Source organism: Natrix helvetica (assembly GCF_964273705.1).
Source record: "Natrix helvetica genome assembly, chromosome: 12".
Classification (NCBI taxonomy): Eukaryota; Metazoa; Chordata; class Lepidosauria; order Squamata; family Natricidae; genus Natrix; species Natrix helvetica.
In genome coordinates, this window is record NC_138556.1 from 5894257 (window position 1) to 5966345 (window position 72089).

Genomic DNA, 72089 nt, shown 5'->3' on the forward strand with positions numbered 1-72089 from the left:
ACAATATTTCCTCGGCCTTCTTTGGAGGCCTTTCTGCACCCCCCCTCCCCCCACCCCCCAGCTTTTCTGGCATGTTCTGCAAAGCTACTACAATGAACATATGTGCTTGGATCCCAAACAGACTGGATTTTTGTTGTTGTTGTTTCCTTCTTGGGAGGGACTGTACAATGCAGCCCTAAATACAAATGCAAGGCAGAAGGGGAGAAGAGTCAACCAACATTACAATAGGGTGGATCGCGGTGTGTCCCCCCCCCCAATTTTGTTATGAAGTCCACATGAACGGTATTGACGAGGCCCAGGCCCTGCCTGCTTAAGAACAGCTAAATTCACACAACATTCTAAACTACGGGTTTGTTTTCACCTTTGTTTAACCCAAGCCCCAGTGGCCCATCACTATGGAATTCTGAATGACCAATTGTGGCTTAGAAGTTACAGCAGTGGGGTTGGTGTTCTTTGCTATAAACCCCCCACCTCCCCATCCCCCCAGGATTTAGTGAGAGGGATCTTGGAATCTTAGTGGACAACCAGCTAAATATGAGCCAGCATTGTGCAGTGGCAGCCAAAAAAGCCAATGCAATCCTAAATTGCATTAACAGGGGGATACAATCAAGATCAACGGAGGTACTAATACCACTTTGTAAAGCCCTAGTAAGACCACACTTAGAGCACTGCATCCAGTTTTGGTCACCACACTATAAAAAAAGATGTGGAGACTCTAGAAAGAGTTCAGACAAGAATAACCAGGATGATGAGGGGACTATAGACTAAAACATATGAAGACTGGTTACAGGAACTGGGCATGGCTAATATAGTGAAGAGAAGGACCAGGGGAGACGGGATAGCAGTCTTCCAATATTTGAGGGGCTGCCACAGAGAGGAGGGGGTCAAGCTATTTTCCAAAGCACCCAAATGTCAGACAGGGAATAATGGATGGAAACTGATCAAGGAGAGACTCAACCTAAAAATAAGGAGGAACTTTCTGACAGTGAGAACAATCAACCAATGGAATCGAAGTTGCCGTGGGAGCTCCATCACTGGAGGCTTTCAAGAAGAGATTGGACTGCCCTCTGTCAGAAATGGTGTAGGGTTTCCTGCTTGAGTGGGGGTTGGACTAGATGACCTATAATGTCCCTTCCAACTCTGTTAATCTGTTAGTGCAAAGTCAAAGCTCAACCTGTACTTTGGGAAATAGTTGAGAGTGGTGAGATAAGTTAGATTTGACTGAAGGGGAGGGTTTTCTAAGTAGAGGCAAATCCTTGGCTCACCACCACAACTGAGTCCAAAATTGATGTTGCTAAGTGAGATATTTGTTAAGTGTTAAATGGGCTAACCCTAACCCATTTTACAACCTTTCTGGCCACAGTTGTTAAGTGAATCACTGCAGTTGTTAACTCAGTAACATGGTTGTTAAGTTAATCTCTTTCTCCATCGACCTTGCCGGTCAGACATTCGCAGAAGGGGATCACATGACCACAGGATACTGCAACTGTCATAAATATGAACCAGTTGCCAAGTGTCTGAATTCGGGTCACACGAGCATGGGGAAGACTGCAACGATCATAGGTTCGAAGAATAGCCATAAGTGACTTTTTTTTCAGTGGCGCCGTAACTTCAAATGGTTGCTGAGTGAACTGTCCTAAGTCTAGGGCTATTTGTATCGAGCAGGTGCCAGGTGTTAAAAAAGGCAATAATTAAGGATCACAGATAAAACCACAGAGAAAATTCACCAAGCAAGGTAAGTTGGAACATGGATAGTCTGAACCAGTAAGCAAAAATCAAGGAAATAAGTTCTCAGCTAATGGAGAAATTCATCAAAAAGACCAGGATAGAACTTCGCACAGCTTGGAAAAGGGGTGTCTGACCCCTACGGAGCCCCTCTGAATTACATACAACTGACTATTCATCATGATGCCAACATTCAGGGCCATGTTATTTTCCAATTTGTTTTATGGGGTGGGTTGGGTGTGCCACCAAGCCACACACACATCTATAAAGCATGAAATATATACCAGAACAGCTCCATAGATTTTCATCTGGTAGAAGGTTTAACCCCACGTTTTTTAAAGGTTGTATATGGAATGCTTGGATTCTTCATGCCAAAAAACACACCCTACGGTGGTCAAGAGACAAATAACGAAGTAAACTTCGCTTCTGCCGATGGTACACTGCAAATATATTTCAAGTCATACTAAGGTAATGTAATATAACAGATGCTAGAGGAACGAAAAAGGGGTGGTTAGAAAGAATACTGAGAACAGGAAAAGGGAAATTTGCTGAGCCAAGAGAGAGGAAAGGAATTTAGGGAAGAGCAGGAAGTAGAAACAAGATCTGTTAAGTGTTGCGTACTCACAAATGATTTGCTGGATAGACAAAGCGGGGGATGTTGATATCATGACAGGAAAGACAGGGCAGGAAGTAATGTTGACGTTAAAATAATAGTGATAAAATCTGTGGAGAGGAGGGGGAGGAGGAGGGGAGGAGGAGGAGGAGGAGGAGGAGGAGGAGGAGGAGGAGGAGGAGGAGGAGGAGGAGGAGGAGGAGAATGACAATGATGACTGAGGAATCCTTGGTGCTCTCTGCGCTTGGTGATTTTCTTGCAGACATTTCATGACCCAACTAGGTAACATCATCAGTGATACAAGACAGGGAGATTTGCAAAAGAGGAGGGGGAGGGGAAGGAGGAGGAGGAGAATGACAGCTGTAAAATCCTTGGTGCTCTCTGTGCTTGGTGATTTTCTTGCAGACATTTCATGACCCAACTAGGTAACATCATCAATGCTAGAATGCACTGAGATCTGCAAGAGAGGAGGAGGAGGAGGAGGAGGAGGAGGAGGAGGAGGAGGAGGAGGAGGAGGAGGAGGAGGAGGAGGAGGAGACCTAAATCCCAGATGACTGCTTGCACGAATTCAATTTTTTAAAAATATAATATTTAACATTAATATTTAACAGAATATTACTTGATAGGGAATATATTTTATGAGTGGTTAGAGATAAGAGTTAGAAATTAAATGAAGAAAGATTATTGCTATGTATGAATTAAATGTAAAGGTGGTTTATTATTATAAATATACCAATATAATTAACAGAATTACGAATAAGCTAATATAAAGAGAAATTGAGCCAAAACTATTCCGTTATATTGTTACTATTGTTATCACAATATGTGTTAATATTTCATTTTGTTCTCTCTTTGTTTTTCTTTTGTAAATGATATATCCCGACAATACACTGTATTCAAAACGTTTGTGAATAATAATAATAATAAAAGAACCTAAAGTTTTAAGTTCATGCTGTCGATGTTCCTCTCTATCTTTATACTGCTAAACCTCTTCTCCTCCTGACTTTTAGCAGGGCAAAAAAAGGGCATCATAGCACAACAGTTTTGAACCCAAGTACAGCAGGGGTTGTTTCAGCTTTGCAAAAGGAAGGAAGTGCCTCAATTCTTTGGTGGAAGGAAGGTTGGATCCCAGCCAAGGCATTTGTAAACGAGACAAAATGAAGGACTGATTAAAAAAAATATGTATCTGTCTACCTGCTGCTGTAGCACCCTGTGGATTCCTTTGTTGCAATCTCCTCTACTATCAGTGTAAACCGGTTGTATAAAGATGAGTTTTGGCTTGATTTACATTTGCCTGCTGCATGCATGTTTGATTTAAGCCGACCAGATTGTGTTTTCCAGCCGCGGCAGCCCTGAAAACATGTGTTCCATGAGCTGTGTACATTCCTTTTGATGTGTTTCACATTTCAGTTACAAGACAACCTTTTGATAGGACTTATCTGCACTCGAGGAATTTATGACTATTTTACTGTCTGCGGCATATTTGCATTTCACAACTGGTTTGAAGAATGGCTGGGCTCACCTGTTGAGTCTTGCCTAATGTTGGAGCGTAAGCTCTCCTGGAAATGAAGCAGCCTCATCTAAAGGAGGGCGAACCATTAGCAGCTCTTGGGCTTGTAGTAAGTACTCTACGTTGGTTGTAAATGAACGTCTAAATAAAAGAAGTTTCCGGTGAGCTCCCTCTCTGAGCCTCATTGAAAGATTTCTCACTTTTCACTTATCTATAGCAACGCCACGGATTGGGGCTTGAAACACTTCTGGAATTATCAGAAGGGCAATAGAATATTTTCAGCAAAATGGTTTTGTCTAAACAAATTATGCAAATCTGAAAAGGTTTTGTATACATTTACTGGAAAGGAAGAAGATGGAGAAGGAGAAGGTGGAGGAGGAGGGGGAAGAAGAAGGACGAGGAGACAAAAGACTTGGTCCCAGGAAGATGACATGGGATGTCTCCATAAAATAACCACTACTAGGGATTCTAGTATTCATTCCTCTTGCATATGCAACCTTATGTACCATTCTGATGAAGATGACTAGTTTGCCCCTGAAACTGTCATAAACACTTACAAAAGGTGTAGTTTTGTGTTTAATACTGTGATGAGGACTTGGTTTTATTATCCCTGTTCTTTGATAAGTACAAGTCGAAAAAATAACTGCTGGTTTTTCTATTTCTTTAGATCTAAGCTAAAAAAAGAAACCCATATCTTTCTCTATTTTCATAAGCAAATTCACCTGATAATAACAGAGTGACAACATACATTATTCCATAACAAGCATATTTATTATAGAGTTGGCGTTATAGGGCATGGTTGTGGGTTTATACGCAAAGACATGCATAATCACACATATGCACATGTATGTATACACAGTCAGAGAGAGAGAGAGAGAGAGGGAGGGAGGGAGGAAGGGAGGGAGGGAGGGAGAAGCAAAAAAACTAAAACAGAGAGAGAGGGAGCGCTAATAACAAGCACTGACATTTTATGCTAAGAAACATATAGAGCTAAAGGTTACAGATTTCTGGTAAGAATGTCTGGTCGCTGATTACTGGCGATTACACACAGTTTCTTGAAATAAACTTCATTGAGATCTTAGGAAATTCCTGATAAATCAGCTACTTGACCGTGGAACAGGATATTCAGGATAAACTGTTACTCCAAGATTATCAAACCAAAGTTGGATGGGCATATTTTGAGTATATGTCAATAGAGGTTGTCCTATACCGAGAGCAGTTTCTTGCCATCCTGCTTCTGACTCAGATATTCTTGGGAAATGAAGGAAGTTTGGCATTTTTATGCCTGCCAAGAGATCTAAGCGATGGAATCCAATCTGTAAACTTTAAAGCCACCTGGAATCATTTCATGGGCTGCCTATGAATTTGACAAATCAATAAATTCAGTGCTTTTCATGAAATTGTAATAGAATATGATAGGATATGATAGGATAGGATAGGATAGGATAGGATAGGATAGTGTAGAATAGAATATAGAATATAGAATATAGAATATAGAATGGAATAGAGTGGAGTAGAGTGGAACAGAACGGAACGGAACAGAATTCTTTATTGGCCAAGTGTGATTGGACACACAAGGGATTTGCCTTTGGTCCATATGCTCTCAGTGTACTTAAAATAAAAGATACATTTGTCACAAACCATAAGGTACAACACTTAATGATAGTCATAGGATACAAATAAGCAGTCAAATCATACTAGGAAACAACCAATATAAACCGTAAAGATACAAACAACAAAGTTACAGTCATACAGTCACAAAGTTACAGTTATGTATTCTGCAGATAATATTCTCCATAGATGTCAAGCCATTTTTGTGGCCCAGCTCTGAGCATGCTCAGAAGAAAGAGCCCTTATATCTTTGAAGAGTGGCTGGATGGGGAATTCTGGGAGTTGATGTCCAGACCTCTTAGAGTGGCTAAGGTTGAGAAACACTGTTCCAGGAAGTATAATAAGCATAATAATGATATAACAAAGTACAGGTAATCCTCGATGTACGACCACAATGGAGCCCATGATTTCTGTTGCTAAATGAGACATTTGTTCATTTTGCCCTGTTTTACAAACTAGTTGTTAAGTGAATCCGGCTTCCCCATCAACTTTGCTTGTGAGAAAGTCACAAAAGGGGATCACGTGACCCTGGGACCGTCATAAGTACGAGTCAGTTGACAAGCCTCTGAATTTTGATCACGTGACCATGGGGATGCCGCAACGGCCATAAGTGTGAGAAACGGTCATCAGCCACTTTTTTCAGTGCTGTGGCACCTTCGAACTGTCACTAAGTGAAATGTTGTAAACAGAGGACTACCTGTATAATACTAAGTATAATAATGATAATGTTCTAGAAAGAATAATTAGTGAAATAATGATACAGTGGTATCTGCTTTAAAACTCATCAAATTTGATTCTGTGCACATTTTGAGGTGAAAATGTTGTCCCAGTACTTGTCCTTTGTTTAGTACTTGATGCACTGTGATAGAAAGTGGGGACAGGTTTGGGGGACGAACAGGAAGTCGGCCATGTTGAGAAGGTCACTGCGAAAGGAGGGGGATGGCCAGAGAGGGCGCACAGGAAGTCGGCCCTGTTAGGAAGGTCACTGATAAAGGAAAAGGGATGGAGAGGAAGTTCTTCCTGGCTGAAATGGAGAGTCATGTGGTAAGTCACGTGATTTGTTTTAGTACCTGTTGCTCCTATTCGAACAATTAAGCACCAAGAAACCACTGTAAAATATTGTATTAATATATATGGTAATAATACTGTGAATTAATACTGTGAGAGAGAGATATGTGTGTGTATGTTTGTGTGTTTGTGTGTGTGTATTTGTGTTGATGTGAATATGTATATATGTATATATATTTATATATGTATATGTGTTTATAATTATAGTTGTTATAGTTATATGTATATTTATATATGTGTATGTGTCTTTAATTATAGTTGTTATAGTTATATGTATATTTATATATGTATATGTATTTATAATTATAGTTGTTATAGTTATATGTATATTTATATATGTATATGTATTTATAATTATAGTTGTTATAGTTATATGTATATTTATATATGTTTATATGTATATGTGTGTGTGTGTATATGTTTATGTACATTTACATATACACACACACATATATATACACACACATACACACACTTACACACATACTTACATAGACACATACATCTACATTTACATTTATTTATATAGCATATGTAGATTTATTTATTTTAGAAAATTTATACTGACGCCTATTCACACATGGTGACTCAAGGCAGCTTACACGAATATAAAAACATCACATATAAAAAAGAAAAGAATAAAATAATATATATATTTTTTAAAAATAACAGACCCCCCACCTCCACCCTGTCCACCACACATCCCACAAGCCATATGGGTGCCCATGTTTGCGTATGGGTATATATTTATTTTCTTTTGAGAGCGGGCATCGGAATTTAAGTTTTTTATATGTCCCAGTGTGTTCACAGAAAAAAAGTGACAATAAAGTTTATCCTACCCTACTCTGCCTCACCCTGTATTATACCACTGTACAATAATAACATGCTTGCAGTGCTTCTGAAAGAAAGTGTGGGAATTGTGGGGTGTTAGTTCCTCTTTTGAGTCCTTTCCGTTCCAAAAACAAAACCAAAAACCAAGAAACCCCAGGCAAAACCAACCTTATTTACGAAAGCTATTAAAGTCATCTAAACCTCACATTAAGCTTTGCTGGCACAGCAGTTGGTTCAATCACAAGCACATATTGCTGTCACTTAGATACAAGATAATTTACTATTTTAAAGATCGTGCAATATAGAGAAGTGGATGTTTTTTTGTGGTGTTTATGTTCCTCCCTTTCCTTTTTAGTTTAGTTTCTTTTAGACAAGGGAGTCTTCCGTGCTATGATTCCAAGGCACAGGGAACATTTCCCACAATTTGTTTGTAATGGGAAGAGATGTCAGGCACGAAAGACCAAAGCCACGTGTTAAGTCCCAATTAAACTGATTTATTGCTCTTTCTCTGCAATTCGCAAAGAGGAAAACTCTTTTCGGAGAACCCCTTCGTTATAACGTGGCCAAAACAGCGAAGCTTCATTGAAGAAGTGCTCCAAAAAGAGTTTATCCTGCAAAAGACATGACATTGTTGCACATAGAAGACTCCAATTTTCAGGTCATGTGCTCTGAATGGAGAACAATCAAATTCTCAAGATGGCAATGAGCTGGATCCTCTGATGCCAAGGGGCTGCCCTCAAAATACATGGGGAGGAACGTTCATAGATAATTTAAAGGCTTTAAACATCACATGCTCGCCCCAAACCTAAAATACTGGGCATCTCTTGCTGCCTGATATGTTACACAGCAAGGAAGGATCTAACGCTAATTGCTCATTCCTAAGCACGGGGATCTAGTTAACTCATGGTTAGCACTACTTTGGCTTTAGATAAGGCTTTAGAATTCACAGAATTCAAGGAGGTTGGACGTTATTCGTTTGTGGCTACTTAGAGACTCTAGGACTGTGGTGGTGAACCTATGGCCCGTGTGCCAGAAGTGGCACACAGAGCCCTCCCTATGGGCATGTGCACCGTTGCCAGCTGCTCTTCTGATTTCCGGCACCAGCTGGTCTTTGCAGGCACCAGAGCACCAGAAAAACAGCCTGAAACGGCTCAAAATTAGGCCATATTCCGGGCATTTACACACCAGCCAGCTAGTTTTCAGGTTTCTGGTGCCAGCGTTCATGCACATGCTGGAAGACCAGCTGGCCGGCACCCACATGCATACCGGCCAGCTGGTCCTTGGGTTTCTGTCACTCCAGTGCGTGCATATGTGCACACATGCACATGCGTTCCGGTTTGGGCACTCAGTACCAAAAAGTTTTGCCATTTCTGCTCTAGGCTGATTCCTCTTTTGACTCTTCCCTCCAGGCTCTGCCACTTCTTCTCCTATAAAAGATTAGGTGAGAATTCTGCAGCACCATAGTATAGCACCATAGAAATAAAAAATGATGATAATAATAGAGTAGAGTAGAATAGAGTAGAATAGAGTAGAATAGAATAGAATAGAAGCAGAGTAGAGTAGAATAGAATAGAATAGAATAGAATAGAATAGAAGCAGAGTAGAGTACAATAAGGAATAGAATAGAATGGAATCAGCATAGAGTAGAATAAAATAGAATAGAGTAGAAGCAGAGTAGGGTAGAATAGAATAGAAGCAGAATAGATTAGAATAGAACAGAATAGAAGCAGAGTAGAGTAGAGTAGAGTAGAGTAGAGTAGAGTAGAATAGAAGCAGAGTAGACTAGACTATACTAGACTATACTAGACTATACTAGACTAGACTAGACTAGACTAGACTAGAATAGAATAGAATAGAATAGAGCTTGAAGGGACCTTGGAGGTGTTCTAGTCCTGCTCCCTGCTCAAGCAGGAAAACCTATACAATCTCAGACAAATGACTGTCCAGTCTCTTCTTAAAAACCTCAAACGATGGAGCACAATTTCTGAAGGCAAGCTGTTCCATTGGTTAATTGTCATTATTGATAGGAGGTTTCTCCTTAGTTCTAGGTTGCTTCTCTCCTTGATTAGTTTCCAACCATTGTTTCTTGTCCTGCCTCCTGGTGCTTTGGAGAATAATTTGACCGCCCTCTTCTTTGTGGTAGCCCCTCAAATACTCAAATACTGGAAGGCTGCTATCAGGTCACCCCTAATTCTACTAATTCAGCTGTGTCCCACCCTTGCTGATTCTAAGGACCAGGTCTCCCCACATCTTCTGATCTTGCACTACTGCTATGAGAAATCAAATATAGCTTCGTGCTATATTCTTTTTTTTTCCAGTTATGCAGAGAAACGTGAGTTTGATGGGTATGGAGAAAGAGTGAAAAACATGTAGGTTTGTCAGCGAAGGATCTGTGGAGAGGTAAAGGACCATGAATCCAGGTGTAAAAACAGTGCTTTCACTTCCTCCCATTTTGGCAAGAAGCTCTTTTCCTGCTAGGTAAGTCAGTGATGGTTAACCTTTTCTGTCACCGTGTGCTGACCTGCATGCCCGGAATGACACGCAGAACCATCCCGCAAGGAACGTGTGGCCTCGTTGGCCTTTGCGCGCGAGAGAGCACTGAAACCAGGAAGAGTTCCATTGCACATGCCTGTGCCGGCACCTGAACTTTTGGTTTCCGGCGTGGGCGCATGCCTGAAAAACAGCTGGCCGTCATACATGCGCTCAATGCAAACCCGGAAGTTTCCGGCATGCGTGCCATAGGTTTGTCACCACGGTGCTAGGTCATTGGTATGAAGATGAAGTGATGTAAACAACATCATTCATTGAATTGCTTTAGGCCAGATTGCAGGGAAGGGCATCAGAACAGGCTGTGGGTGAAATGGTAGTGACTAAATATTGAAATCAAATGTTCTCTCGCGCAATGACACATCTTTTGACATGATGAGGCATCAAACCAATTTGTAACTTTCCTAAGGCCGTGTTTGGTGATCTAAGACAGCTGCAGAATACCTGTGGCTCCTGGAAAAGTCATATTTCAACCCTTAAATGCATGGGTTTCGATGTTAGATTGCCAATCTGCTGACAATTACAAGAGCTAGCCCTGCACCGCTTAATGTATTTCAGTCCAACCGTAGAGCCTTGCCTTCTAAATTGAAGCTCGGCTTATTCTCTTCCTTGCTCAAGGACAGCAGTCGTCATTTGGATGCTTTTAAATAGTGCGGGTCTTTTGGGTTACAGACAGCATGTCAAGGCAGACTTATTAAATGGCAGTTTGTTATAAATTTGAAAATCGGCATGTAGGCTACAGGGAGATATATCATATTCTCTCGGCTGAAGAGCAGAATGGAGACGCGAAAGGGGGAGATAATGTGGAAACAGCAGCAGAATGTAGAAAGAGGAAAAGAGAAAAGAAAGAAAGAAAAAGGAAGGAAGATGGAAGCAAGGGAGGAAGGAGGACGGAAGGGAGGGAGGCAAGGCAGGAAGGTAGGAAGGAAGGAAAGAAGGAAGGAAGATGGAAAGAAGGAAGGAAGGAAGGAAGGGAGGGAGGAAGGGAGGAAGGGAGATGGAAGGGAGGGAAGGCAGGAAGGAAGGGAGGAAAGAAAAAGGAAGGAAGGAAGGAAGGAAAGAAGACGGAAGGAAGGAACGAAGATGGATGGAAGGAAGGAGATCTATGAAAAACTTGCAAAATTGAGAACATACATGATATAGAGGTTGGTAAATCCCTACGGCCATTTTCTGTGGAATTGAATACATTGATATTAAGGATGGATGATTTTTTTTTATTATTTTCATTTTTAGTTCCGATTTTTTTTCCAGCTTCAGTTTTGAAAATTCATTGGTTTTGGTTCTTTCCTTGTTTTTTTTTTTTTTTTGCAATATATCCTTTCAGACCAACTAAATTGCTTTTAGTTGTATTCATGCTTCAGTGTATTAAAACGTGTGCACATTTTGGGGGGAAATTTCTCCACGCATGAATTTGGGGCTATAATTTTACAGAAATATATATATATATTTTCCTCAGCATTTTTCTAAATGGAATATGTTCACTGGCCAGAAGGTTCCTAACCATCAAATCTTTATTTTATGGTCACCAACCAGTTCAGTATAAGAAAATAACAAAAGCAAACGGAACAAATAGCCCAGGAACACACAGGTAAGAGATTAAGCTCAGAACCTGAATAATTCATCACTAACCTGATTCCTGAAGTGTCATTTGGCAGATCCGCATCACAAAATTTGGCCATGCTGAGTAGAACAGCTGTATCTGTCAATAAAAAGGAAGTGTAAAATTTATCAAATTACCTGATTTATTAGGTTTTTTTAAAAAAAAAGAATCAGTGTTATGAACGGTAGGATAAAATGAACTATCACAGAAAGCATAGTTCTGGATTTCACTCTCTCCTGAGCAATAAGGAAAGATTCAGTCTCCTATGGGGATGTGGGGTAGTCCTCAACTTACAACCGTTTTGTTTAATGACTGTTTGAAGTTACAACTGACTCGTATTTATGGTGGTTTCGGGGTCCTGTGGTCATGCAATCCCCTTTTGCGACGAGCGAAATCAATGGGGAAGCCATATTCACTTCAACAACCGTGTTACTTATTTAACAGCTGTAGTGATTCACTTAGTAACTATGGCAAGGAAGGTCTTAAAATGGGGCAAAACTCACCTAACAAATGTTTTATTTAGCAACAGGAATCTTTGGCAGGGTCTCCAAGTAACACCCCGAAGGAAAGAAGACTCCGAGGCTTCCTCAAAGTTCCATTTTATTAGAGATGTCATATGGGCACATCTGGGAAAACCCGAATCAGAAAGCTTCCAGGTTTTCCCCACCCAAATGAAAGTCAAAGATCCATCCCTTACACCCACATGTCCATCCCATGGTCCAATCAATGCACCGCCCCAACTGGAGATGCCTCCCAGTCACACTACTCCAGGTGCAGGGCAAGACGTCCTTGACTCTCTGAGAAAGGAATCTTATTTAGACTATATATCGCCCATACTCCGTAAAATCCGCCCTCCCATTTTCCCACAGCATTAAATGTTGCAGACCTGAAGGCCCAATGCAGAAGATGGCTTCCAGGCGTGACAATGTTGGGCTGAATTGTGGTCGTAAGTCGAGGACTACCTGTATTATGAAATACACACACACACACACACATACACACACACACACACACACACACACGTATTTGTGTTACAACCCCTGGTATGCCCAAATATGGGAGGGAGCTCACTACTCCCCCTTTCTGTCCTTCGGCTCATTACAGAAAACCATCCAGGCAGAAAACCATATTTTTATTTTTAATGTTGCCTTTTTATATTTAAAGTATAAAATATAATTTTATATAAATATAAATATACAAATATACAATATACAAATATAAAAAGGCAACATTAAAAATAAAAATATGGTTTTCTGCCTGCATGGTCTTCTGTAATGAGCCGAAGGACAGAAAGGGGGAGTAGTGTGCTCCCTCCCATATTTGGGCATACCAGGGGTTGTAACACAGATACATACTATTTCCCTGGCTCAGCTGATAAGGAAGAGAGCCTGTGGCTTAGTGGCTAAGACTCCTGCCTAATATGTAATACAGCCCAGGTTCAAATCCCAGTAAGGGTATGGCTAGCTGATGAGAGCTAAATAGCTTGAAATAGATCTATATTAGTCTCCCTTCATTTATTTATCAGCACAAATACAACACACACACACACACACACACACACACACACACATACATCTCATTCCAATTGACTCTACAGGATTGGTAATGATAGAACATTCAGAGAAGAAAGTCTAGAGCAGTGGTTGGCAACCTTAAACACTCAAAGAGCCACAAAGGTCCTAACTGGAAGCCCCGCCCCCCCAATTCAATTCTGGAGCCGACTGGAAGTCCAGTTTCCCCACCATAGAGACTCCTCCTAGCACGGTGTTCCTTTTCCTCTACCTGTCCTAACCGAAAGCCCTATCAATTGTGGAGCCGACCGGTGACAGGGAGCCACAGTAGAGGGATGAAAGAGCCACATGCGGCTCCAGAGCCGTGAGTTGCTGACCTCGGTTTAGAGCTTCATAATAGTTCTCCCATGCTCTCCGTAAAAGCAATGTTAAGAAGTGGAGGAGGATAAATCTTTAAAACGGGCAGAAAGGCAAATGCATCCTGTTCAAAAAAGGGGAACCAACTAACCGTTGATTAGGCAGGGCATGAAGTTGGGACATCCGTTGAATTTACAGGATGACAGATGCAACATCATGCTGGAAGCCCCTCCCCTCCCCTTTCAAATGGGTGAAGAAATATGAAATGCAATATTCAAGGAATAGGGTGAGTTCTAGCTTAAACTGCCGTTGCTGATATTCTTCTGGTTATGACTTCCTAGCATGCCTACCTAAGTCTATGCCTTATATTGATCTAGCCTTCGAGTCAATTGTTCACTCCAGGCGATAGCCCGGACAAGTTCCTGCAATTTTCTTGGCATTTTTTAACTGGAAGTTGTTTGCTATTCCTGCTTCTTCCTAAGAGCTGCCCCACGGTCACCCAGCTGGCTTTTTGCCTAAGGCAGGACTAGAACTCACAATCTCCTGGTTTCTAGCCTTAACACTACACCAAATTGGCCCTCTTTAAACAAACCCAAGGAAGCCCAGTTGCCTTTTGGAAAAGCACCTTTGGTGTAACTACTGAGAGTAAAGAAAAGGTGTTAAATTAGCCCAGATCTTTCTCCAGCAGCCTAGCGATGCCACCAAAATTGTAGTCCATCAGTGAGGTAGGCCATTCTGTCCCTGTATGAAAGACTGTTCTGCTATGGCTTGTCCTTCCCATCAATTTCCTTCCAGTGCGATCTCTTGCAGCTGGTTTAATCCAGAGGTGGGATTCAGCCGGTTCGGACCAGTTCAGGCGAACCAGATGTTAATTTTAATTTGGTTCACTGAACTGGTAGTTTCAAGGACCGGCTGACATTGCCCACTCCACCCTTCCCCTCCCAGGAGTCTCCACACTGCCTGTTCATCATACCAGGTAAGCGCAGGGCCCGCGTGGAGACTGTGGGAGGGCAAAAAATGGGGCTACTAGAAGTACTGGAAGTCTGGAAACAGGTCCATTTCCAGCCTCTGGATGCCCTCCGGAGCGCAGGGGAGGTCATTTTTGCCCTTCCCAGGCTCCAGAGATTCAAGTAAAGCCTCCAGAGCCTGGGGAGGGTGAAGATGTCCTCCCCCAGTTGCCGTGGTGCAGGAAGCCAACTAGGCCACGCCCCCATGACCACGCCTACCCAGCAGCCAGGCAGAGAACTGGTTGCTAATTTTTTTTTAAATCCCACCCCTGGTTTAACCTGCCTGTGATTGGCACCTTCATTTCACTCCAGATTTTGAAAGTTAACCCAGGTTTGTGTTTATTCTCGGGATCTACCTTACATTTGAACAGCAAGTCGCGTTGGAACCTAGGATAGTACATTGAGGCTACATTCCAACAAGTGAGGACAGACAGGAAAAACGAAAAGGTCGTGGCCAATATAAAACTAATTCTGATTAAATGTTTTCATGAGCATAACATGGGTACATTGCCCTGAAGTCACATTATTCCTTCTGTACTTAAAAAAGTGTCCATCCCATTGTTTACAAGGTTTTGGCAACCTATAAAGGGTCTTCAGAGGTAAAGGTTCCCCTTGCACATACTGTATGTACTAGTTGTTCCCGACTCTAGGGGATGGTGCTCATCTCAGTTTCAAAGCTGAAGAGCCAGCGCTGTCCAAAGGTGTTTCCGTGGTCATGTGGCCAGCATGAATAAAACACCGAAGGCACACGGAACGCCGTTACCTTCCCACCAAAGATGGTTCCTATTTTTCTACTTGCATTTTTACATGTTTTCGAACTGCTAGGTTGGCAGAAGCTGGGACAAGTAACGGGGGCTCACTCAGTAATGCGGCACTAGGGATTTGAACAGTTGAACGGCCACCCTTTCTGATCGACAAGCTCAGCATCTTAGTCATTGAGCCATTGAGCCTTTTAGGGTCTTTAGAAGTTGGACCCAAATGTTTGAAATCATTTGAAGACATCACATTACACACTCTACTTTTATGTGTACTAAAAAGATGGCATTCTGGAGCTAAAGTGATTGTCTTCCATTTCTTGTCCACAGTATTTTTGATCCCCTCATTTTGGGCATGAGTTCCACCCTGTTCTTCTTGACCATTGCAACGAAGACAATGAAGTATAGAGCTGGGGACATCCTTGTCTCATTTTAAACAAAGTATATAAGCAATACTTTTCAAAGCTGAAATCTAAATGCTAAGTAAGAGGAATCTTCCTTCATATTTCCTCATTTTTTTGTGTTCTCGTAATTTCGCATCATGCATCATCTCTAATTAGCTCACCAAAGCGTAGCACAGCAAATGGGCAATAATTCATCCTGATTTCCGTTTCCCAAACAACAGTCAATTAAAAAATACACAACAATCTTTATTTTGGATCATCAGTGGGGGAAAAAATGAAATTAGCACAGCCAATGCATCTCTGTAAGCTCTAAGCTCATGGAGTGGGGCATGATACTTTGATGACTGCTCCTTCATCAAATGTCCAAGTATCGCTGTTCATGTGGGTATGGCTGCCATTTTGACTTTTGTGACCACTTATGTATACCCAGGTTTTGCAAGGGTTTGATAGGCTGTATCTTCCTACCAAAAAATGAGGAATAAATGATGACAAATGCTTAGCTGAGAAGTGATGGTAAAATGGAGTAAGAACTCATAATTTCTAAAGCACGATTTGATTTGTTACCAATCACAGGGCAGAGATAGTCCTATTCTGTAGAAAGAATTGGCTCTTGAAAATGTTATCCATCAGCTTTATATTGTAATTTTTATCTGTAATTTTTATCTTTAAGTACATTACTACAAACAGTGATTTGGAAAGAAGGATTAGAAAACTTTGTTATTAAATATTATGGATGTTTAGCTAGAATAGGACATAAGGATTTCTTGTTATTGGAGGATTTTAGAAATAGTAAATGAAATGCCAATATGTGGTTATGTATTAAATCTTGGTATATTTTATGATGAAGGACGTTTAAACAATTATAGTCAAATGAAAATGGAGGTATGATGATGGTAACATGTATAAATATCTGAGTTAAAATACTTGAGTTAATATGAATTATGTTTGTTGACTGTGGAAGAGATGCACAAAAGCCTTTTTGTAACCAACTGATACACTTTCTATAGTATGTAAAGAAGGATGTGTTGTGTTTGTTTTGAAAATAAAAAATAAAAAAAAATATTTAAAAAAAGAAGAAGCAATGGGTGGAAACTAATCAAGGAGATAACTTATAACTGAGGAGAAATTTCCTGACAGTTAGAGCAATTAATCAGTGGAACAACTTGCCTCCAAGTTTTTAAGAAGAGATTGGACAACCATTTGTCTGAAGTGTTGTAGGGTTCCTTGTCTAGGCAGGGGGTTGGACTAGAAGACCTCCAAGGTCCCTTCCGACTCTATTATTCTATTCTATTCTAAATTACGTGACCATGGGGACATTGCAATGGTCATAAGTGTGAAAAATGGTTATAAGTCACTTTGTGCAATGCCACTGTCACTTTGAATGGTCACTAAAGAAACTGTTGTAAGTCAAGGACTACCTGTATACAAATACTCTGGGATGTGCCTTCTCATTTTTCCTTAGTTCCTTGCATATTTCCCTACTCCCTATCTCCCTACTACAATAGCTTGAAAAAATGCAAACATTTCTTATTTAACGGGTGGCTTTATTGTTGGGTTCTTTGAATTGTACTACCGATCCATAAAAAGAACATGTGTGCATATTATGTAGACAGCGAGTGAAGAGTAATTACAGAATATTTCCCTTTTAGATATGTTTTCCCCCCTTCCCTCTTATCAACAGTTGATGGTTGATTTTGCCCTGCAGCGTAGCAGCAATTTATAACCTCAATTCATGTTTTATCCTTTCCTGATGTAACTGTGGGTGATCACATTATAACTGTCTAGTAATCTTAACGTATAAGCCCTACTAAGCCTTTACTTCACTCATATTTGGTGGCAAATGGTTCCATGTGTTAACTGCAACAGGAATTGTCTTTCATCTTTTTCAAAATGCTTGTTCTTCCTTTTGCAATGAGACACAACCCATTCTTACTCTGTCAGGAGACAATCGGAATCCTCCACCTTGTCTCTATCTTCTCATATATCCATTAAGTCACTTCATCTTTTCAAATGTTTCAAAGCTCGCTAAGTAGAAGTGGATTTGATTAAATTAGGCATTGATTTAGGTCCGTAGATAACCAATATCTTAATCTTCTTTGCGTGTGTTTATGTGTTTTGTTTTTTTTTAAATGCCCTTTTCTGTATAATCTTGAAAAGTGGCAACGCTGTTTCATCCAACTCTGGACCACAAGCAGAAGATGATAGAAGAGCACAAATATTAGTATTTGTGGTTATTATTTTCAAATGCTGGGTTGTGTCTTGTATGCATGGTGTGTCCTGATTGATCCTTGCAAGATAAGGTTAGCTAGTCCATCAAGAATAAATTCAACTCCATCTGCTCTCCATAATAAAGTTGCCACTCAAAAGACTAAATATAATTCTGTGGTCTGGTTCTCCTTTGAAATTGTGGCACAGCTTTGTTGATGGCTGCTTCATGGTCTTCTCAAGGTTTTGGGGGGAATATGTGTATGCTCAGAAGATGTTCCTTCAAAGTAGCTGATGGAATAAACTATTTCTAAAAATATAGATAGCAGGTCCATCCTCCTTCCCTCCTTCCCCTTCCTTCCTTCCTTCCTTCCTTCCTTCCTTCCTTCCTTCCTTCCTTTGCCTTCCATCCATCCATCCTTCCTTCCTTCATCTTCCTTCCTTCCTTCAGCTTCCTTCCTTCCTTCCTTCCTTCCTTCCTTCCTTCCTTCCTTCCTTCTTTGGCATATATATTTATATGAGATGAAAATGGTGGACATTTCATCACTATTTGCTGGAATACGTTCTATGAGTTTATTTTTTAAAAGAAAAATGTTGGCCTATTCTTCCAAGAGATGATTGAGGTACTTAGTCCTTAGTGTGGTTCCATTTTTAATCCTGAAGAGAAGCTAATGTTTACAGTGTCACAACTCTTAAGAATCTCTGGTTATATAGTTCCCTTAAAAATGTTCATTTTTTTTTTTAAAATTTTTGATAGGGAGTTATGTTTTCACATTTGATTCGGCTGGTTAAAGGGAAAACTTGACTTCTCATCTAATGATGATTTGTCTCTGCTATTTATATGTAAGAATTCTGATCATATGTCAATAATGTTTCCTTCATATTACCAAACACATAAAGGTAGAAAATGTAAAAAGGATTGTTAGAATAACAACATACCACAGGGGGAAAAAATTAAGCTAAATAGTAAAGAGGAAGAAGGAAAAAAAATAAAGAAGGAAAGAAAAAAGAGAAAGAAAAAAGAAGAAAGAAGGAAAGAAAGAAAGAAAGAGGAAGTGAAGAAAAGGAAGGAAAGAAGGAAGGAAGGAGGGAGAGAGGGAGGAGGAGGAAGAAAAGAAGAAGAAGAAGAAGAAGAAGAAGAAGAAGAAGAAGAAGAAGAAGAAGAAGAAGAAGAAATGAAAAGAGCGCCTAAGACTTAATGAATCCAAACTAAACGCCTCTCCACCAAAATGTCAAACATTTCTTTTAGCACAAAACAAGGCTTAAAGATTTCTCTCCTTTTGTCTCTGGGTTAATTCCTTCAGTGGAGAGAGGGATTTTCTCTTGGGACTATTACTGCACAAAGAGCCAAACAACGAATAAGCAAAGGCTCTCAAAGAGTGAGAGAATATAAATAAAATTCATGACTCCTTAAAGAGTTTGTGTTGAAAGAATGTGGAGGATTATTTACCATTAAAGGATAGACTGTGGAATACAGTTGCGCTTGTAAAGAAGAAACAAATAAAAGGAGAGACACATCACAGTATTTAGCACGCAAAAAAATACCACTGCACCTGGGTACTCTTGGTTAGTTAAGATTAGAAAGAGTTTGCTGTAACGCTGTACACTTCTTAATTGTATTAATTCGTTATGAGCTAAACCATGTCCTCAACCATCATATGATACTAAGCCCCAAATGAATTCAATGGACTTCATTTCTGAATAGGTGCATTTAGAACCCGGCTTCGTACTATGCAATTCAATAAGCTGGGCTAACATACAATTGGGAAGTTTGGGAATATAATTAATTTTATAAATTAGGACGTCACACTATCCCTTTATGTAATCTCCTGGTGAATACATCCATTGCGTTGGGTGTTTTGTTTTATTTTTGTAGCCAAGGTTCAGGTCTTGTTTTTTTTTAAATGCAAATTCAAAGACATTGTGCAAATGAGCTACCAATTATGTTGTGAATGGACACACACACACACACACAAATCTGCCCTTCTGTTGTTGTTTATTGCCCTCCACAAAATCCCCACTCTCTATGAAAGCAGAATTTTCAGACAGTGTTGATATGTTGAGGATTATTCCACTTTTTGTAACAAGTTGAGCAAAGAAGAATCTTCAATAATATCCTTCAAAACAGGGTTTTTTTAAAATAAATAAATAAATGTCTTCCTATTTATTTCCAAATTCAATCTTAATTGTTTCTTACTTTAGTTTAGTTTTGTTTACTTTAGTTTATTGTCATTGCACAACGTACAATGAAATTAAATGCCATCTTCGGTGTATATTATAACTATAAAAAAAAAAAACACACACATTTTCACATTCTATATAATTAAAATTGAAAACCCGACATTGCATTAATATTGCACTATACCGTAGAATTCAATATAGTTGTTGCCTTGGGATAGAAGCTGTTTTTCAGCCTATTTGTCCTTGTTTTTATTATCCTGTACCATCTGTTAGATGGTAATAGTTCAAAAAAAAAAAAAAAAGAGTGCCCAGCATGAGATGGATCTTTAAGAATGTTCTGAACTTTCTTAAGGCAGTGGGAGCTATAAAGCTCTTCCAAAAAGGGGAAGGGCAACTAATGATTCACTGGGCATTGACGTTAACCCTGATTTGTCCTGATAAATAAAGAACATGTTGAGCTAATTGAGAAGATTTAAACAATGATGCTCCTGAGCCCGTTTCCAGGTCATCTTTGAACAAAAATTCAAATTAAAATCCAATATTAATCGGACTTTTATAATGTTTGGAATAAAATATACAAGTGGCTAGAAATCAAAAGCCAAAACAGGAAATAGAGAATACAAATAGATGGAGATACAAATAATGAATATTACTATAAGTGTTTATACTATGCTTGTTACATCATAGGACAAGATTATAGTAATAGGAAGGCAATGCAGAAGGGAGAATTATATAAGCTAGGCAGGAAAGCCGATACTGAAAGCTGTAAACTTACTCTATATTGTTATGTATGTTCCGTGTTTTGTTTTGTTTTATTGTGGTTTTTTTCCCTTGTTGTGTCTTTTTTACTGTTTTTAAATATTAAAACATTCAATAAAAATATTTTTTTAAAAAAATCCAATATTAAAACTGAAACCCTGGTTGTTTCTGAAACTTTCCCACTAACATCCTTGGTGAGTTGAGATTTTCCCAGAGAGACTCAAAGGAGACTAACCCTCTTTGAAATAAAAACTCACAGAAACAGCTCCGAAAATTATTTGGCTGCACTCTTGTTCAGTGTCGTGCTTTGTAAAGTGAATTAAATCAACAGGCACCCCTAAAAGTGAAACCATAAATGAGAAGCCCAATGAAACTCTGAATGCTTTGGAATTTCTCCCCCCCCCCAAAAAAAACATTTAATACATTTTAATCCATAGTCACAGACTTTTCGATATTAACATTGATTAGAGTATATATTCTTGTGTGTGTGTGTGTGTGTGTGTGTGTGTATTTATTTCTAGTTTTTTTTATCTTCTTTCGTTATTAAGTTTCTAATTTCTGAACCTGTTATCTAGCTATTTATTCAATAAGTCCCATGTTGAATAATTCTCTGTTTCCCCTTTATCTTTAAGTTCCATCGTTAACCTGTCCAATTCGGCACATTCTCATATATATATATTTTTATTACCATTTCATCTGTAGGTATACTTCCGTTTTTCCAATTTTGTGCATATGTAATCTTAGCTGCTGTTATTTCATGTAACATTAAGATATGATTCTTTTATTGTATTTTCCTGGTTTTTGCCATTCTTGCTGGTGGCAAGTGCCATCTGAAAAATATTTTGTGTACAGATTTTCTTTGTATGCTGTTGACATTGTTAATTTGTAATTCTCCCCCCCACAATTTTTGCCAATTATCTAATTCTATACTTATACTTCTTGAAGGGGTTTTAAAGAAATAAATTGACTAGCAATGTAGAGATTTCCAGTTCTCCTAATTCATCACGCTGGAAATTTCCAAACAAGGCATATAAAGAATGAGGAATGATCTGCCACCCCTTGAATTTAATCTCTCCAGAAAAAAAGAAACCTGCTTCTCACAACAAATATGAATTTGTACCAGTGAGGGAGGCAAGTCAAAGCTGAATATGTTCTGCTTCTCCTATCAAAGAAATAAAGAAACACCCTGCTTTGCACACAGACACACAGCTGTAAGGTTAACAAACTCTTGCAGCTATTTTAGGAAAGTAAAAATAATCCATCTTTTTAAAAAAGCACTTTAATACTCCAAGACTGCAAAAGTAAAAGGAATACAATATTTTGAGACAACTTGGAAAATTGTGGCCAGTTTGGAAGAGTTTGGCTCAAGAGTTTTTTTTAAAAATATTTTATCTTATCAAGGTAAACAAGATGAAGGAAAATATTCTCTTGAGTCTATCTCAATGGCTACACACACTTGTAGATTTCTTGGCAGGCATACAGAAATGGTTTGCCATCGTCTTCCTCTGTCATATATATATTGTCAGTCTTAGTCTACAACCCTTGGATTTCCTAAGGATCTCACAACTAAATAGTCACTGTGTTCAAACTTGCTTAGATTTTTTTCAAAGTCAGTCAAGAGCTGTCATCAGCCGAGGGAGACAATAATGGATGGTTATTTTAAAAACAGAAGAAGAAAAAGAATAGGTTAAAGATGTTTTTGATTGCAATTGTGCAAAAGTTGGATTGGCTTTGCAATTTGGGAGCCTGGGTGATAAAGATAACACAAAGAACGGGGGGGTTCAAGGGAATATACTGTAACAGAGATCCCTAACTGGTGGGATGTTTAAATATAAAGTTTTGTCTTTGTAAGTTTCTGCAAAAAAAAAGAGTGTGCATTTTATGCAAATAGGCCCAGGAATTACACATTTGATAATGCGGCATTTGTGTCTAATTTGTGCACGTGCAAAAATGTTGGTGCAACGACTCCATGCCTGCTTTGTAAATGTATATTTTCTTAACTCATTGGTTTGTCTGTCATCTGATAGATTTTCCCACCCTCTCTAATCCATCTGTCCTCCATCTATCAACAATGACTTAAAGAGGGAGCATACTTTAATGTAATGGGGGACCGCGTCATGCTTTCTTTCTTTTCTACGGTGGGCTTATTTCAGGCACCTTGGATAATAAGAATGGAATTTAAGTGCCCGATGAGTTCCTCAACAAAGATTGGATTGAGTTTTTGCCTGCCGTGTTTCAAGCATTCAGTTGCTGCTGAGCGGCGAAGAACAACTGTCTGTGTTCTCTCTCTCTCTCCCTCTCCCTCCCTCTCTCCCTCCTTCCCCACCTCTCTCCCTTCCCTTCTTTCCCTTCCCCTTCTCATCAAACTTTGCTACTAAGAAAACTTAGCTCCGTGAAAAAAGAATCCGAACTCCAGCTGGGCAGTTTTGAAAATAAGATGAAAAGTTAAGCAGGGAATTGGTGTGTATTTAGGGCTCAAAACACCTTGCCTTCTAAGAAATCTTGAAGGAGTTAATCCCTGCTCAAGATAATCCACTAAAGACATCTTTCATTATGATGTTAAAAGCAAGGATCAGTGGTGAGGGAGTATAACAATAGAACAGGGGTACTTTTCAACCCTCCTCCCTTCAGCCACATTCTTCCACAGTTAGAAACAGAAACGGCTGTTATTCCAAGGCAGAAACAAGATAGGGGACTCTGTTCTTTCTTGGTGTTAAATATTCAGATCTAAGGAGCAATTGTATACTGTGTGGTTGTATAGAATAGCTTGAGCCACTGTATTAAGGAAAGCCTTCCCTAGTTGATAACTTGAGTTTTCCATTTTATGAAACGCCTGTGATTGCTTGGAGATAGCTTGCTTCCCCAAGAGTTCAAACACAAATGCTATGGTTAACATTCTTATAACTGCTTATAATTCCCAGTCAAAGGGAATTCTGCTTCATCAAACTGTTAGGACTGTCTACCGTACTACATTCTTTTTTAAATTTTACCATTCTGTTTTATTTATTTTATTCCTTGTATTGATCAAATCTGTTAGCCATCCATCTCCCTGTTCAAAATGACTTTTTATGCATTATTTTAATTCTAGCTTTATATATATATATATATATATATATATATATAATGTTGTATTTGTACTGATAAATAAATAAAGGGAGACTTTTAAGCATTTTAAGCCCACGCTTGAAGATGGCAGGTGAGATCCTACCGAAACGTTGCAAAGACAATCTCAACCTTACACGGGAAAAGACCCAAATACAACAAAACCAGCATATATATATATATATATATATATATATATATATATATATATATATATATATATATATATATATATATATATATATATATATATATATATATATATATATATATATATATATACACACATACATACATACATACATATGTGTGTGTATGTGTGTGTGTGTGTGTGTTGTATTTGTTAATAAATTATTTTAGGGCTTTATTGAAAGAGGGAGGGCAAGTGTTGTAAGATTGTGTTGTAAACAACGTTGTAATTTTAATGCTTTCAATAGAGAAAGTGCTTTATTTCAAATGGAACAAGGGAAGTTTTGATTTTTGAACGTAGCATATAAATTGTCATATACAAGAATTGTTCACAATGCTATTGATTTTGCTAGGAACTTCCTTCCTTCTCCTTCTCTTGCTTCTTTTTCCTTCTTTTTCTTCTTCCTCCTCTTCCTCCTCCCTCCTCCCTCCTGTCTTCTTTCTTTTTCCTTCTTCTTCCTTCTTCTCCTTCTCCATCTCCAGAGTAGCAGAACTCCAGGTAAGAATATGTAGATGGTACTGATACACTCACACAATTATTTTATAAGGTTTATAGAATTATTTTTTTTAAAAAAACATCAACAGCAAAATAAGCAGTCTTCAAGATAACTGTTGCCTTGGAAAAGTAGCTATTTCATAAATGTCTGGAACAAGGACAGAACGAGAACTAGCTAAAAGAGCTTCCCAATAGGATGTTGTGATTGAGAAGATTGCATTCTGGTTGATGTTCTGTGGTTAGACCTTCCTGGTTTTTCTGGTTTTAACCCAAAGGCTCTTTGGTCTTGGCAAATACTCTACTAGGAATTCATAAACTTGTCAGCATTTTGGATTGGATCCAGGAGCTCAGAAGTCAATGCTTCTTCACAAGACTTAAGGGATGTGTTTTGCACCATCTGCAGCTTCAAGAACATCTTCTTGGGTAGCTTCATTAGCTTGCATTACAGTAATCGAATCAAGGGAAACTTTTAGGGACTGGATCACTAAGGCTGGTCTATTTTGGTCATATGCAGATGGTACCACTCTAATGGCAGAAAGTGAAGAGGAACTAAAGAGCCTCTTGATGTGGGTGAAGAAGGAGAGTGCAAAAGTTGCCTTGAAACTCAACATTAAGAAAACTAAGATCATGGCATCTGGCCCTCTCAATTCCTAGATGGGGAAGAAATGGAGGTAGTGGCAGGTTTTATTTTCCGGAGCTCCAAGATCATCACAGATGGGGACTGCAACCAAGAAATAAAATAAAAAAAACAGTTGCTCCTGGAGGGCGGGGAGCTATGGCAAATCTAGACAGCAGACTAAAAAGCAGAGACCTCACCCTGCCCCCCAAAAAGTGCACCTAATCAAGGGTATGGTTTTCCCACTTGCAATGCATGGCTGTGATAGTTGGACCATAAGGAAGGTTGATGGCCAAAGAATGGAGGCCTTTGAACTCTGGTGCTGGAGAAGACTCCTGCGAGTCCCTTGGACTGCAAAGCCATCCAACTGGTCAGTCCTAGAGGAGATCAACCTTGACTGCTCTTTAGAAGGCCAGATCCTGAAGAGGAAACTCAAATACTTTGGCAACCTAATGAGAAGGAAGGACTCCCTGGAGAAGAGCCTCATGCTGGGATAGATGGAGGGCAAAAGAAGAAGGGGACGACAGAGAATGAGGTGGCTGGATGGAGTCAGCGAAGCAATAGGCGTGAGTTTTAATGGACTCTAGAGGATGGTAGAGGACAGGAAGGCCTGGAGGAACGTGGTCCATGGGTCACGATGGGTGGGGCATGACTTTGCAACTAACAACAACATTCTGTTCCAGGTTGCTCCATAACGTAATATGCCAACCCAAGCTGGGCACTCAGAGTTAAGGAGGCCCTTCCTAATTCCCAGGCTTCAAAACTCAATCCTACCCTCTCTGGATTCAGCATCAACATGCTGGCCATCATCCTTTGGGCTTCTGTCCAGCCTCTCTCAGTTGCAGACAGAAAGAAGAAATAAAACCAACTTTGGTTCACATATGAGAGGGAAGGATGCAGCGAGAGCAGTGGTGGGTTCCTACCAGTTCAGCTGAACCAGTAGAGCAGTGTTTCTCAAACTTGGCGACTTTAAGTCCTGTGGACTTCAACTCCCAGAATCCCCCAGCCAGCTGGCTGGGGAATTCTGGGAGTTGAAGTCCACAGGACTTAAAGTTGCCAAGTTTGAGAAACACTGCAGAGGTTTGGCGACCTGGATCGCAGGAATCAGCAGCAGTCCAGGCCTGCCACGCCCGCAAACTGGTTGTCCTACAGCACCGCCATCTTGATTTTCAGTTCTGCGCATGCTCAGAACAATTTTCATTGCACAAATTTACTTTTTTCATTTTTTAATGTTTTGCACATGCGCAGACTTATTTATGTGCAAGTGCGTGCATAATGCATTGGCATGCACGCAAGTGAAGCGAGAGCATGCACACAAAATTTCTGCGTGCACCAAACCGGCAGGAATACTGGCAACAATGCACCCCCGAGTGGGAGAAAGGTGAACTAAAGTCGTTGAATGTAGATGCACCAAAGTTGCCTGAACCCAAAAGAAATTTCAGATGTCGTCAGAAAATCCCTTCCTATAAAACAAGATTATATGGGCTTTCTGGTTTTTTTATTATTATTATTTATTTTCTTCTGAGTTTAACCAGTTGGACTGGCAACTAGAAGGCAAAATGTGTATTTCTGTCTTTTCGGAAGGCATTGCAACTCTTTTCCTGTTTCATATGGAATCCTGTGTATCCATTCCAGGTTTCTTTAAAGCTTTGCTGTAATAAACATATTCCCCCCTCCCCCCCATACACAGACTCAAGATAAAATGATGCAATTTGTTCACCCCAGCACTATTTTAAAACTAATTAGGGAAGTAGAATGTCTTTAACTTGTGTTTAACATCATATCCCATTTCATTATACAATAGAATTGAATGGATGGATGGATGGATGGATGGATGGGTGGATAGATAGATAGATAGATAGATAGATAGATAGATGATAGATAGATAGATAGATAGATAGATAGATAGATAGATAGATAGATAGATAGATAGATAGGCAGGCAGGCAGGCAGGCAGGCAGGCAGGCAGGCAGGCAGGCAGGCAGGCAGGCAGGCAGGCAGGCAGGCAGGCAGGCAGGCAGGCAGGCAGGCAGGCAGGCAGGCAGACAGACAGACAGACAGACAGACAGACAGACAGACAGGCCAGGTGTGTATGATGTGTGTATGTACGATAGATAGATGATAGATAGATAGATAGATAGATAGATAGATAGATAGATAGATAGAGACAATGAGAAAGAGAGAGAAAGATACACAGACAGATGAGAGAGAGATGAGAGAGAGATGATAGATAGATGATAGATAGATAGATAGATAGATAGATAGATAGATAGATAGATGATAGAGAGAGAGAGAGAGAGAGAGAGAGACAGACAGACAGACAGACAGACAGACAGACAGAGACAGACAGAGACAGAGAGTCAGACAGACAGACAGACAGACAGACAGACAGGCCAGGTGTGTATGATGTGTGTATGTACAGTAGATGATAGATAGATAGATGATAGATAGATAGATAGATAGATAGATAGATAGATAGATAGATAGATAGATAGATAGATAGATATGGAGGAAGAGAAAGTATATACATATAACTGCTCTATCTATATAAGAATATGTACACACACACAAACACTCTATTGTATAATGAAATGGGATATTCTGTGAAGGACAGGTCAAAGATATTTTACTTCTCTAATTAATTTTAAAATAACGCGAGAGGTGAACAAAATCACATCAATTTTCCTGAGTGGGAGGGACTATAAATTAAGATTTTTTAAAATATAGCAAAGTTTTTTTTAAAAAAAACCTGAAATGGATCCTTCTTAGCTTTTCAGTCACTTCAACTGCGATTCAAGCCGCCTTTATAACAGTTCACCATTGTCCCCCCCCCCTTGCAAACCCTCAACAAACTCTTGTCTGTTTCAACTTTCTTTTGGTTCTGAAAATGCCTTGAAGTTTCCGCCTTCCTTTCTGGAGAAAACAGCGACTGCTTGCTTATTTAGGCAGTGTTCTTGTATCTACCGTGATCAATTAATCCCATCTTCTTAGCCCAGGTGTCCTTTCCCACCCCTCTTTTTAGCTGCTCCAAAGGTCATTCATTTATTGCCATTTGGCAATAGAAGAGAGGAATAGCAGCCCAAGGATGATCCTCTTTGGGTTTGAATGAAGAAGGCCCCTCCCTCCAACCCATCTTCATCTTCTTAGATGAAGCAATAACTCAGCCGCCTGATTATCCTAATTAAAGATCCATTTGAGGATCAGCCTGCAGTGCTGAGAATCAGTGGCCACTTAGTTATGAATGATTGTCAGAGATGTGGGTGGACACGGATGCACAGTTTGCGAGAGGAAGCGAAGGAGGAGGAAGGAACCCATCGAGAGCGATGGAGCAATGGGGTGGGAAGTTGGATCTTGAGGAAGCAAGGCAGGATGAACATCAACGGCTTGGTGCTGTGGTGCTGGTGCGAAACTTTCACCAAAGGAGAATGAGTATTGGAGAAGCTGGAAAAAGCTCTCACGTATTCCTTTCATTTGTTTATTTATTTATGTTTATTTATTTACTTGTCAACAAGGAAACAAGTATGAAAACACATGAAAAAATGGCACAAATAAATGGATATAAATAAGCCAAACATAGCCATGCACACATAAATGGGACAGTAGGACAGGGATGGTAGGCACGCTTGTGCGCTTATGCACGCCCCCTTAAGGACCCCTTAAGAAATGCGTAAGGTCCACGGTAGACAGCGGAAGGCAGGGGTGTCCAAACTTGGGAACTTTAAGACTTGTGGACTTCAACTCCCAGAATTCCCCAGCCTGGGAATTCTGGGAGTTGAAGTCCACAAGTCTTAAAGTTCCCAAGTTTGGACACCCCTGCCTTAAGGTAAAAGGTATGGGGGGAGGTTAGACAGCAAAGGTGACCAACTGGAGCAATACTGGAGTGTAATACCACTGACATGTCACTGGAAGACAAAATCGCAAAATTGCATCTCACTTATTTTGGCTATGTCACGTGGTGGAATTCACTGGAGAAAGCAATTAAGCTTGGAAGAGTTAGCATTAAAAGGAAATCAGGCCACCCAAGAACACAATGGCTGGACACCATCAAAGCAGACAACAGCCAGAGCAAGAACAACTCAAAGAAGTGCAAGATTGGAAGAGGTGGAGAGACCTAGCCCATAGAATCATCAAGAGTTGGAGACGATTGAATGGAGAACCTCATCATCATCATCACCACCATTATGATGGTCGCAGGAATGCTGAATCGACACGCCTGTAACTTCAGTTGGATTAATGTCAGCCAACTGGCTAGCATTGTTTTCTGTCTTTTGCCTCCTTCTTCTTTCCCTAGTTTGAGTAGAGGTGAGAATGGTCAACTTGAAATTTGATCTGGTCTTGGGCTGTCTAGTAAATTGTTTATTAATTAGTTGAAATCTATCTGGTTAAATCTATTTTATTTTATTTTTATTTTATTTTATTATTATTATTATCTTAATTCTTTTTCTTTATTTTTCATTTTACTTTATTTTTTATTTCATTTTATTTATTATTTTATTATTCTATTTCTATTCCCATTCCTATTCCTATTCCTGTTCCACTCCACTCAATTCCATTCCATGTTCCATTTTGTTCTACATTTTACATTCCATTCTATTCTACATTTTATTCTACATTCTATTATTCTATTCTATTCTATTCTATTCTACTCTACTCTATTCTATTCTAAATTTTATTTAGTTTAGCTTAGCTTAGTTTAGTTCAGTTTATTGGTGAGAAGGCTTGCAAAGAATCCAGCATTTACATAAACGTGTTGCTGATACAGAATAAATATTGATATCATAACATTTCTCCTTAAAATATTTACAACAAGCTAGAAAGATTTCTTTACCTTTTAAAGATTACATGACATATTTTCTGCATAAAGGCCAAATCTCCGTCTCTTCTTTCTTTATCACTTTATTACAATTTAAGGACTAGATGCTGTGAGGTTTGTGCTCAGTTGCTCCCACAAAATTTTGTGTTTATCTGCAGTGTTTTCTTTATTTGAAAAAATAAACCCCTTCTATCGGAAGTTGATGTAGAAACAGGATGAATCAAATTGACGGTGAGATTACAAAGCAACTAGAGACACTGAAAGTGTCATTTTGTCCTTTCCTACTTTTTGGCAGTGTGTAGCCATTTTGTTCAATTATTTCTTTGTAAACAAGACAAACAAATATCTGGAAAACAGCTTATAGGCTTACTAAACAATTTAAAGGCCATAGAACTGTATGCCTCTAAGCTTGATTAGCGTGTGCCATTGCATAAAGCAGAGAAAGAATATGAATTTAGTACATGCAGTTCAAATCTCAAAATTTGCATGAAATCTGCATGCCAATTTTCTTTCCCAGAAATTGTACTGAAATTCTTGGTCTGGAACAATGATGTCCTAATGGAGGAAGAGACAGGTTGATATCCTACCTGTGCAGAGTCTATCCCTCTGTGGCAAAGAAGTGAGCACAATTTTTAAGACTTAAAACATTCCTAAGCTTATTGATAAATATTACATTTTGTTCAACTTAGTTTAATTTTATTTATGATTAAAAGGCTCCAAAGTATATTACTAAATAGAAACTAAACTTGGCATTGGATAAAGCAGTTTAGTGAGTAAACTATTTAATAAATCTTACCTAATAGACTTAAAAACCCCAACTCATTGATTTGTTACTAAAAGCTTTGTTTTTGTAGCCACGGTTAAAAATCTGCTATTGTAATCTTAGGATTTTTCCAAGTAAACTTTACAAGTGCAATGCAAACTTTTACATACTTAGAAGTAGCTCTTTCTGGCATGGATTTTAAAAGACTGTGGGCCAGATAACCTCTATCTAAGATATTTGTAAAATTCACAATACAATAACTTACATTTTGTGCTCACATAGAAATGTGGCATACGGGTGGCATAAAATTACACTTGCTTTTGTATGCGATGTCTATGATTGTAACCTTATTTTTCTCAACCAGTGTGATGTCTGGTGTGTTATGCACCAGTATTTTGTCTGTTTGTATACGAAAATCCCACAGGATCTTGACCATCTGATTTTCGGTGACTTTTTCAGGCTTATGTTCCCACCAGTTTGTTGTTGTTTTAATATTATAATTTTTGCACAAATTCCAGTGGATCATTTGTGCTACTGAATTGTGCCGCAATTTATAGTCAGTCTGCGCGATTTTTTTACAGCAGCTGAGTGTGTGGTCAACAGTTTCATCAACTTCTTTGCAGAGTCTGCATTTGGCATCATCAGAGGATTTTTCGATTTTGGCCTTAATGGCATTTGTTTGGATAGCTTATTCTTGCGCAGCCAGGATTAGTGACTCTGTTTCTTTCTTTAATGTACCTGTTGTTAACCATAACCAAGTTTTTTCACTGTCCACTTAATCTTTTATTTTTTCCAGAAATTGACCATGTAATGCTTTGTTCTGCCAACTCTCCATTCTTGATTTTATCACATCTTTTCTGTATTCTTGTTTCGTCTGTTGGGCCTTCAGTAGATTTTTGTTCTTTACTTCGATTAATAGATGTTCTTGACTTTCTTTTAAAATTATTATTATTATTATTATTATTATTATTATTATTATTATTATTATTATTATTATTATTATTATTATTATTATTATTATTATTATTATTATTAAATTTGCATTAAATAGTTCCTTTCTGAGCTCATGGTTGTCCCAAGGTGCTTTTTTAAAGAGCAATTAGACTTTATTTTCCTTAAAGATGTTTTGCTTCTCATCCCAGAAGCTTCAGAACTGAAACATCAGAACTGAAGAAGCTTCTTAGATGAGAAGCAAAACGTCTTCAAGAAAACCCCCAAAGTCCAGTTACTTTTTGAAAAAAGCATCGTTGGGACATTTGCTTATAACTTTACAGCTGTGGAAGTAGAACAGGGTTACTTAAAGTCCACCATCTTCTCTGTGAGTCTGGTTATCCATTCAAATTTCTTCTTTTGACTTCTTTTTCTCTTCTCTAACCGTTTTCCACATCATTCAATCTTTTATTTACGCTGGGGTACCAAAGCAATACTTTAACACCCATGCAGCTGCTAACTGCTCATGGTATGCAATTGTGTGCTTGCTCCTCAAAAGGTATTTTGCAAACTTGTTGTTGTTGTTGTTTTGTTGTCATCTGACTATTTCCTGAGCTATTTAACCAGTATCCTCTTTGAGAAAGAAGGGGGAAAAGGTAAAAAAAAAATGCTAATAGGCATGCCATTTCTGCATTGATGGCCATCAAATTTACCATCACAATAGCTAAATTACTTTTGCTTTGGTAGAGTCTGCATAACAAAATTATTTTCATCCCTTGTAGCCGCACCATATACATGGTTAATGAACAGCTTTTGATGCATCTTATTTTATACCAATTAATCTTCGTGTCTCAACATTTTATTTCACTAGTGTCTGACATGGGTGCATCCTTCTCCTGCGCCTTCCATTCTGAAGTCTGATAAAACTAATAATCCCAAACTGCCAGAGGTGCAACATAAAAACGGGTGAAATGGTTTTCATCTTAATTGGATATGAACATCCTATCTCTAATAACCCCGGGATACTTCTAATTGGTGTTTTCTTTATTTTCTCTTTCTTCTTTGGGTTTAAATCGTTATTTTCATTGATCAGCCTTAATACTCCTCTCCCCAGATGGTGAAATATGAAGCAGGTAATCGGTGGAGTTTCAGCTTAATGAAGGCAGAATATTTATTGGCAACGTTGCTCATAAAAGAGAGATTATGTTTGCAAGTTTGACTAAGACGGGATATTGATTGACGCCATGCCTAGAGATGTCTTGAAAGTTGGTTCTGTTCGCTGCCCTGAAACTCACCCCGGGCCACCAACTTCTCAATTTTCAGACTTTTCAAGAGACAATGGCTCCCATTGTTGGGTATCGTATTGTCATTTTATTGCTTACAGCTACAGGGTGGAATCACTTGTCTGGTTAGGCATTTTTCTGTACCACATTTCTCGTTTCGCCCTTATTAATGTACAGAATGAAGGAGGGGGGGGGGGAATTCCACATTTCTCTTGCTTTCTTATCACATAAAGCAGTGATTCCAAAAAGATTGCAGCAACGAAGACATTATGGGGGACTGGGAGCCAAATACGCAAGCAACATCGACAATAAAGTGATAACTACAAAAGGCACCTAAAACCCCAAAAAGCAGAACTTGATTGCGGAAACTCTGGATGAGTCACCGTGCATGTGAACTGTGATTCAGTCATATTCCTGGATTGGGTATTCCGTTGAGAATATTGCATAATTCCTTTTTATTTATAGTGAATTGTTTTAGAATTATATTTGCCTCTGTAATCTCACTTTAGAAAAAAAATCCTTCTCGAAGTTTACATACAATTTAAGCATTCTCACATGGTTTTAAAGAAACCTTTCCAGTTGTATTTTTTTTAAAGTTTTAAACCATTCTTCTTAATCTATAGGTATTTTAAAAAAATCGTCCTCTGCTTTTTGGAATTTCTGAGATTTTGATGCTGATAAGTATTTATGAGAGGGACACGGTGGCTCAGTAGCTAAGATGCTGAGCTTGTTGATCAGCAGTTCGACGGTTCGAATCCCTAGCGCCGCGTGACGGAGTGAGCTCCCGTGACTTGTCCCAGCTTCTGCCAACCTAGCAGTTCGAAAGCACATAAAAAATGCAAGTAGAAAAATAGGAACCACCTTTGGTGGGAAGGTAACAATGTTCCATGCGCCTTCAGCATTTAGTTATGCCAGCCACATGACCACGGAGACGTCTTCAGACAGTGCTGGCTCTTCGACTTTGAAACGGAGATGAGTGCCTCCCCCTAGAGTTGGGAATGACTAGCACATATGTGTGAGGGGAACCCTTACCTTTACCTTTTAAGTATTTATGATACAGAGATACCTTGGTACTCAATTGCTTTGAAACTCTTCGAATTTGGTACTCAATGCATTTTGATGCAAACTTTTTGTCCCAGTACTCATCGTTTGTTTGGTACTCCATGCACAAAGGAGAACCTGTCAGTCTCGGTGGCCTTGTGACTCACTACATTATTTCTTATGGGAAAAATTTGTTTGGTACTCATTGTTTTTGGTACTCATTGGTCTCCCGGAGTCAATGAACAATGAGTACTGAAGTACCAGTGTTTTTTATGAGCACCTTGCCAATAAATATTCTGCCGTCGTTAAACTGAAATTCAGTTTCATATTCATTGACTGGTCCTGCTTGTGGAAAATCACTTTCAACTATGCCCAGAAAGGCAAAAGGAACATCATCATTATCATCATCAACAACAACAACAAAATTCTGGTTGTTTCAGCACTAGACCAGGAGTGTCAAACACAGTGAGAACAATCAACCAATGGAGCAGAAGTTGCCATTTGGAAGTTGTGGGAGCTTCCATCACTGGAAGGTTTCAAGAAGAGGTTGGATTGCCATTTGTCAGAAAGGGTGTAGGGTCTCCTGCTTGAGTGGGGAGTTGGACTAGATGACCTATAAGGTCCCTTCCAACTCTGTTAATCTGTGTCAAGGTGGCTGCAGAGTAATGGAAAGAGTTAATAGAAAATACCACCCACCTGTCAGGAGTGAAAGACCACGTCCCATGTGAAGGTTTATTTCTTCATAAATTCAACTGATTTATTGTGTTTCTTTAAAAAAAAACAAAAAACCCCGATGCACAAGAATCTTCTCAACCAAGGCTAGCACCTGCTTGGAGTTTGAGACGGGTCCATAGAATTTAAAGGAGTTTGCATGTGGCTGTGTAGGGATTCTAGGCTGATTCCCCTTTTAACTCCACCTCCAGGTTCTCCCCCTCTTTCTCCTGTACCAACCCCCAGGCTGTATGGCCCACAATTGGGCCATGGCTTATTTGCAGCTGCCAATGAGCATATGCATGCAGTTCAACTCGCACAAACAGCAGACCATCACACACATGTATGTGCGCAGCATGTATGCACTTCCAGTTGAGCTGCATCTACATGTCTGTGGTTGCCAGCCCGCTGCTTATGTGAGCTGTGCGCACACATGGGCAGACTAGCCCGCTGCTCGTGAGACTTGTTTCTCCTCTCTCCACTTCAGTCAGACTGCCAAACCACAAATGTTGGGGATTGTTGTCCTACACCACCAAGCATAAACAAACCATCAGTTTTATATTAAAAAGGGAAAGGTTCCCCTCGCACATATGTGCTAGTCGTTTCCGACTCTAGGAGGCGGTGCTCATCTCCGTTTCAAAGCTGAAGAGCCAGCGCTGTCCAAAGACGTCACCGTGGTCATGTGGCCGGCATGACTCAACGCCAAAGGCCCACGTAACGCCCTTACCTTCTCACCAAACGTGGTCCCTGTTTTTCTACTTGCATTTTTTATGTGCTTTCGAACTGCTAGGTTGGCAGAAGCTGGGACAAGTAACGGGAGCTCACTCCATTACGTGGTACTAGGGATTCAAACCGCCGAACTGCCAACCTTTCTGATTGACAAGCTCAGTGTCGTAGCAACTGAGCCACCATGACCCTTTTCATTTAATATTAAAGTCATGCAAAATCAGCTTCAATTTCTCATTACAGCAATCTCCCATGACAACATTGTGCTACTAAAGCCGAAAAGAAGGTTTTGTGCGTGCGTGCGCGCGCACACACACACACACACACATACATAGACACACAACAGTAAGAAATGGGGGAAATATGAAAATGGGGAAAGGGACATTCTGATACTACCAATTAGCCATTTTTCTTCCCATGAAGTTCTTGTTGTGGAAAAAGAATAGGAATGTGGTTTTCTGTTGTCATAGTGAAGATATATTCTGTTGCAGACATAATTCATGGAGTTTGTGATGAAGCATCCACAACTTCTAACCAGTGTCACAGCTTGCCATCTGGAGTTGCGGGTGCTTCATCACTGGAGGTTTTTAAGAAGGGACTGGGCAGCCATTTGTCTGAAATGATATAGGGTCCCCTGCTTGAGCAGGGGGTTGGACTAGAAGACCTCCAAGGTCCCTTCCAGATCCATTCTGATTGTAATAACCTTCATATAACCTAATCTAATGAAATTCAGATTTCTTTCTTCCTCATCCTCCCCATTCCTTGCAAAGTATCTATATAATAATAGAGGTAATGAAATCTATAGTGACATGCTGACAATATTACACAATACACTTAAAAGATTAAAAATGGGTCAGCATAAATTAGCATTTCTCTTGCACTGAATGTTGCTTTCTCTCCTAATCACTTAAGAGCTGTTGCACCCTGAATTAAATTTGTATGCATTTTCCATTCTAACACCTTGATGATAGAAGAACTCAAAAATGCTACTGGACATTGACTTCCATTTCAGATGCAATTCAGAAATTCGGGAGAATTCTTGGGTTCACAATTGAAGGCTGATTGGGAGGCACCCAGACCAGTATGTCATGCTGAGACACAATGGGAAGACTCTTCTAAATATGTGTAATTCTTTTCTTTATTACTCATGGAATAAATAAGTGAGCCGTTCATTGCTTCTAGTGTAGAATTATTTCCAAAAGAAATAGTATTGATCCTTTCTCTCTCTCTACTCTACCCTACCCTACCATTCCCTCCCTCCTTCTCTGAGTGCCTGTGTGTGTTTGTGTATCACTTGCCAAGGTCTCTTCAAATTAGACTGTGAAAAATTAGGAAGTGATTTGGTGTCACAAGTTGCAAGCATGAAAAGTTTGAGATATAATAGATATAGATATAGATAGAAAGAGAGAGAGGTGATAGTAGATAGACAGACAGACGAACAGCAAGCTAGACAAATAGATAGATAGATAGATGATAGATAGATAGATAGATAGATAGATAGATAGATAGATAGATAGATAGATAGATAGATAGATAGATAGATACTAGATATAGCTAGAAAGAGAGAGATAGAGATGGATGGATGGATGGATGGATTAGATAGATATGGATATAGATAGAAAGAGAGATGATAGAAGATAGATGATAGATAGATAGATAGATAGATAGATAGATAGATAGATAGATGGATGGATGGATGGATGGATGGCTGATGGATGGATGGATGGATATAGAAGATATAGATATATTTTAAAAAGGACCCTCATATCTGATTTTTATGTACATATGAGAATATTAAAGGGACAATACCTGGAGTGTAAGTGAGGGAAGATCAAACGGCTCGGAAAGAAAGGGACTTTTATAATATCAAAGCTCCAGTGACATCACAATTGCCTTTTATGCTAAGGTAGATAATTGCATCTAATCGTCATTTGGAAAGATGCAGCCCAGATTATCTTCCCGCCCCCATCCTCTGTCTTTTACAGGCCCAGTTCATAAATCCTTTAATGTATAATTTAATGAGTATATCTCTTGGCAGGAAGGAAGCCATGGCCTTTTCAACGGTTTCTCTGTGTAAACGATCTGAATAAATAGTTTAGTAATTAAAAGGGGACAGTCATGAAAAGCCTACCAGGCGGCATTGTCCAATCTGCAAAGAACGGACATCCTGTTGCATGAAAAGGCCAAGAGGTGGCCAGATATTGTAGTCCAAGGCAAACTTTGAAAAAGGGTCAGGGGAAAAAATGAAAAGCATTAACATCTCTGGAGCATGTTACCCAAAGAACTCTTGGTTTTCCATGATAGGTTGGTACATTGGTTGGCCCATGGTTTAGTATGCTGGGTAAGCATCATGGTTAGTAGTAGTAGTAGTAGTAGTTGTTGTCCTTCTTCTTCTTCTTCTTCTTCTTCTTCTTCTTCTTCTTCTTCTTCTTCTTCTTCTTCTTCTTCTTCTTCTTCTTCTTCTTCTTCTTCTTCTTCTTCTTCTTCTTCTTCTTCTTCTTCTTCTTCTTCTTCTTCTTCTTCTTCTTCTTCTTCTTCTTTTCTGCAGCCAGATCTTTAGAGTAGATTTGGCATTTGTATCTACCTTTTGAGTTCCCAAAGACCTGAGATAGGGAGATGTTGTTTGATATGTGAAAGGTACATTGTAGGATACCTTTCACATATCAAACAACAACATCTAGCTAATAACAAATCAAGGAGAGAAGCAACCTGGAATTAAGGAGAAACTTCCTAACAGTGAGGACAATTAACCAGGAAACAGCTTGCCTTCAGATGTTGTGGGTGCTTCATCATTGGAGGTTTTTAAGAAAAGCTTAGACAACCATTTGTCTGAAATGGTATAGGATCTCCTGCTTGAGCAGGGGGTTGGACTATAAGACCTCCAAGATCCCTTCCAGTTCCATTTTGAGTCTAGGATGTAAGCTCTTTCAAGTAAAGCTGCCTTGTGGAATTATCTTTTCTTGTTGGATTTGATTTGTCATATCAGACCAATATTTATTTGTTTCTTATTATTCCTTTATTTCCTCTTTCATCATCATCAACTTCATCATATAGTTATGTAAATATAGCAATTGTGCTTTGGGAATTTGGTTTTGATTGATTACTGTGGTGCAGGAGTTAAATGCATTATGGTAGGCACACTCTGCCCACAGCCTGGAGTTTGATTTGATGGGGCTCAAGTTTGACTCAGCCTCCCATCCTTCTGAGGTCAACCAAATGAGGAGCCAGATTGTTGGAGGCAATGTGCAAATAATGCTGACATTGTAAACAACCCAGAAAGTGCTATGAAGAACCATGGGGCAGCATATGCATCCAGTTGTTATTGCTATTATGCACTGTTAAAGGTAAAGGTTCCCCTCACACATACAGTATGTGCTAGTGGTTCCCAACTCTAGGGGGCGGTGCTCATCTTCGTTTCAGGCCCAAAGAGCCAGCGCTGTCCGAAGAAGTCTCCGTGGCCATGTGGCCAGCATGACTCAATGCCAAAGGCACACGGAATGCTGTTACCTTCCCACCAAAGCTGGTCCCTATTTTTCTACTTGCATTTTTACATACTTTTGAACTTCTAGGTTAGCAAAAGTTGGGACAAGTAACAGGAGCTCACTCCGTTACATGGCACTAAGGATTTCTGCCAAACTTTCTGATTGACAAGCTCAGCGTTTTAGCCACTGAGCCACCTTTTATGTGCTGTTAAGAGGGTGTCAACTCCTAGTAACCACATAGGTAGATTTTCTCCATGGTGAACATTCCATAACCTGGTCTTTCAGGTTTCCTAACAGTGCCCCCATCATCGCTGTAACCTGAGACAGTGCATTTTGCTGCTGGTCTTCCTTTTCTTTTCTTTGCTTCCACCTTTCCAGCACTAAAGCTTTCACTTGCGAGTTGGGTATATGCAATAATAAACTGATTGATTGATCTGCCTTCAAGTCAGTGTTGATTCTCAGCAATGATCTAACCTGGTCTTTCAACCGGGTCTTCCAAGGCTCTCAATGGAGCTTAACCTGGCCTTTTAAAAGACTCCCAATGGGACCTAACCTGTTTTTGGGGTCTCCTAATGGTGACAATGTCAACATTATTTGCACATTGACCCCGATATTGTCTGGATTCTCATTTTCTTGACTTCAGAAGGTGGAAGGCTGAGTCAACCGCAGTGGTGGGAATGAAATAATTTAACAACCGGGGCTCTGCCCTAATGACCAGCTGGGTAGTCATGGCTCGGTGGTCATGTAACTCTCTGGGCGTGGCCAACTCAACATCACTCAGATTGAAGGACGCTTCGCCTTAGCTGTTACAATGTAATGAAGATTAACCGGAGAGGCAGTTTCTGTAAGCAGGGCAATAAAGATGAGGCTAGAAATGACACCAGAATGTTTCCTTCCTGCCTTCCTTACAGGATTAGCCCTGTAAAGTGGAAAAAAGATAAAATGAGATTTCTTCCAACAACTGGTTCTCCAAACCGGTTCACCGCCCCGAGTCCTGTTTAGGAAAGGGTGCGGTCTATAAATTAAGGTATTATTATTATTATTATTATTATTATTATTATTATTATTATTATTATTATTATTATTATTATTATTATTATTATTATTATTATTATTATTATTATTATTATTAAACTGTTTAGAAAGTTAACAACCGGTTCTCCTGAATAGGTGCGAACTGGCTGAATCCCACCACTGCTCGAGCCCCGTCAGAATCAAACTCCAGACTGTGGGCAGAGTATGCCTACAATAATGCATTTCTCCTGCATCACAATAATCAATCAAAACCAAATTCCCAAAGCACAATTGTTATATTCACATAACCAGATGATGATGATGATGATGATGATGATGATGATGATGATGATGATGATGATGATGATGTACAAAGGTCTTTCAAGGTTCCCAATGGTGCCTAGCCTGGTTTTCAAGTCTCCCAGTAGTGTTACAAATTAAGAGTTCCGGCCGGTAAAAGAATTGAAATTTTAAAATATTAACAAATGTAAAATTATTGGTACCATTTTCATTTCATGTTATCAAAAGAAAGAAACCAGTTCATGAAGAGGAGAGATGCTTCTTTCAACTGAAGCTATTTTGCGTACTGATTTGGGAGAAGATAGGCTTAGCAGTGGCTAAGACACTCAGCTTGTCGATCAGAAAGATCGCTCCTAGTGCCCCTAGCGCCACGTAATGGAGTGAGCTCCCGTTACTTGTCCCAGCTTCTGCCAACCTAGCAGTTCAAAAGCACATACAAAATGCAAGTAGAAAAATAGGAGCCACCTTTGGTGGGAAGGTAACAGCATTCCGTGCTCCTTTGGCATTGAGTCATGCAGGCCACATGACCACGGAGACGTCTTCGGACAGCGCTGGCTCTTTGGCTTTGAAACGGAGATGAGCACCGCCCCCTAGAGTCGGGAATGACTAGCACATATGTGCCAGGGGAACCTTTTCTTTACCTTTTAGGCTTAGCAAAGTGGCTGAAATGATCATTAAATAAATATATGAGAGCAATCTACCAAAACTTCCCACTTTCTATACCCATTACGGTAACCTTAAAAGAGAGAGAGAAAGAAATGAGAGACATGAGGTTACTCTGGCAGGAAACCCTCCTGACAAACCCATTCTGCTTACTAATGGTTGTAATGCTATCAATATGTTTAGAAGTTACTGCCTTCCTTGGTGTCAAAGTCGGGAACATTTTCATACACTTTATTTGGCGGTGGAAGGGCATTGCTAACTTGGGAAAAGTGCAATTGTTGAAAGTTAATTGTGCTTTGATTGCATGTAAGTTTGGGGAAAAAGTGAATTTGGCAAGTTTGTATTAAAAGGCAAATAAATTAATATCTCCCTTATCCCTACTTCTGCTCCGAAAAGACCAGATGGCGTCCTATACATGTGTTCCATTGCACTTCTGACTTTCGGAAGGATGAATGGGATGTATCCTTACTTTTTATATTGATTGTTTCCTAGTATGATTTGATTGCTTATTTGTACCCTATGACTATCATTAAGTGTTGTACCTTATGATTCGTGACGAATGTATCTTTTATTTTAAGTACACTGAGACCTTGTGCATCAAAGAAAAATTCCTTGTGTGTCCAATCACACTTGGCCAATAAAGAATTCTATTCTATTCTATTCTATTCTATTCTATTCTATGCTATGCTATGCTATGCTATGCTATGCCATGCCATGCCATGCCATGCCATGCAATTTTATTCTCCCTTCCCTTCCCTTCCTTTCCTTTCCTTTCCCTTCCCTTCTTTTCCCTTCCCTTCCATTCCATTGTATTCTCCCTTCCCTTCCCATCCCATCCCATCCCAAACTGTAGAGGTTGGAGAACTTGCAACTGAAGGATTGTTGAGGCCTTCTTGCTTTGTCAGTTCCTTCAGACTTTGTGGCTTGTGGAATTATAAAGACTGTCCTAATCATAGAAAAAAAGTCAAACTGATCTAGGAAAGCTCAACATAGCAAATTGTCCCATTCCACACACTGAGATATAAACCCTTGCTACTGCGCAGTCATTAGTCAATTAGTCTAGAATAAGATAGTAGGAGATCTCCTTTGTACAAGTTCAAAATACAAGACAGGATATTCTATCAGTTGAGGGGACCTTTCTGCTCTCTGAGCCTGGTTATCTTCTTGCAGACATTTCCTAACCCATACTAGGTAATAGCAATAGCACTTAGACTTATATCCCACTTTACAGTGCTTTACAGCCCTCTCTAAGCAGTTTACAGAGTCAGCCTCTTTCCCCCAACAATCTGGGTCCTCATTTTACCCACCTCGGAAGGATGGAAGGCTGAATCAACCTTGAGCTGGTCAGGATCGAACTCCTTGCAGTAGGCAGAGTTAGCCTGCAATACTGCATTCTAACCACTGGGAAGGAAGGAAGGAAGGAAGGAAAGAGAGAGGGGTGGAGGGAGATAGACAGCAGAAACACGTAGACTTATATACTGCTTCACAGTGTTTTACAGCCCTCTCTAAGCGGTTTACAGATTCAGCCTCTTGTCCCCAACAATCTGGGTCCTCATTTTACCAACTTTGGAAAGATGGAAGTCTGAGTCAACCTTGACCTGGCCAAAATCAAACTCCTGGCAGCGGGCAGAGTTAGCCTGCAATACTGCATTCTAACTACTACTGGGATAGGATAGGATAAGATAGGATAGGAGTATAAGTTTAAGTAGAAATAATACAAATAGAAATAGCACATATACCTCTTTACAGTGCTTTACAGCCCTCTCTAAGCAGTTACAGAGTCAGTCTCTTTCCCCCAACAATCTGGCTCCTCATTTTATCCACCTCGGAAGGATGGAAGGTTGAGTCAACCTTGAGACTGCTGAGATTTGAACCGTCAAATTGCAGGCTGCCGGCAGTCATCAGAAGTAGCCTGCAGTACTGCACTCTAAGCACTGAGCCACTTTGGCTCAAGAGAAAGACTAAGGGTGATATGATAACAGTTTTCCATTATTTGAGGGGCTGCCACAGAGAAGGGGGGGGTGTCAGCTTATTCTCCAAAGTACCTGGGGGTTGGACAAGAAGCAATGGGTGGAAGATCATTAAGGAGAGAGATCCAACTTGAAAGTAAGGAGAAATGCTCTGACAGTGAGAACAATTAATCAGTGGGACAGCTTGCATCTTGAAGTTGTGGGTGCTCCATCACTAACCATTTAAATATATTTCCACTCTTCATTTGCATTGTGCTACTTTTTGCCACCTTGCCATAAATAGGAATAGAATAAATAAATAAAAAAGCAGGGAGAGAAAATCAAGAATAAACAATCGAGAATAAATAAATGCCCTTCTTCTAGTGACAGTGCTATGGAGCAGTCCAAGAAACCAGTATATTAATAATAAACGAAATGAAAATATTTCTCTTTAATGTTGAGATTGTATCCTTTAACCAATGGTGTGTATGAGAGAGAGAGAGAGAGAGAGAGAGAGAGAGAGAGAGAGAGAGAGAGAGAGAGACAGACAGACAGACAGACAGACAGACAGACAGACAGACAAACAGACACAGTGCAGCCCCAGCCTTTGAAAACAGAAGGAAAATAAGAATTTAAAAGTAGAAAAGGAACATTTTTGTCTCTTCTGCTATATGTAGATGCGTCTCTCTATTTGAGGAGGGAGTAGAATGGATGTATAATCAAAGGGTCAGGCTTGGAGACTTTTGCTTCTGTCTATGCCACATATTTATGAAATGTAAACTTGGAAGGTGGCCAAGCCCTTTGCATTTTAAGTGATTAACAAATGTTTTCCTTTGAGTGGACACCTCTCAGTCTAAATATATTTGCAAGAATGCAAAAAAGGCAACCAGGGATCTACAGAGAAGACCACAAGCATTTCCAGCGGAAATCTTTGCCAAGGATGGTGGGCTCTAGCTCCAGCCGCCTGTACCTAGTGCCAGCCGAATTGCAGTCTCCGACGGGCACCCTGCCAGCCGCAAAGTAGATACCCTGCTGTTTAACGACACTGGATTTACAGCTTCCCTGCCTATTGGTGCTATTTTGTGTAAATAAGGTTAACGCTCCTTTTAAATTAAATACACCACCTGGTGACTCCATGGGTGACCTTGGCAACAAGAATTCACCTGGTGTCCAAAAAAAGGAGGGGGGGGGGAGAAAGAAAGAAAGAAAGAAGAGAGGAAAGGAAAAAAGAAAAAGAGAAGGAAGGGAGGTAAGAAGTAAGGAAAGAAGAAAGAAGAAAGAAAGAAAGAAAAAAGAAAAAGGAAGGAGAGAGAGAGAAAAAGAAAGAGGGAAGGAAGGAAGGAGAGAAGAAAGGAAGGAGAGAAAGGAAGCAGGAGAGAAAAAGAAAGCAGAAAGAAAGAAAGGAAAAAAGAAAGAGAGAAAGGAAAACAAGGAAAGATACACAGAAGAAGGAAGGAAGGAGAGAAAGAGAGAGAGAGAGAGAAAGAAAGAAAGAAAGAAAGAAAGAAAGAAAGAAAGAAAGAAAGAAAAGAAAGAGAGAAAGGAAAACAAAGAAAGATGGATAGAAGAAGGAAGGAATGAGAGAGAGAAAGAGAGAGAGTGAGAGAGAGAGAGAGAGAGAGAGAAAGAAAGTGTGGAAAAGGGTGGTGAAGGAAGAATGTACATTTCCATTTGCACACAGACACGCAAGCTTACTCCGGTGACAGCTGTCTTTGTGATATTGTTTTCCTGGCACATTTTTGTCTTTTTCTATTTTGTTTAATTTGGAAAGAGAGGTGCCAAGATTCAACCCGAGACATGCGAGGAAGGGCAACCTTTTAAGTGGCTGGACCAGTAAAGTCACATTTTGTTAGCTTATCATGTTTGGTCAAGCCAGAAAAGGGAGTTAAGGTTCAGATTCCAGCTGGTGCTGCCTTTGCTGCAGAGGATTCTCATGCCCAGAGGCTCTGAGGGCTGAGGGCTGAAAGCATGTTGGCAACCTCTCAAACTCAGCATTGACATTAGACATTCTCCTTTGAAAAGGAGGTGAATGTGTGACCAGGTTTAGGAGGCTGCATTTTAAAGAGTTGTGGAAGGGAGGGAGGGAGGGTGGAAGGAAAGAAAAGAAGGAAGGAAATTGAGATTGTGTGAAAGAAAGGGAGAGAGGAAGAAGGAAGGGAGGAAAAGAACAGAGGGAAAGAAGGAAGGAAGGAAAGAAAAGAAAGAAAATGAGAGGGAAAGGGGGAGGAGCCAATGTCACAACGATACAGACTTGCGGCCTCGATGTTTCGAGACCACAGCCGATACTTTTGCCGCTGGGTGGTCCAATCGGACCTAAACCATCCCGCAGAGATGGTGAACAGGAAGAATACGTCTTGCTGATCTCAGGGACATCACTAAGTCCCTGATGGATCCAAGAGAAGTTCTTCAAGCCGGCAACAAAAAATACATATTCCTTTACATTCACTTAGAGGCTAAGTATTTATTTATTTATTTATTTATTTATTTATTTATTTAGTTAGTTAGTTAGTTAGTTAGTTAGTTAGTTAGTTAGTTAGTTTGTCACCCATGTACAAGATAACAGGAATAAGAATAAACATGAATAAGAACACAGGAAATGGGTACAAATAAATGGGGACAGCAGGACAGGGATGGTAGGCACACTGGTGTGCTTATGCATTTCCCCTACTGATCTCTTAGGAATGGAGTGAGGTCCATGGTAGACAGTTTAAGGTTAAAATTATGGGGGTTTGAGGATGTAACAACAGAGTCAGGTAGTGCATTCCAGGAGTTGACCACTCTGTTGCCGAAGTCGTATTTTCTGCAATCGAGTTTGGAGCGGTTTACCTTGAGTTTGTATCTGTTGTGTGCAATCGAGTTTGGAGCGGTTTACCTTGAGTTTGTATCTGTTGTGTGCTCTTGTATTATTGCAGCTGAAGTAGTCATTGACAGGTAAGACATTGTAGCAGACCGAGTGGCTGTGGTTGCCGGCACCTCGGTTCAGCCAGCTGACTCCATCGCTGGCCATAGGGGGCGAACAGTTGTCCCCTGTGGAGCGGGCGCGCAATTTGGGTGTCCTCCTTGATGCCCGGCTGTCAATGGAGGACCATGTGGCAGCCGTGGCAAGGGGGGCATTCCACCAGGTTCGCCTGGTGCGCCAATTGCGCCCCCTACTGGACCGGAGTGCCCTGCGCACGGTCACTCATGCGCTGGTGACGTCTCGCCTGGACTACTGCAATGCCCTCTACATGGGGCTTCCCTTGGGACGCATCCGGAGACTGCAGCTAGTTCAGAACGCAGCCGCGCGGGTTATTATGGGAAGTACCCGTTACTCCCACGTAACACCTCTCCTGCGCGAGCTGCACTGGCTACCTGTAGCCTTTCGGGTGCGTTTCAAGGTATTGATCACCATCTTTAAAGCGCTCCATGGCAGAGGACCTAGTTATCTGCAGGATCGCATCCTACCACACACGTCCCTGCGACCTATCCGCTCACACAGGGAGGGGCTCCTCCTGGTGCCGTCTGCTAGGCAATGCCAGCGGGCGACACCTAGGAGTAGATCCTTCTCTGTGATGGGCCCAACCCTCTGGAATGACCTCCCCCCAGACATTCGAACTACCACCGACCTCCGTTCCTTCCGGCAAAAGTTAAAGACTCACCTATTTCAATCAGCTGGCCTGGCACTTTCTTAGTTTTACCTCCCGGGATTTAATTTATTTATTTTAATTGGGTTTGGGGTTTTATAGGCTTTTAACGTATTATATTTATTATTCTATTACAGTCTCACAACCTCCTTCACCAGTATTAATTTAATTGTTTATGTATGTATTTTACAACGTATTTTAGTGACTGTACACCGCCCCGAGTCCTCTCCGGGAGAGGGGGCGGTCTATAAGTGTGAATAATAAATAAATAAATAAAAATAAATAAATTTTGTGTACCGCGCTTAGGTGGTGTAGTTCCAGATTGTCCAAGCCCAAATTTTCAAGACTGGTGGTGTAGGGTATTCTGTTGCAAGCAGAGGAGCGGAGGACTCGTCTCGTGAAATACGTCTGGATATATTTCACCAGGTCTTTTCTATAAATTGGACAAGAGTCCTATAGGATTTTATCGGTCTGAATCAGTCATTTCATCATAGCCTTTGGGCATAACTCTGCTGCCTCCACCTCAGCGTATTCTATTATGCTTCTAACATTCCAAATGCAGCTTCAGTTATTTGAAAAGTCCCATTGGGAAGTATTTGAAGAGAACTCGGTTTCTTCATTCCTCTTGATCAGGGGTGTCCAAACTTGAGAACTTTAAGACTTGTGGACTTCAACTCCCAGAATTCCCCAGCCAGCCATGCTTAAAGTTCTCAAGTTTGGTATTATTTTTTTAAAAAAATACAGTCTATTGGCATAATATTTCAACCGGAAGGATGAAGCACAGTCTTCATCCTTTCGGTTGAAATATTATGCCAATAGACTGTATTTTTTTAAAAAAAATAATACCGCATACAACACGCTTAAAGGACGCGACATCATGCTTTCTACAGCTAAGGTTCAGAGCATCCTCAGATTTTGAGCCCAACCAAATCTGACAAAAGAAGTGAATTAGAATTTAAATTCCAGGGGTGATATAGAAATACAATTTTATGTCATTGTGTTCCATGTTACATATTTATGTATTAAATTATTGTATTTTATCCCATCACTATTGTATTTTACCCTACTCTTATTGTTTGTATAGGATTTTATTGCTAATACGTAGTCGAACCTTGTGCATTGATATGGACTATAGGCCCATGATTGCAGACCTATGGCACGCATGGCACAGATGGCACACGGAGCCATTTGTTAGGGCATTGCCCTGTCAGCTCCAGCGTGCATGCACACGCTGGCCAGCTGACTTTGGCCTTCATTTTCAGCCATTTTCCGCCCTCCGGGGGTTTCCCTGAAGCTTCCGGAGGGCAAAAAACAACCCAACTCACAAACCGGAAGTTCAGGAATGGACTTGCGGTTTTTGCATTGGGCCGTTTTTCATGCTCCTGAGGCTTCAGAGAAGCCTCCTGAAGGCTCCAGAGGGCCTCTGGGGGGGGGAAGGTTGTTTTCATCCTCCCCAGGCTCCTAGAAAGCCTCTGAAGCCTGGGAAGGGCGAAAAATGTTCCATCATGCGCCAAAAGCATTATGAGTGTAGGCACACCCATGCACGACCCCCCTGTGCTCCCCCGGCTTTTGGCATGCGATGGGAAAAAGGTTAGCCATCACTGCTGTATGCTAATCAAATAACAATAACAACAATAATTACAATAATAATAATAATAATCCATATCAACCATCAATGCCAGTCAATAATATTTGTGATACATTTTAAAAATGTTCATTTTAAATGACTGATTTTCATGTTTAAGTAATAATAGTAATAGTAATAGTAGTAGTAGTAATAATAATAATAATAATAATAATAATAATAATAATAATAACAACAACAACAACAACAACAACAACAACAACAATACCAGGACTTAAAAATTGAAATTCAACGATTATGGCACAAACCAGCAGTGGTAATTCCAGTGGTAATCGGCACAGTGGGTGCTATTCCAAAAGCACTAGAATTACATTTAAAACAGTTAAAACTTGACAAAATCACCATCAGTCAAATGCAAAAGGCCGCACTGCTTGGATCCGCCCACATATTACGAAAATACGTTACGACGTCCTAGGCCCCTGGGTGGGGCCCGACTAGTAATCAATGCCAAATCCGGCGAAACAACTAGCCGCTGTGATACAATTGTATATTATTATTATTATTATTATTATTACTACTATACGATTGTATCACAGCGGCCAGTTGATTCGCCGGATTTGGCATTGATTACTAGTCGGGCCCCACCCAGGGGCCTAGGACGTCGTTATTATTATTATTATTATTATTATTATTATTATTATTATTATTATTATTATTATTATTATTATTATTATTTTAAGAAGGTCCTTGGTTGATCCCTAGGACGCTGGCAACAACCCATATTAATCATTAGCACCAGTCAATGGTATTTGTAATGCATTTTTGAATGTTCAGTTGGCTGAGTTTCATGTTTAATGAAAAACGTATATGATGATGATGATGATGATGATGATGATGATGATGATGATGATGATAATAATAATAATAATAATAATAATAATAATATAACAACAACAACAACAATAACAACAACAACAACTCAAAGAAAAAGAACTAGAAAAAATCATGAAATATCGCGACCTGGCCATCGAAACTACACGGTACATGGATGAAGCATGTAACAGTGAAACCCATTGTCATCGGGGCACTTGGCACCATGTCCAAGAATTTTACAAGATACATCCACAAATTGCAGCTTCCTGCAATGACACCAACGGAACTGCAAAAAACTGCGCTTCTCAGAACATCTTATATTTTAAGAAGATACTTGGTCGACACCTAGGAAGCTGGCAGTAAACCGTATCAACCATTAGCACCAGTCACTGGTATTTGTCATGCATTTTTAAATGTTCAGTTGACTGAGTTTCATGTTTAATGAATAAAAGTGTAATAATGAATTAGAATTCAGGCGAAGAACCTCCACATTCTCTGGGTCAGGTTAGGGACCTGCTCCATCTTCATCTCTTTGGCAAGCCCCTATGTTGTATCCATTCATCTTTCGACCTGAAGACGCTTCCCTGGGGTTTGATACTTGCAATGGGTTTTAGGAGCTGAAAGGACGTCCTTCTGCCCTCATCCATGCCAGAAGAGGTCTAAACATTCCGCTGGTCTCCTTAATTGCGGCTACAAGCTATGAGATGACTCCCCTCTCCCCATTGCATTTTTTTGTTGGCTTGAGTTCAGGGACCTCCATTGTGGAATGGAAGGCCACTCAGTAATTGGTTGAGTATCCCCATATCCAGTCTGGGAGGCTGACCTTTCACACCCTTTGTCCAAAGAATTGCATAGAAAGTGAGGGGGGATGTATTCTGGGTTAAAGGCTTCTTACTAACAACATCGAGAGCTTGCTCCTTCTCACACGCACACCGAGAGAGAGAGACACACACACACACACACACACACACACACACACATACACAACTGGTTGAAAGGAAGGCTGGAGTTTGCCGATAAGCTAGGTACATTTTGTCGGCTGCTCTTGAGACAGTCTCCCCCCACACCCAAGAGAATAAAGGACAGCCTCTTCGTTGAAATGCAGATGCCAGCCTCCTCACCATGGCCGCGCTGAACAAGAGAAAAAGACAAGAGGGCAAGGATGGGTTTCGTGATTGTTTGCAAGTGCATGCGCACATACCCCCCTGCACACATACGCGCATACACACAAAATAGATCACCTTGTCCTTATTAATGAAAAAAGAAAAACCCAGTTTTATGTGATGGAGGAATCAAGGCATAACGGACAACATAGTTACACCCTGGAGTTCTGACACCTATGGGCGGGGCTTAAGCATCTCCTAAAATGACAAAGGAACATAACTCAGAAGAAGATAAAAGATAAGATTAACAGATTAACAGAGTTGGAAGGGACCTTATACGTTACCTAGTCCAACCCCACTCTGCTGGAGACACTACACCATTTCTGACAGATGGCAGTCCAGTCTCTTCTTGAAAGTCTCCAGTGATAAAGCTCCCACAACTTCTGGAGGCAATTTCTGTTCCATTGGTTGATTGCTCTTACTATCAGAAAGGTCCTCCTTATTTCTAGGTTGAATCTCTCCTTGGTCAGTTTCCATCCATGATTCCTTGTCTGGCCTTCAGGTACTTTGGAAAATGGATTGACCCTCCTCCTCTCACAGTCACTGCTATTAAGCCTGGTTTTGCTTGCTTTAAGATCATATTTCAATGGGTTGATGGACATGTCCATGGAGGTTTCTTGGTAAGATGTAAATTCTAAATTCAGAACAAAGCTGGAAGGGGCCTTTGAGGTCTTCCAGTTCAACCCCCAACCCCCTGCTCAAGCCAAAGACCCTATACCATTTCAGACAAGTGGCTGTCCATTTCTTTTCTTAAAAGCCCCCCACCCCACCTCCCAGTGATGAAGCACCCACAACTTCTGAAGGCAAACTCCTCCACTGGTTAATTGTTCTCCCTGTTAGGAAAGTTCTCCTTCATTCCAGGTTGCTTCTCTCCTTGATCAGTTTCCATCCATTGTTTCTTGTCCTGCCATCTGGTGCTTTGCAAAATTCTAGGATTTTGTTTTGAATTTCCCTGTCTAGATTAAAGCTAATATTCTGCATTAGTCTCCCATCAAAATACTAACCAGGGCTAAACCTGCTTAGCTTCGGAATCCGGCCAGATACTTTCACTTCAATCTAATTTATTTTTACGCATATATAGAACATACTATCACAGGGCTGGAAGGGACCTTGGGAGATCTTCTAGTCCAACCCCCTGTCTCAAAGGAGGAGTCCTTATACCATCCAGGACAAATGGATTAGCCAATCTCTTCTTGAAAACGGTTGTCTTAAAACTCTTTCTCATTCTGGTTTTATTCTATTGACTGGTTTTATTGTATTGACTGTACACCGCCCCGAGTCCCTTTTTGGGAGAGGGGCGGTCTAAAAATCTAAGAAATAAAAATAAATAAAATAAATTCTATTGTGATGTTCAGCTTCTTTGCAACCTAACTTTGGACAAAACCCCTGGCCTTTTCTTGGCACTTGACTGGAGTTCGGTGTTTAAGTAAATAACCTTCTTCCTTTTTTCTCTTTTGATATCTGCTTTACCTATTTTCAATACCTTAACAGAGAGCGATTACAACCTGTTTTTTTTTTTTTTTTTTTGCATTTTAGCATATTTGTGTTCCTTTTTAATTGTGTCACGCATATCTCAGCTTGGAGTTCTTCAGTCACTCTATCAAATCTAACACATTAGAATTAGAATGAATGAGCTGGAAGGGACCTGGGAGGTCTTCTAGTCCATCCCCATGCTCAAGCAGGAGAACCTATAGTATTTCAGATAAGTGGCTGTCTAGTCTCTTCTTAAGAACTTCCAGTGATGGAGCGGCCATGATTTCTGGAGGCCAGCTGTTTCCATATTTCTTTTAAACAACAACTCCATATCACTGAAATATAGATGATAGTCAGACAGTATATGATTGCTGCTCCAAAGCTCTTCCAAATTATCAGTTATTAGCAGATTTATACAATGTAACTTATAAATCTTAGTTATTTAAACATCACATGGATTTTTATTTCTTTTTAAAAACTATTTTTGTATAATTATTATTATTGTGTGTGTGTGTGTGTGTGTGTGTGTGTGTGTGTGTGTATTTGACTCCTGGCCTACGACCATTAATTATAAAGATTGATTGATTTGGCTCTTTTCTAACTGAATTTGAACAACATTCAAAGCTTGGTTAGTTTTTAATACTGAAGGGGATTGTTGGAATTTAATATATTACATACTCCAGTCTATTTGCTCGATGAGTGAGTTAAATCATTGCATAAACTGTAGAAATGGGTTAATTCCGTTAATCGGGTTAATCATATTACATGAACTTATCTTTTAAAACAGAGTTTGACCAATCATCCTTCCTTTAAAAAAACAAAACTAAACCAACTTCAAATGAAGAATTAATGCAAGCCTTTGTAACACAAAGGTTTTTTTTTTTTAAAAAAATACAATTTTTCATGAAAAGCCCTTTTCCATCCTAACCAGATATGATGGATGGCCTGTATGGAAGGCATGTTCCAGATTTACTATCACAGAACATTGCAATGATTGTCAGCCTTTAATTAATAATAAAATATGTAATGAATCCACCCTACCCATCCCTTTGTACGAGATACAGTATCTGCAAAATAAAGATGCTTTTGTTCTCTCTGGCTCTTTCATGAAAATTTCATTCTCCTTCTTGGGCAAAAAAAATCTCCAGAAGATTAGGGGGTAATTTTCCTTTCTGCCCCTCCAATTTTTAATTTGTTTAGTTTTATGGAGGCCCCTTCCATGCACACATATAACAGGGGATTAGAATCTTCCTTTCCTTTCTCCTTCTTCTAAGAAGCATGACCATGTAAGGGGCAGAGGCTAAGCATCATTCCGATAACTATTGCTGATCATTGGCCCAATAAATATGATTGATTGACGGATAACTTTTTTTATACAAAGTATGATAAAGAAAATCTGGTCCAATGGAGGTAAACATGAGAAAGGTGTGTGGTGTTGGCATCTGATGGCCACTGAAGTGTCCTTCCAAATTCAAATTCATTTTGCTTGTTCTTCACTAATGGGAGTTGGAAGGGACCTTGGAGGTCTTCTAGTCCAACCCCCTGCTTAGGCAGGAAACTATACCATTTCAGGCAAATGATTATCCAATCTCTTCTTAAAAACTTCCAGTGTTGGAGCATTTACAACTTCTGGAGGCAAGTAGTTCCATTGGTTAATTGTTCTCACTGTCAGGACATTTCTCCTTAGTTCTATATTGCTTCTCTCCTTGAGAAATCTCCAACCATTGCTTCTTGTCCTGCCTTCACGTGCTTTGGAGAATGGCTTGACCCCTTCTTCTTTGTGGCAGCTCCTCAAATATTGGAAGACTGCTATCATTTCCCACCAAGTCCTTCTTTTCACTAGACTACACATACCCAATTCCTACAATCATTCTTCATGTTTTAGCATCCAGCCCTCTAATCATCTTTGTTGCTCTTCTTTGCACTCTTTCCAAAGTCTCAGCATCTTTTTTTTTATATTGTGGTGGCCAAAACTGGATGCAGTGTTCCAAGTGTGGTCATACTAAGGTTTTATAAATAGAATAAAAATAATTTAAAAGGCTTCAAACTATTAATTACTGGACAGAAAAAAAACGAGAAAGCAACTATTTTGAAAAGTAGAAGGAATGTTTTGACAGACTTCAACAGCCTTGGAAAACAGGCAAGAGAGGTTGGTATGAGCAGAACATGCCTTCAATTACTAGCTAACAAAGTCATTTCTTTACTGGGGATGTCTGGATTTGCTGCTCTTGACTTTGTTTGATTCCAGTTGTCAAACTAATGTGAGTTGCAATGTTTATTTTTTGAATCAGAGAATTGAAACACTTTGTCTCAAGGATTCTCATCAATGTATGGAAGCCAATTTCATTCAAATAACTATTTCATCCAGAGCAGGGAAATACATGCTCCCCCCCCCCCCGAAAGATAATCTAATGAGAGAGACGATTGGGGGGGGACACGTTCCAAATTTTCCATTCAAGAAAATTACAATGTTTGTACACAGAAAGAAGGAGTTTGAATGTTCTTTTTGAAGTCAAGCTGTTATTTACAATGGTGCTTTGCCTTCTGTTGTAGGAATGGAAATAAGAGATACTAATAAAGGAGAATATTTGTAGCTCAGGTTTGACATGAGGACTCTTTTGTGCTCTCTGAGCTTGGTTGTCTTCTTGCAGACATTCCATTACCCAACTAGGTAACATCATCAGTGCTAGTAAAGAGTGTGGTTTGGTGTCAGTTGATATTCTGGTGGCTTGCCCTGTTGACGTTGGTGGAGGTGGTCTTAGAGATTCTTTGATTGGACTGTTTCCTGTTGGCTCTTTGGCAGTTTCTTGACTGGGGGATCATTTCATTGATTGTTGGTCTGATGTTAACCTTGGACTTAATCTATGCTGATCTGGGTGCTGATTGCTGATGGAGAGGTGCAGACGTGTTTTTGTTCCCTTTTGGGTTGGTTGATTGTCTCTTTTGCATAGTCTATAGATGTTGTTAATGTCTATGTATCTACTGATGGCTGTGGGAAGTAAGAGAAGTGATTCTTGCTTTTTGCTTAAATAGTGGGAGAAGGATCTGCAATTTCTGATAGATATCTTGGTTGATATAAAATTGAAGAAGGTTTTAGAATGCATCATCTGGACCATTTTGGTCTCCATGCATTCAGTGATTCCATGTGCCAGAAGCTTATGCTTGCGTCCATAGAGCATGTGTGAACAGCAATCTGCTTGTTTCATTTCCTTCTTCTTCTTTTGATGTGAAAAATGTAAGTCGGAGTTATGCCACCTGATAGCCCAACAACTCTGGCGTCTATTTGGTCACCAAAGATATTGAAATACATAAACTGAAGGATATTATTAAGCTATAATATTTATGTGATAGAATTGGGTAAATTATTACATCCCCGGCTAAATTAAAACTATTTAATTATAATTATGTACAAAGATATCTGTAAACCAAATTAAATGCATTAAGTGTTAACTTTGCACTCTACATGTGGCTTTTTGGAATGTGGTCCCTGGAAGCCACTCAACGAAGATGTGTAGCTGCTGGTCCAGAAAAGACCATTCATCCATGGAATAGCAGGAAACCTTGAACCTGAGTACACAATCCTCTCTAACAGGTCTACCAAAAGTTTGGAATTATCTGGATACTGAAGGACAAAGATGGAGAAGAGGATCATGAATCCAGTAGTCCTTGACCTATGATCAGGATTACGATGGTAAGTTACAATTATTGTTAAGCAGGTCATTCCATGATTGCCTCTACTTTTATTACATCTTTTGTACAGTCATTAAGCAAACTCGGCAGTGGTTAAACACCACAATTGTTAAACAAACGTCATGGTCGTTTAACAAACCCATTAAAATCCAATGGGTTTTTTTTTTTGCTAGAAACCGAAAGTAAGTCCCAGTTTCTGGCATCCCTATACATGATCATGTGACTGGAGGATGCTAAAAAGGGCCATAAATGCAGGCTGGTTGCTAAGCATCCAAAATTCAATCACTTAATGTGGGGGATGTTGTAACTTTAAAACCAGTTCATAAGTAGTTTTGGGGTGTGTTGTCCACCCTCACTTCAAGGGTCATATATTTTGTCAAGGGTTACTTGTAAGTTTCCATGTATCAAAATTGCATTGCAGCTAACCTTCATCAACTAGATTGTATTTGCTTCGGTTCCTGGCTCAACATGGTGGTAGCTCACAAGACTTAAAGAGTACCTCTTAAAACTCTGCAAGGATAGATGCTGCAGAATGATGTGATTTGTCCTTCCCTTCCCCAGCTAACTTCTCCATCACATTTAATACTGGGTAATTTGGTATGGCATCTGCAGCCACCAGCCCTTCCACAACCCATGGCAATAGATGACATTCCGTGCTAAAAGAGGTCACGAGAGGTCTCCCAACTCACGTTTCTGGCAGGCAACATCTAGGCTCATAAAAACACACTGGTGGAAATAATCTGGCCAATAAATAAATTGGTAAAGATGTAGCTTTATGTCTCACGGCATGCAACCAAAAGAAAATGGGCATCAACATGTGATGTTACACAAATAAGTAAAATTACGTGTGACTCTAAGAAAAACCAAAACAGATGCCAGATTCGATACGATCTGATGAGACTTGCTCAGAAAGAACCATACACCTCTCAAAAGTCACCCAGACTCCAAACTTACAGGCATGTAAATCTTCCTCCTCTTCACAACTCAGTTGTTTGAAAGCAAGAGGCATGGCATCGTATTCAAAAGCTAAGGTCATTGTAGCGTTTGGTTAAAGATTCACTAGAAAAATCAATAATTGTCCTACTAAGTTGTCTGCAGCTTAGAGAGTCTGTTAAGTGGTAAAATTGCAAGCTGTGTATTTAAGAGCCCTTGACAGTTCATGGATGTGAGAACACACACATATTGTCAGCGATGGCCGTCCTGGATGTCTATGAACTCAGGAGGTAGCAAATTAGTAACTCAGGGTAGCAGAATGTTGTTTAAAAAGAAGCCAAAAACACAGTTCGACCCAGCACAGTGTCAGTCATTTATCTAAGAAGAATCCTTCAGGACCAGATCCAAACTATTCAGTGTCACACAGTTATCAACCAGATATATCCTGGACTGTCACCTGTGATGGATGGGTTCTTCCCCACTATTGATCCCAAGCAACAGGTATTTAAAGGAAACTGACTTGGATTTTGATGGAATCACGCAGACATGAACCCAGGGCATTTTTTTTTTGGTAACTTGGTAATATCTGCAAGAATTGCAAACTACAGTATTTCTGGTAGACAGAACTGGTGGTTAACATGGAAAGGAATCAAACAGAAGAAAGGGCTATCATTTGTAGATCAGAGCATGTGCCAAAGTTAGGTGGGTTGTCCCTAGCAACAAAAACAGATGCTGCTTGTGGTGGGAACTATTGAAAGAGTAAGAGATGTTTAACAGATTAACAGAGTTGGAAGGGACCTTATAGGCCATCTAGTCCAACCCCCTGCTCAAGCAGGAGACCCTACACCCTTTCTGACAAATGGCAGTCCAATCTGTTCTTGAAAGTCTCAAGTGATAAAGCCCCCACAACTTCCGAAGGCAACTTCTGTTCCAGATTTCTAGGTTGAATCTCTCCTTGGTCAGTTTCCATCCATTATTCCTTGTCTAGACTTTGGGTGCTTTGGAAAATAGCTTGACCCCTTCCTCTCTGTGGCAGCCCCTCAAATATTGAAAGGCTTCTATCATGTCTCCCCTGGTCCTCCTCTTCATTAGACTAGCCATGCCCAGTTCTTGTAACTGTTCATCATATGTTTTAGACCCCTAATCATCTTGGTTACTCTTCTCTGCACTCTTTCTAGAGTCTCAACAACTTTCTTATAGTGTGGTGACCAAAACTGGATACAGTATTCTAGGTGTGGTCTTACACAGGCTTTATAGAGTGGTATTAGTACCTCATTTGATCTTGATTGTATCCCTCTGTTAATGCAACTTTTGTTTTGTTTTGAATGAATAAAAATGATCACTGTAAAATAGATAGATCACTATCTATTTGTCTATCTATCATCTCTCTATCTTTCTATCTATGTCTATTATCTGTATCCATCTATCTTCTATCTATCTATCTATCTATCTATCTATCTATCTATCTATCTATCTATCTATCTATCTAATCATCACCAATCACATCTGGCCAGATTCTAAGCCTTCTAACAAGAGACTAAAATAATCAACTCAGATATGTTAAAACCAAACCAAACCAAACCAAACCATTATTCCATAATGTGTAAGATGAGCTTTAGGATTATAATTTCACTCAGAGATGAGTGAAGGAATTTCTGGTATGAGTTTAAGATAGCTTAATATAACCTCTTTTTTCCCCAGGGCTGTTGGGGTAAGAAGGACAGATTGGTCTAAAACAAGAAACTCTCCTTTCCAATCTTCCTTTTCACGGGCTAAGCGAGTTCATGAGAAGTGAGATTTGAACTGAGGCTATCGAGCTGTCAGTTCACTATCTCAGTGACAGTCCCACTCTTGTCAATTACCCCAACTTCATTCAGCATTGGAAACAATGTCTCCTTAAAATAAACCCTTTCAAGGCACACTCACAGCATAAATCTCTGGAAAGGCGATAGGTTTCCCCAAAGCAGAACTCTCAACTTTTAGTAAAGAATTGAATCTGATGCTATTTTCCTGTAGTAATAGTAAGATCTTCACAATGAGCCTCTCGCAAGGTTTGCCTTCAACTTGTGGCTTGCGGAAAAGTGAGGGAGCAAGAAAGATCTAAGCCAACTTGTCAAACGCTAATCATGCTAGTTAAAACAAAACCAAAAAAGAAGGATTAATCTAATGGAATAAAGCTAATGATAAATCTGAATTAGCATTGCTCTGATTTACTTTGTGGTTTGTGGTGAGCTTGTAGACAGTAGTTAGGAAACCCCAAATGGGGTTAAAATAAGAAAGTCAAGAGTGAGGGAAGTGTGTTGCTTAAAGCTTGGGATTTTAATTCTAAGCGCAAGATTTCCCTTTGTGGTCTTGGGAGATAGGAAACCGCGGGGGCGTTTCCTTGAGTTAATTTGAATGATAACATGTTTTGACAGGGAAATTGGTTTGGATGCATGTACTTAATCTGCACAATTCCTGATCCGGAAGCCAGAATGGGTGACTTGCAGAAGGTGTTCCAAAGCAGAAGCTTACAAGGTTGGCTCTGAAGTCAAGACGTTAAGCTAATTTTTTCTAACCCCATTTTTTTTCACTGGGATTTTGGGGTTTTTTATTCTGAAGCTGGTTTCAGGTATTATAATTGGGCACCATTTAATGTTGATTAGCGGAATAAATCACTATGGTTTATCTATCACCCAACATGTTAAACTTCCTTCCTTCCTTCCCTCCCTCCTTCCCTCCCACCTTCTTTTCTTCCTTCCTTCTTTCCCTCCCTCCCTCTCTCCTTCCCTCCCTCCATCATTCCTTCCCTCCATCCTTCCTTCCTTCCTCATTCCACCATCCGTCCTGTCCTCTCTCCCTCCATCTCTCCTCCTCATTCACTTTCCCTGTTTCTCTTTCTTCCTCTTCATTTCTCTTTACTCCTTTCTCTTGTTCATTTCACTTTTCCCTTTTCTTTTCCCCTTTCTTTTCCTTACGGTTTCTCTCCTTCCTTTCCTCTCTCCTCCTTTTGGAATCCTTCGCTGTTTTCATCTGCTTCCACTTGAAAAGTTTGTGATGGGATGGCTATTCTGGACAGAAAGTTGGCAATAATATGTGATTTTTTAAAAAAACAAACGGTTGGATACCATTGATGAATCGTTGGGATTGATGGATAAATATTCACCGAAATGGCGTTAAAGGGAGCTTCCAAGAATGCGTAAGCAAGAAAATAAATGGCCCAGTGAATTCTGTTTCCAACGTTCACCCAGTTAGTTTAGAAAGGCGAAACTGGAGGGCATCTGTGCCCTCCCCTATGGTTTTAGTGTGATGCTGGGCAAGGATCCCCTTGGCCAGCAAAATTATTATTCGAGATAAAAATGAATAGGCTGGAAAAAGAACCTATTTGTTACCCAGAGTTGCTTGAAAGGATCAGTAGCAACGAAAAGCAGGGATATTTTTTCTGCAGCTCAATTGGCAATAGAGAAACAGTTTCTTCTTCCTCTCCTCCTCCTCCTCCTCCTCCTCCTCCTCCTCCTCCTCCTCCTCCTCCTCCTCCTCCTCCTCCTCCTCCTCCTCCTCCTCCTCCCTCCTCCTCCTCCTCCTCCTCCTCCTCCTCCTCCTCCTCCTCCTCCTCCTCCTTTTTTAACGTGACCATAAGTTAAAAAGATTCCAAAGCTGTTAAACTTGTTTCCCACTCAGGTGACCTTTCCAACATGCATCAGCAAAGACCTTAATACACTTTGCACATGTTAGAGAGCAACAGGTGGCGGCTAACTCCCTCCCCCCCCCAGATCTGAACTGCCTGAATTCTTTGCTTTTCAAACCAGCGGGCCCTAGTATTTCAAGATTCATGCTACCTTCCCCCTCCGGCTCTGACTGACAAGCTAATCAGTGGGCTGGAGAGCCCCTGAAGCTATTGATTCCAGTGTAACAGAACACCCACCCACCCACCCATCCCCACCCCGGTCCATGGAACAGCAATGAAATGGTTCAGCAGAGAAGAAAAGGAAGCAGAAGACGGTGGGAGCAACTTGGAAGAAACTTGCTTGCTGGCTGCGCAGCAGGTATGAAAAGCTCTTGGGGAGCAAGGTTGAGTAGGCAAGTTATTAAAAGAAGGGGGGAAGACACCCACAAAGCTAGCCGCGGGGAGCCTAGTTTGTCTGCTTAGAGCACAGTGAGGCGTAGGCTGAAAGAAAAAGGGAGATAATATTTGGGGCTATCCAAGGAGGCCTCTGCGGGTGGTGGGAAGAAGGTCTTCACCCAACCTAGCACCACTGACATTTCTCCTCCAGCTTGCTACTCTACACTCATCATTATTACAGGGAAATTTCAGACAGCTAAGGGGACACCATGGCTACACACAATGTCTCGACGGAAAGACTCCCTTGCTGTCCAGATAGGTTCATACGGTAAGCGAGCTGGAGAGTGCCATCTGTCAAAAATGGTGTAGGGATTCCTGCTAGCGCAGGGGGTTGGACTAGATGGCCTACAAAGTCCCTTCCAACTCTGTTAATCTGTAAACTGTAACCTGTAGGCTCATTGTGTAGCCCTTCTACTTAATCGCAGTGATGGACACGAGGATATTATGCCTTAAATGGAATACATCCCATTCCCGGTCTATAGAGGTAGTCCTCAGCTGATGTTCACAACTGAGCCCGAAATTTCTGTGGCTAAGTGAGAAATGTGTTAAGACAGTTTTCCCCATTTTACAACTTTCCTTGCCGCGTTTGTTAAGTGAATCGCTACAGTTGTTCAGTTAGTAACATGAATGTTAAGGGAATCTGGCTTCCCCATTGACTTTGCTTGTCAGAAGGTCAGAAAAGGGGGTCACCCCACCCCCACCCCCCGGGATACTGCAACCGTCATAAATATGAGTCAGTGGTCAAATATCCGAATATAAATCACATGACCAATGGGGATGCTGCAAAGGTCATAGATGTGAACAATGGACATAAGTCACTTTTTTTCAGTGCTGTTGTATTTTTGAATGGTCATTAAGTGAACTCTTGTAAGTGGAGAACTACCTGTAATTTGTTTTCTTGCCAAGCTGGTCGTACTCTGCTGCAAACTTCAGCAGGCTGTATCAGGGAGCAGAATTGAAGGAGAGAAATAAAGGCATGGATTTTGTTATGGTTGGAAATCTTGTCTGTCAGAGAATTCATGGACTGGCAGAGACATGGTAACAAGGTCAGCCAATGAATAGGGCTTAGTAACAAGGCCAGCGAATGGGAGCTGAGACAGTAAGGAGCCTGGGCGTGGCTTAGCTGTGCTAAGCTCTGAGAACTGAAACTGAAACTAGTCTGCTGCTGGAACTGAAACCAATCTCTTCTCTCTACCACTTTAGAAGAACTACTCTTGGTGTTATATGTATTACTTCATGTGTTATTATGTGTATGAAGAGAAGTTAATGAATCCTGCTTCATGTGTGAGCTTTCTGGATTTAACGTCTGCAACAAACTCTGATATTGTCCCCTTCAGCTTAATACAAATGATACTTTCGTGTTGGAAATTCATTGTCATCCGTTCCCACCCCACCCAACTTTCTTTATCCAGCTTTCATGTTTGAAACTGGGCCATCCGTCTTGCACCATCAAATTGATCTGAACCTGGAATTTCTTGCTTTTGTGGTCCTCCCAAGCTTCTTGGCATTCAGAGGGCTTTGACTTTACCCATCTTGTTTAGACCAAGAACCACTTGTATTTGTACTAGAATGTTCTGACCCAGGCTTCCTTAAAAAGCATGAAGCAGAGCCTTGGTCCCGGCAAAACCTCTTTTATTTACACGACTGGGAATTCCTTTCATTCACAGTCAGCAAAGCTTGGCAAACAGTCTTTCAGAGGAATATTTCTCAACACGAACCTTATCTCGCTTGGAGAGTGCCCGATAACTAGTTTCCAAATGCAGGGCAAGGCAATACTTGGCACAGAGTCTCTTAGAGTCACAAACAGAACTTTCCACTCTTGAATCGACCGAAGGAACAAATTGCTTCATGCAACCCCCCCCCCATTTGCTCCTCTTTTTGTTTCCTATGGGAGGAACCAATCACCTCCAAGGGATGGCTTTACCCCCAAGTCGACCCTGTTTTCTTAGTTGTTCTTTGTCTTCTGGCAGCTCTGCACACGCGCACACTGGGAACAGGCTCCAGCTGTTTTTCTGCCTCACTGGTGTCTAGCTCCCTCTCTGCCTCTGATGCAAAGCCCTCGTCTGAGCTTTCCTCAGCCCCCAGGACTGGCCCATGTTCCTCCCCAACCTCCTCACTCTCCGACTCTGCTGCCAGCTTCATTGGCCGCCTGGCAGGCCACAACAAAGAAAGCTACACTTTGGGTAGACTATGGGATGTTTATGGACCTAAAGTGAGCAAAGATACTTCCTTTTGATCATTCCTGCCTCTTCCAACTTGTTCTTTGACTCTAAGGACATCTAAGAAACTTAGAAAGGTGGCAAAGTACTACAACAAAACACCAACCTACGCTGTAATTTTTATCTCTAAAAATGTTTTAGCTCTAGATTCTTTATCCACATCCTCTTTGATGGAGCATCATTCACAAATGGGAGTGATTTCACTTGGAATACTGCATCCACTATGCTTTTAAAAAACCCAGAAAAAAGCAAGAAAGATGATTAGGGGACTGGAGGCTAAAACATATGAAGAACGGTTGCAGGAATTGGGGCTGTCTAGTCTAACGAAGAGAAGAACCCATGTTCCTCCCCAATCTCCTCACTGTCCGACTCGCTTATCACTGTCCGTGATAAAGGCTAACTCTGCCATTTTGTCTTTGTTCGAATGCAAACAAGCAAACTGTGGTCGCCATTTTGTGAATGAGGAAATAGTCTCGGTTAAAAAACCATTATATTCAAAGACTCTTCAAAGTTGCCTCCCCCCCAAATGAAGCCCCTCTCCGAAGCCAGAATCTTCTTGAATTTTGAGTTGACTTGATCACCCATTTTTTTCTTTCGTTCTCCTCTCAGATACTTTGTCTTTTGAGTTACAAATACAATTAAGGCCGGGGGTGGGGTGGGAAGACAAGCAATATGCTTCTGATTACACATATGAGAAAATATTAGTCACACAGGCAATTAACCACACAGAAAAGTTGGTTAATTTTTCATTGACACTAAAGGGGCTGACTTGGCACATAAAGTATATCTGACAAAATTGGCTGTCTTTGGAAAGTTTAGGAAACATTCATTCATCAATTAGGACCGGCTGCACTTTTATAAATTTGCCTGAAGAAAGGGAATTCCCTCCCACCCTGCTGCAAATCTATCTCTGTCGGTATGGAATTCTTTTGTGGGTTTTTTTTGTCCCCCCCCCTCTCCTGTGCAATACTTCAACTTTTAGTTTTTTTCATAACGGGAGATTATTGAATCCACCACAATTCTTTCCAGTCCTTACCCCCAACTTGATGGTCCTTAGTGCTCTGACCTAGGCTTCCCAAGACCATGAAGCAGGCTCCTCGTCCCGATAAAACCTCTTTTATTTAGGTTAAAGGGAATTCCTCTCCAGCAAAGTTCCGGCCAACAGTCTTTCAAGAGATTTCACAACTACAGACCTTTATCAGGCTTGGAGAGTTGCCAAGCCGATATCTTCCAAACGCCACTCTGTAGCAGACAATACTTGACAAGAAGTCAGGAACAGATCTTCACCCTAGCGAATTGAACTGACTCCTGCAAACTTTCCTCCCCTTTCGCTCTTCTTTTATTTCCTCTGGGAGGGGCCATTCTCCATCCACCTGTGGCTTTACTCCCGAATCGGCCCTTGTTCCCTTCTCCTGCCAGCTCTGTGCATGCACACATCATGAATAGGCTCCAGCTGTACTTCTGCCCCACTGATCTCCGACTCCGAAGGCAGCTGATAACTGTCAGACGGCCATGGCTCCATCTCTGCCTCTGACACAGAGTCCTCATCAGAGCCTTCCTCAGACTCCAGGACTGGCCCATGTTCCTCCCCAACCTCCTCATTGTCTGAATATGCTACCAGCTCCGCTGGCTGCTGGTGGACCACAGCAGTTAGTTTACACAAGGAATGGGTTAGTGTGCACTTTTGTTTTGCTTTTTCTATTTCATAGTCTTCCAATTCATGCTATTGTGGATTCAATGCTTGTTGCCACTGTTGTTTTAGATTTATACGGCTGCCCAATTTGCAGAAACAACTCTGAGCGACTTACAGTTGGAACCAAGAAATAAACAATGCAGTGCAACAAAATCTGAAATATGATACTTTCAGAAAGCAGAAAGAAGAGGATGACAGAAGTAATAATAAATAACCCAAACAATTGAAGCCAATCAATGCATCTCTTGGCTGCTCTGACCAAGTGGTTAAGATGCTAAAAGGTTGGAAGTTCAAGACCCCAAGCATCTCATGATTGCTTGAGCTCCTGTCCTCACTCCAGCTCCTATGAACCTAGCAGTCAGAAAACATGTAAATGTGAGTAGATAAATAGGTACCACTTCGGTGGGAAGGTAACAGCATTCTATGCACATTGGTGTATAATCATGGTGGCCACTTTTGGACATTGTATAATTCCCTTACCTAGGAAATGGAGATGAGCACTGCCCCCTAGAACTGGACATGAATGGATAGGATCAAAGGACTCAGAGTCTCATGGCTATTTATTCTTGTGACAGCTAAGCCAATGTCTTTTTTTCTCATCCTGAGTCCCCCAATCTTCAGACCCTATGAGGAGACGTTGATAGGATCACTTGGTTGGCCCTGGTTGGTTAATACAGATGGATTTTGACAGACATGAACTCTGGGCCTATCTAACAAAATGAAATTCAATGTAGACAAAAGTAAAGTCTTACACTTAGGCAAGAAAAACCAAAAGTACACATATAGACTGGGCAAAACCAGGATTAATAGCAGTAACTATGAGAGGGATCTTGGAGTCTTAGTGGACAACCAGCTAAATATGAGCCAAAAAACCCAATGCAATGCTAAATTGCATTAACAGAGGAATATAATCAAGACCAAGGGAGGTACTAATGTCACTGTATAAACCCTTAGTAAGACCACACCTAGAATACTGCATCCAGTTTTGGTCATCACACTATAAAAAGATGTTGAGACTCTAGAAAAAATGCAGAGAAGAGCAACCAGGATGATTAGGGGACTGGAGACTAAAACATATGAAGAAGAACAGTTGCAGGAACTGGGCCTGGCTAATCTAGTGAAGGGAAGAACCGGGGAGAGAGGAGAACAGTCTTCCAATATTTGAGTGGCTGCCACAGAGAGGAGGGGGGTCAAGCTATTCTCCAAAGCACCTGAATGCCAGACAAGCAATAATGGATGGAAACTGAACGAGGAAAGATTCAACCTGGAAATAAGGACGAACTTTCTGGCAGTGAGAACCATCAACCCATGGAACAGAAGTTGCATTTGGAAGTTATGGGAGCTTCATCACTGGAGACTTTCAAGAAGAGATTGGATTGCCATTTGTCAGAAAGGGTGAAGGGTCTCCTGCTTTGGCAGGGCGTTGGACTAGATGACCTACAAGGTCCCTTCCAACTCTGTTAATGTTAAAGTTTAAAAAGTCCAACTCTTTGAGTGTCTTTTGGGGCAGACAGAGAGGACTGTTTCCACACTTGTAGTTATTGAAGCTTCCATGATTAAGTGTGATCTCATAATAATGGAATAGCTCCTCTAGCAGTTTGATTTAGATCAACGTTTCCCAACCTTGGCAACCTGAGGATGGATGGACTTCAACTCTGCCAATTCCTCAGTCAACATGCTGGCTTGGGAAATTCTAGGAGCTGAAGTCCTCACATCTTCAAGCCACCAAAAAACCCCACTGCTGTATATGTGAAATCATAGCAGACACACAGATTCCTGCCATGCCACATTCTTATTTTCCCTTTTGCTTCGGGTCGATCATGTCCTCAGCGTTTCTTCCCAAATCATTACGTCTTGAAGTATCCTTTTCATGTATCTTGGAGCGGACCTTCCTTTAATACCATACAGTGAAACCGCACTGAGAAATTCAGGGGTAAAAAAAAAAATGCATTTCAAAGGGTAATTGATTGATCTAAGAGTGACACTGGATAAATTTGCATTGAGATGAGAAATCCTGTATTCTCTTCCTCCCACCCCTAATCCCTTAACTGCAGGGGTGAAATGCTACCGGTTCAGACCGGTTCGCACAAGCCGGTAGTAAAAAAAATGCTACCGTTTCGCTGGAACTGGTAGTAAAAAACTGCTACCGGTTTGGGAAAACTGGTAGTTCTGATGATCAGCTGTGTGACAATCAGCTGTGCCACACAATGTATATTCGCTAGAAATCACGTGGCACAGCTGATCGTTGGAACGACTGGAATCTAAATCACGCGGCACAGCTGTTCCCCCCCTTGCTGTTCTACTTACCTTTGCAGACTCAGAAAAAGCTTCTTAATCCTCCCATTTCAGCGCTGCGCGATAGCGCCTGCAGTGCACATGTGTGCAAAGCGTGCGTTTGGCACGCATGCGCGTACGAAGCGAACCGGTAGCGAAGCAAACCGGTAGCAGACTTTAGAGCACTTCACGCCTGCTTAACTGGCATTGGTGGAGGAGCACTTCCTCTTTCATTTTTCTCTCATCACAGAGTTGAAGTCCATCTCTCTGAGTCAAAGGCAGACAGAAGCCAGTTCCTTTGCAATCAGCAGGCTTGTAAAAAAAAGATTTTACTGTTGGCTTTAGATTAGCAGTGAAGTCAGGGCTGGCCTGGCTACCAACAGCTGTTAATACCTCTCTCTCCTTGGCTGTTGACAGGCATTAATAAAAACCTAATCTGAGGAAATTATGAAAAACCTCCTCATTATGCAATCTGGTTTATGTTTTGGCATGTGCCAGGAGTTGGCTGCTTTTCAAGGGAAACCACCACATTTTCGCTTCTATTTATTTTACTTCTTGGCTCGGGTTCAACAAGCTACGCTGAGAGTCTGGATGGGGATGGATTCGCTTCTTCTCTCACCCCGTAAGCTAGGCCGTGTTGGAAGAACTGCCCATCTGGGTTCAGTTCCAAGTGGGGAGAAAGACCCTGGAAACACGGAGGCTGCTTGGAAAGATGGTTTAATGGTGGACAGGACCACATGCCCGGAAGATGTTGGGTGAAGAAAAAAAAAGGGAAGAGATGCTGAGAGTGCCTGGGTTTTATGCCCTCTTTGGGCTTTGAACTTGAGCTGGTGTTCTGATTGGTTGTCAGACTCCCATGGGGCCATGCAGGGACAACTCTGTAGGCTGTCCTTAGTCTCAAGCTTGGTTGAGCCTTGCTGGGTGATGTAATCTTCCCAGGTGCCATGTAGTGAGTTCTGTTGCTAGATGGGTCCTATTATATCCTGGAGGCCAAGTCTTTTCTGTTGTCAATAAGCTGTCCTAAAGTAGAATAAAATATGGATTAAAATATAAGAATGAAGACGTGGCATAAAAGGGACAGTTAGAAGCTTGCTTAAAGGGGACAGGGAAATGTCATCAGCCTTCAGCCACAACATGTTCCAGCAAACGTCCCTATGTCAAAAGTCCAAAACCACAAGGTTCAACTAAAGTTCGTTAATGGCACGTAGTCCATACCTGTAACAAAAGGAGAAGCAAGACCCCCATCTCCTTATAAGGCTTTTTCCTCAAGGTAACCAATAAGAAATGAGTTAAGTGTTTCCGTGTTACTCTGTCTTTGAGAATGTATAAGAATGCGTGCTTTGATAATGAAGGTCGTTCAGAACTTGCAATGTTAGCCATGTGCTAGCTTTCTGAACCTGGCTGCCAAATAAACTCCTCCTGTATCCTGAGAAGTCTAAAGCCTGTCATTTTCTGCAACAGTCCCAGGACTTAATGGCCCATTGAGAAAAGTGGGGAGTGAGTTTCTGCCTCCCTTTTAGGGGAAATATTCTGTCCTTTTAATATTTCCTAAAATATCTCATTTTCCTAGGACAGGGGTGGGTGCTAACCAGAGGTGATATTCAGCCGGTTCTCTCCGATTTGGGTGAACCGGTAGCAGTGGCTGCGGGAGGCTCCACCCACCCACCCCGACGTAATGCATGAGCACTTCTCATGTGCAGAAGGCGGTGCACGTGCTCAGATGAGACGCGGGTGCTCACATTTCCAAACTGGCAGGGAAGGGAAATGAATCCCAGCTCTAACTTCCTACAGTCGTGTCAGGAAGATCAGGCTCTGAGTTTGCAAAACTTGGTCTCAGAAGTCATCAACCAGAGTCAAGATTTCGGTCACCCAACTGTGAACTTTCTCCAGACTGACTCAGATAAATAGACTTCTACATCTAATCCTAGAGCTGGCAGGCGCTTTATTGAAAACTCTGAAAATTGGTCCAGACACCTGGTGGGACTGCTAGATTGAGAAAAAAAAAAACTAAATTAAACGACATCATGCTTCTGAGCATATTCTGAGTCCAACATTTGTCTTCAATAGTATGCAATAGGACAGCATACTAAAAAGCAGAGACATCACCCTGCCAACAAAAGTGTGTATAGTCAAGGCTACGGTTTTCCCACTTGCAATGGATGGCTGTGAAGGTTGGACCATAAGAAAGGCTGAGCACCAAAGAATTTGAGGCCTTTGAACTCTGGTGCTGGAGAAGACTCCTGCGAGTCCCTTGGACTGCAAGGCCACCCAACCGGTCAGTCCTAGAGGAGATCAACCCTGACTGCTCTTTAGAAGGCCAGATCCTGAAGAGGAACTTCAAATACTTTGGACACCTAATGAGAAGGAAGGACTCACTGGAGGAGAGCCTCATGCTGGGAAAGATGGAGGGCAAAAGAGGAAGGGGACGACAGAGAATGAGGTGACTGGATGGAGTCAGTGAGCTTAAATGGACTCCAGAGGATGGTAGAGGACAGGAAGGCCTCGAGGAACATTGTCCATGGGGTCGGACACAACTTCACAACTAACAACTAACAACAACAATAGGACAGCATTTTCTGTCTCACGTAAAGCTGCTCGCATTTTGCCCCTGGATAAAAAGGATCAGGATAATTCTTTTTGCCGCTCTTTTTATACAGTTGAATGTGGAATTCTTTCTAATCTACCACAAATACCTCCGGATTACTTAATTGCTTCCTTAAAATAGCAATAAATTAGTGAAATCCCTGTTAAGACTGAGTGTAACCTCAGATGTCTACCTTAAAGTTCCGTTTTAATAATGTGTCTACTTTTTTTAAAATAACAGTTTCTTGCTATTGGTATTGGTAAGGGCCCAATAAACATTAATCAGAGGCAGTTTTGTGTGGTGCTTAAAGACTTCAGGAAGAAACTCAAAGGGTCTGAGTTTTAGTCCTCCCTTAGGCACAAAGCATGCTGGGTAACCTTGGGCCAGTCACCCTATCTCAGCCCCAGGAAGGAGGCAATGGCAAACTACTTTTCTTGCCAAGAAAAGGGACTAGACTCAGGCAGTTGTGAGGAGTGAAGAGTGACTTAAAAGGACTAAGCAAACAAACAAAAAACAGCTGTTAAACCTTCCTGAGGTGATTTTAACATCGATCTTCACATGTAAAAATGAGCCCCTCAACAAAAATAGGTGGATTTCAAGCTGTTTCCAATCCCTAATTAAATTACTATGACTTTGAAATCTTTCAGAAAATCAGAGGAAATGTCCCCATGAATGTTAGATCAACAGACAGTTTCCCTAATTTAGTTTTCCTAGCTGATTTTTTTTTTTTTGGCAAGATGAAGAGGATCTTGGAGAAATGGTGTAGAGCAGTGTTTCTCAAACTTGGCGACTTTAAGTCCTGTGGACTTCAACTCCCAGAATCCCCCAGCCAGCATAGCTGGCTGGGGAATTCCGGGAGTTGAAGTCCACAGGACTTAAAGTCGCCAAGTTTGAGAAACACTGGTGTAGAGTCTCTTGCTTAGGCAGGGGATTGGACTTAAAGTTTAAGTTTCCCGACTTAAAATCTGCAGGTCTCCGCTTTCCTCGTTGATTATTGTGATCTTAACTTGGCGCTCTCAAAACACGGATGACGTCCAAACCTATCCCTGTCATTGCTTCAGAGTTTCTCAAACTCAATCTCAGCAGTTTTAAGATGAACAGGATGCTGGGCTGGGGGATTCTGGAATTTGAAGTCCAGACAACTCGAAGTTGCCAGGGTTGAGAAACATTGATTTAACCATTGCTCGTACAATAGGCAGGGGTGGATTTCACTTACCTTCCCTACCGGTTCTCAAATGTCAGCGTGTGAGTGTATTCCGCCTCTGTGCATGCGCACAGCATTCCGTGCATGCACTTTTGGTGAAAAAAGGGCCTAAATGGGATGCCGAAGAGCCGGGCTGGGTGGGTGGGGCCACCCACGATTTTTGCTACCGGTATGAGTGAACCGGTCCGAACTGGGAGAATACCACCTCTGACAATTCGAAATGAGTTTTTGGAAGTTCTCTGATCATGAGATTGACTAGGAAATCCTGGGAATTGAAGTCTAATCATCTGAAAGTTGCCAAGGTTGAAAAAAAAAATCTGTTGTACTACATTGTTTTGCATGTCTGATGAGGGGACTGGAGACTAAAACATATGAAGAAGGTTTCAGGAACTGGACATGGCTAGTCTTGTCACTGCGTTAATTTGTTTGTCTACTTTGAGCTTATATTCTGAGTTATACTGTAGAAATGTTTTCTTTTTTTTTATTAAAGTTTTAATAAGTTTTACAATTGTTTTCTCCCTTCCCTCCCTCTCCCCCCAACCCTACTACTTGTCCATCCCTCCCTCCCCCCCCCCCGACCTCCCAGAGCAAAGTTCAGGGTATAATCATTTAACAATCATATGCTAACATAAGCTAACTAATTTTAACACTCAACCATTCTTGTGCTTTAACTCCCCCTTTCTCGAGCCAACTTTGAATAAATTGTAATATTCCTTATGCCTTCATTGATAAGCTAATTGAAGTTTTTTAGTCTGATATTTGTTTTGAATATAATCAATCCATCTTCTCCAGTCCAGCTTGTATTTCTCATCTGAGTGGTCCTTCAAATACGCTGATATTTTGGCCATCTCGGCTAGGTTTACTACTTTTAACGTCCATTCTTGGATAGTAGGCAACTCTTCCTTCTTCCAATATTGTGCCACCAACAATCTTACTGCCATTGTTAGATTCAAAATCAAGTTAGTCTCTATAACAGTAGAATCTGGAACTATACCTAACAAGAACAACTGGGGCAAGAATTTTATCCTCTTTTTCAAAATATTTTGAATAATCCACCATATTTTTATCCAGAATGCTTTAACTTTTTTACAAGTCCATGTAGAAATGTTTTCTTATCTGACAATGATTTACTGTGCATGTCTCCTAACACGTTTCTTAATACATCACACGTTCTTGTACTTTTTTTCTGGTCTTCCCTTCGCCTGCTAGAGGAGGTGGGCAGCAATTGCTCTTACCAAAATGTAAGGTTTAGATAGTAAGATTTATTTTATTTTCATATTAAAGTTTGTTTTCATTAGAACATGTTCTCAGCTTTTATTTCCTGCTTATCTGGAGGTATGCTGCAAGGAGGGGCTGCGATTCGCACCTCGTTAATTAGATGGGGGGGGGGGAAACTTCCCAAGTCTAGTGAAGGGAAGGACCAGGGGAGACATGATAGCAGTCTTCCAATATTTGAGGGGCTGCCACAGAGAGGAGGGAATCAAGCTTATTTTCCAAGGCCAGACAAGGAACAATAGTTGGAAACTTATCAAGGAGAGATTCGATCTGGAAATAAGGAGGAATTTTCTGACAGTGAGAGCAATCAACCTATGGAACAGAAGTTGCCTTTGGAAGTTGTGGGAGCTTCATCACTGGAGACTTTCAAAAAGAGATTGGATTGCCATTTCTCAGAAAGGGTGCAGGGTCTCCTGCTTGAGCAGGGGGTTGGACTAGATGACCTATAAGGTTTTTTCTAACTCAGTTAATGTTTATTATGCATATATGCACATTTAAGAAACACACGCACTCACACACTGAGACAATCTCACACACACACTACAATACTAGTCTCTGGAAGAAAGGCAATCCCATGCTAACAAACCAAGAAAAAAAATTCATCATCATCAACAACAATACATCCCCTCCCACCGG